Genomic DNA, 72,089 nt, shown 5'->3' on the forward strand with positions numbered 1-72,089 from the left:
GACATCAAGGAGCTTAACAAAACTGGACTTAATGGGAATCAAAGTAAACTCTCCAGTGTTTGGAGTCAAAAATGGTACAAAGGAGAATGTTCATCATCTCAGTCCTGGGTCACCTCTGTGAGTCACCCTCAGTGCAGCCTCCTCTTCATAAACATCTTCAGCTGCTTTATCAATGTCTCCGCGCCACCACCCTCCCCACCATAAGATCAGAAGTGGGGATGGTCACTGAAAATCCCACAATGTGCCGAGTATTTTGTCCTCCGTCAGCTCTTGAAGTGGTCTGTGTCCATGTGCAGCAAGTCCCATACACCACTCAGGTTTGTTCAGTTAAAGTGTTTGCAACATTCACGTAACGGCACTGCCTGGCACTGCACCTTGCCACAGTAAGACAAGAGTTCATTCAGTACCTCATACTGGTTTCACAGGAATAAGTGGAAGTCATTCAGCCCATTGAAACTATTGGTGAAGAACAGGGACAGCCCATTCAGTGCCTCCAGCATATTACTCAAGAAGAGGAGTCTAGTGTGATGGACCACACCAGAGCCCCTCGAAGATATTTGAGGAAGTAGCCTAAAATCTAATGTTTCTTATTTTAAAGGAAATGTAAATTGTCATTTCTGGATGTAATGTGATGGGTCAAACTACTCAGTGTGAAGCAAAACACCATTTACTTAAACACGAAAGATGAAATGAAACCAAGAAAGGCCAATTTAGAATAACGCAATTCTATTGGACAATTTAACAGAATAATAGACCTCGGAACTATTACGAATGAACTGTTCCAATATAGGAAAATCGCAGAAACACAGCCCCTGGCAGAAAGGAATATTCAGACACAGATTGTCACAAACATTTCTCCAATCCAGGAATTAAAAACCGCATCAAGAGAAAATTCAGAGAGAGTAGCAGCCAGGAGACATTCACTGAAGCTTCCAACTCTGTAGAGACCCCAATAATTTCTGATGTTGCTGAGAAACCAAAACCCAGAGATCCTAATCTGTGCGAGCTGGCCACACCCATTCAGGCTGCATTAGAATGAACCCAAGGCCTCCCTAGCTCTTTACTCAAGTGGTCTGAAGTAGCCAGCTTTGTGACAATCGTTCAATCTCTCTCTTAAAAGAATCTAATACAAAATAACTTTTAAAGCTGCAGCACCATCACACTTATCGAACTGTTAAACAGGAACCAGGGGTAACCCAGTCAGGCCCTTGGCCCTTTCCAATTGGACGAGGTAGAAGCCAGTCAGTCCGTTGAGTCATTGACACAGCAGTAGGATGAGGCCAGACAGCCCCGAGAGACACTTCCACAGGAACAATGGGAGACCATTCAGCCCCTTGAGCCACTTATACAGGAACAGTAGGAGGACATTCCCTTCAATGCACTTTCACAGGAACAGAATGAGATAATTGATGCTGATTCCAGATGAACAGCTTATGCCCGAAACATTAATTCTCCTGCTCCTCGGATGCTGCCTGACCTGCTGTGCTTCTCCAGCAATCCATTCTCTACTCTAATCTCCAGAATCGGCAGTTTCACTGTTTCCTAATAGATGCTCTAACATGATGAACAAGTGGAGCAGAGGGTACACAGACATGCTTTTCATGACACACTTTAACGTGGTTTTCTCACGGTGAGGAGGGAAGCCATATGTCTTGTGTGAAGTCTCAAGAAGGCATATTTCATCTCCGAGAAATCAGCCTCGTTTTCTCGATGTATGGCGGAAGCTGTTGGGAAAAGCTACCTGTTTCAGATGGAAGGTATTGTGTCTGCTGTTGGGGATTGTGAGCAACATGACGTTCAGTACAGGTTCACACGCCGACTGCACAATAACATGGGGATAGTTAATTTAGGCATATAAACTATTAGGAAAGTCACATTAGACTGATGAATGGACTCTCTAAGTTCAAATAATGCTGATCTTGTTCATGTTGATATTGTCTAGTGCACGTCCTGTTCAGTGTAACCTGTATGCCTTACTCTGTCCAAGTCTATTTCCACCCTATGATCTATCTGGCCATGTTTACTATGATCTGCCTCCACTGCTCATACATAAAGTGTTTCCCTGTACCGGGGTACACGTGACAATAAATCAAACCAATCAATCCTGATTAAAGTATGGAATTTCTCACCCTATCAATGTCTCTTTTGGAAATAAGTGATTGCTGCCACTCCTTGTGTTTCAGCATCGCCATTTCTTCGTCTGTCACAGCTACGCATTAAACACTCAGCTTCTTCACTCTATCCTCATGTTACCATCATCCGTGTCTGTGGTAAGGAGAACATTCCTAACAAAGGAGATCAAATCTGCAGAGAGTGCCCCAAATGATCTCTCAGGAAGGGTCTACAACAGCAGGAAGATGGCTTTACTTATGTACTCGTATCATCTTACAATGAAGTACAGCACACCATTTTCTGCACCCATTACTTCGACAGGGTTTGATTCGGAGCAGTCAGCATTGACTTGTGAGTGGGTGATTACGCTTCCCAAATTTATTAGAGTTATTTTATTAAGTGAGCAAGAAGGTTGACGAGGGCAGAGCGGTAAACAGTCTCTACGGATTTCAGTAAGGCCTTTGATTAGTTTCCACATGGCAGCATGCTCTGTAAAGTTATACCACGTGGAGTGATGGGGAAACTAGCCAATTAGATACACAGTTGGATTGATGGTAGGAATCAGAGGGTTTTGTGGAAGGATGATGTCAGGTTGGAGTCTGGGTCCATTGCTGTTTGTTATCTATGATTTGGTTGAGAATGCACAAGGCATGATTAGTAAGTTTGCAGGTGACACTAAAATAACTGTTAGCGTGATCAGCGAGGAAGTTTATCAGAAATTGCAGCAGGACCTTAATCAGGTGGGGAAGTGGGCTGAGAAATGGCAAATGGAATTTAATATAGATGTGTGAGGTCTTGCATTTTGGAAATTCAAATCAAGGTAGGAGTTTCATGGTGAATCTCATAGCCCTATGGGGTGTAGTGGGAAGAGGACCTTGGCGTTCAGGTGCACAGTTCCCTGAGAGTGGAGTGACAAGTAGACACGGCAGTGAAAAAGGCATTTACCACACTGGCCATCGTCAGACAGGACATTGTGTATAGAAGTTGGGAATTTATGTTGCAGTTACACAGGACTTTGGTAAGGCCGCATTTGGAGTATTGTGTTCAGTGTTGTCACCTTTGTAATCGGGAGGATGTTATGAAATTAGAAAGAGCGCAGAAGATATTTACAAGGACGTTGCCAGGCCCCAATGGTCTGAGTTATAGGGAGAGGTTGGACAAGCTAGCACCTTTTCTTTAGAGTGTAGGAGACTAACGGGGGACCTGAAAGAGCTGTACAAGATCATGATCAGTCTTTTCCAAAGTTTAGAGATTCGAGGATGAGACGGGATCAGTTTAAGGTTAGAGGGGAAGGAATAACAGGGAACCTGAGGTACCACTTCTTTACACAGAGGCTGGTACGTGGATGAGCTGCTAGCAGTTGTAGCTGAGGGGGTACATTAACAACATTTCAAAAGCATTTGGATAAATATGTGGATAAGAAAGGACTAGTAGGATATGGGCCAATTGCAGGGAAATGAGGTTAGCGTGGATGGACATTTACAAGGTAGAGTCGAACCCCTCTGTTAATTAAAATCAAACACCCAGAAAAGCTCGCCTCAACTTGTAATCTGTTAAAATATGAGTGACACAGATCTCCTACAATCCACTGTTTAAACAAACATTAGTAAGTTAGTTTCTTAACTTTAATAGTGAACACTAAACAACAAATATTCACAAATCCAAGCCTCGTTTGTCTTAGCTACTTACTATCTGACTCCAAGTCTGTAAAAATATGCTGCTCCAACAACCCACATATTAAACATTTCAAGATCACACAGTCTCCATCATCCCCGCTGTGTTCACTCTTACAACTGCTGATCTCCCTGTTTTGTTTTGTTTACTGCAAGTAGGTTTGACATGAACCTGTTTCTTTGACAGAAAGTGTTTGAGATGGCCAGTTAGCACTGCTGCTCGAGAGCAGTTACACTGTTGTTGGATCTCCCTCTAGTGTTCAAAATACTGGGTTTATATACTTCCCATGATACAATAAATCTTATAATTTGGTTGCTTCCCAGGTATCTAAACAATAATATTCAAATTCCGTTGGCTTCTGGTATCCTGAGCGTTATTTAAACTCCTTGATTACATTTGAAATGCTGTCAAAACAGCAACCAAAATTCAGGTATCCAATTCCCAGCTAATTGTTACATTTGTAACAGTCTAATCTTTAGCTAGCATCTGTGGTTGTGCTTTCTATTCAGCAAGGCTCGTTCTGTCTTAAAGAGAACAGACATGCTTTCAGCTTCATAACATCTCCCCCCTTCAGGAAAAGAAAAATGAACCAACAGAATGAAAAGATGGCATCATTTCTTTTCCTCTAATTCTTAATCCCATTTTTATGAAATACAAAAGTATTAATCTCAGTTATATCATTCATATAATTTCTGCACACATATATAACACATAAGTCAAATTTTATCGACACTTCTTCCTTTAAATTGACGATAACAGAACTGCTATAACATTTTTACGACCCACAGCATACCCATTTTGTCAGTTTAAAGTCGGTAACATAAGACTACATTGAAATAGTCTCATATTTTGGTCTTTAAATATCCAAAAAAGTACGAGAGGATTGTTGTTGTTGTCCATCACTGTCTCCGACAACTTGTTGGTCATGTAAACATTACAATACTCTCAGGCCAGTACGAAACTCACTCATTATTTTTCAGTAATGGAGGTGTTGTATTTATTTCTGGTGGATATTGAGCTTTTTCGACAAGTAGATAATTGGCCAGTCAATTCTATCATTATATTTCTGCATCAATATATCTCCGAACCTAATGTCCCTAGCATCAGACACAATTTTCAAAGTGTTTCAAAATATTTGGTGCAGATAAAACTGGTGCGGTGATTTAACCTGCTTTAAAATTCTCAAATGCCTCCTGGCATTGTTCTGTCCACCACAAATCTGTGTTCTGCTTTAGTAAATCCAGCAGTGGTGCCAATATGCTGCTGAAGTTTGGAACAAACTTCCTATAGAATCCACTCAGTTCGAAAAACCGAAGCACCCCTTTCTTCGAGAATGGTCGTGGACATTCCTCAAAGCCCTTCGTCTTTTTGTTCTATGGAGTCAACCTCCCCTGTCCAATGTAATGTCTCAAGAACATCACCTCTGCCTTCGCGAATAATGTTTTCTTCAAGTTTATTACCAAGTTTGCTTCTGTAATCGTTCAACATGCTCTGTCACCTGTAACATGGGAGCTTTCAATCACTTGCTAAAGTTCAGTACATCATAGAGATGAACTGCACAATTTGTTCATTTGGCCGCAACTCTGTTCCTGAGTCTTAAATGTGGCTGGAGTCTTATTCATTCACATGACATACTCGATAACGTTTTTGTCATATCTGGATTCTTTACCAGATAGTTTAATTGACTAAACGTTGTTTTAATTTGAAAGGGGCCACTAAACCTAGCATTGAAGGGATTTCCTACCACTGCTGGCAATACTAATACATCATCCCCACCTGCTTTACTGTATGCCATGCCCACTTCAGGATCTGTTGAGCTAACTCACCTACTCCATTTAATCTCTCCCTCCTCTCACATGCATAATCCAAGTGTGAGATTTCCAACTTCAGCCCTGTCAATTTTTATTTAATAAATTTCAAAGGACCTCTCACTTCATGTACGACTATTAACTCAAAGGAAGTAAATGCATTAGATTTATTTGGGACATCTTCGATGATAGGCAACTTAATGGGGCACGTTTATTCCAATCATTTGGCCAATCCTGACAGTACACTGTTAGCATGGTCTTCAGTGTCTGATGCTAACTTTTCAAGGCTCCCTGGGATTCAGGATGGCACGCACATGATTTGAAGTGCTGTATGCCTAAGCTATCCATGACTTCCTTAAACAGCTGAGTGGAAAAATGAGAGCCTTGGTCTGACTGAATCTATCTGGGTAGGCAACGGTGAGAAAAGAAAGCTACCAAACCCTCCACCTCCCGTTTTGCCTTCATACTCCGTAATGGAATTGCCTCTGGAAATCTGGGAGACACATACATTAAGGACAGCAAATATTGGTTTCCACTTTTATTTTGGAAAGGGGAGCTACTCAATTAACCATAACCCACTTGAAAGTTTCTTCGAATGCAGTAATTGGCAACAAAGGTGCTGGTTTTATTACCGCCTGTGACTTACCTACCATTTGGCATGTATGATATGTACAACAAAAATTAACCACGTCCTTGTGCAATCCAGGCCATTAGAAATGCTTCACCCTTAGCATGATTCTTCTGTACACTGAGGTGACCAGCTGCAGTTAATTCGAGTGCTATCTGTAACACAGTATGCTACCGGTAGCACGATCTAGTGCACTTTGGCCCATTTCCCTTCTGAACTGACCTACCACTTCTCTCCACGTTCAGTTATTTTTCTGCACCATTTCATCAAACATGGTGTCAGTTAACTGAACATCTACTCCTTTGTCTTTTTCTTTTGTTTTTCCTTTCTGTTGTAACGTATAACAGTGGGATCTTGTTAGCACATAATGTGGAACAATTCCTGCAAGTACTTTTTTTAACTTCTCAGTTCCTTAGTTTTCATTTGACTTCTCCTCCACAAGGGGTGTCTCTCCCACCTTGAATCCTGCTGAACCATTCCCAAGAATAAACCGTATTCCTGGAACTCACAGTCTGTCACTCATTCTCACTTTTACTTCCCCAATCTTGATTTGGCACTCCAACCTGATATTTCTGTCCCCCAAACTTAATTTCTGTCCCCATTCCTCAAATTATCACGCTCTTGAGTAACATGTCAGAAAGAGTGAAAATACTTTCGTCCCTTACTATTAGGGGCTGAGAGAAAGTGAGCACTGTAGATATCGGAGATCCGAGTTCAAAACTGTGGAGCTGGAAAAGTACAGCAGGTCAGGCAGTATCCGGCAGGCAGGAGAGTTGACGTTTCAGGCACAAGTCCTTCATCAGGAAAATGGGGGGTAAGGGAGGGTGAAGGCTGAGAAATAAATAGAATGGTGTGGGTGGAGCTGGGTGGAGGGTAGCTTGGAAGGTGATAGGTATATGCAGGAGGGGTGTGGTAGTGATAGGAGGGTGAAGTGGATAGGTGGTAGGACAGCTTGACATCTCAATGTATACAACATCAACATCGACTTCACCAATTAAAAAATCTCCCCTCCCCCAACCTCATCCCAGAACCAACCGTTCAAATTAGCACCGCCCTCTTGAACTGTCTTAATTGTACATCGCTCTTCCCACCTATCAACTCCACCATCCCGCCCGACATATCACTATCATTCCTACCTACATCTTCGTATAGCCTTCCCAGTGATCCTCCAGCCAGCACAGCTCCTGCCCTCCTATTTTTCTTTCAGAACCCTTGTCCTCAAGCCACATTCCTGATGATGGGTTTATGCCTGATTTGTCGATTGTCCTACTCTTCAGATGTTGCCTGATCTGTTGTGCTTTTCGGGCGCATCTCTTCGCAACTATTAGAGACTGAGCAGATCTCGTATCTCACAAAATTTTTATTTCTTGTCCTTTCCTTCCACACCTCCCCCCCCCCCCCCCCGCTCTTTCTGAGTAAATTTTATCCACAGAGGCAAATTCCTTACAGATCAGGTACTAACTCCAACCTAACCCTTGCATCGGCTGTTGACTCTCTTGCAGATCCTCGGCTCCACTTAGGGTCTCCTTTACCAGTTTCACTAATGCCAATGGTTTAGCCTCTTTTACCACATCTTTTCCCAAATGGTCTTCCTTCAATGCCCAGCACTGTGTGTTCCAGCTTACTGCAGTGAAAACACCTTTTTTCCCCAGTGCCCTTCTCAAACCATTGGCACTGTAATTTTATGCGTTCCACTCCCTTTTAGTGAGAACTCCTGAGTCCTTTCACCTCCTGTCAACCCCCTTGGACTTCTTTTTTCACCTGTGGAAAACTATTGTCAGTGTGCTCTACTGTTCACTTTGTGGTGTAGGATCTCACCTTCTCGCAATTTCTATCCCTCACCGGATGAAAATCCTCCCAGAAGCTAAATTTCATCTCATGCATCAATGCATATTTGTTGTGATTCTGTTCGCTGAGCTGGGAATTTGTCTTGCAATCGTTTCGTCCCCTGTCTAGGTGACATGCTCAGTGCATGGGAGCCTCCTGTGAAGCGCTTCTGTGCTGTTTCCTCCGGCATTTATAGTGGCCTGTCTCTGCCGCTTCCGGTTGTCAGTTCCAGCTGTCCGCTGTAGTGGCCGGTATATTGGGTCCACGTCGATGTGTTTGTTGATAGAGTCTGTGGATCAAATACGCATTTCACGTGCTTGGATAAATAGACAAAGTCTTTTCCCGAGGGTCGGGGAGTCCAGAACTAGAGGGCATAGATTTAGTTTGAGAAGGGAAAGATATAAAAGAGAACTAAGGGGTAACTTTTGCATACAGACGGTGGTGCGTGTATGGAATAAGCTGCCAGAGGAAGTGGTGGAGGCTGATACAATTGCAACATTTCAAATGCATTTGGTTGGTTATATGCATAGGATGGGTTTGGAGGGATATGGGCCAGTTGCTGGCAGGTGGAACTAGATTGATTTGGGATATCTGGTCGGCATGAATGGGTTGGACTGAAAAGTCTGTTTCCGTGCCGTACATCTCTATAACTCTATTACTCTATGCCCGGGCCTTTACCAATCATGTCACGAGTGCCACAGAATAGTTTCACGTGCTCATTTCCACCCCCACTTCCGGTTTGGTATTTGCGGCTGCGCCACGAAGTTTGTCTGATTCCGGTTCTCGGATCTCGGGTTATGTGACTGACTGCAGCAATGGGTACTTCCTTGTGTTGGGAAGTTGGTGACGCAACCGTTTTAAAACTCATTGTTATTGGAACATAAATTTCACAATATCCCACATTATCCCCTGAACCTTTTTGTTTCTAAAAATCTATCAAACTCAGTCTTCAACTTACACTACTCGATGGAACCACCACAGTGTCTGGGGATATCGAATTTAAAGATTCAGCTAATTCTGAATTCCCACATGTCTGCTATTACTCGCCTAATATTCCTGTTATACATCTGCTACTCTCCCTTACATAGCCTCTGTTACTGTAATTATTGCTGTTTTTAAACGTGTGTCTCTGCATGACTCAGTGATGGTTTGATTGTTAAAATATTCTGAATTGTGGCCGCAGTAAGCTCGTTCGAATCCGAGTCACTGCATTTTACTCCTTGTGACTCATGCTGAAGAAAGACAGAAAGGCATTAGTTGATTTTACATGAAAGGATTCTCAGAGATTATGATTTTTTTTCCCATCAAACCCCTCTCTCTCTCTCACATCTCTGCGAGTCATATATCAGTATTCAGACTCACCCATTCTCGGAGAATTCCTTCCCTCCCACAATCACTTACCTCCTTTAAGATCCCCCTGCCATTTCATTTACAATCACTTTCACATTGACCTCCTTCAGTCTGTGTTGCTGTGCTCATTGTTGCTGGGTGACCATGTCCAAGTCTCACCATCGGGACCTTCAAACCAGTTGATCCATTTCAATACCACGATTGTGAGATCAATCCTCATGTCGCAGCTTTTACTGACATGGACCAGCGATTATTGAAACATCAGGCTGAGGAAAAGGGCACAGGGCAGCACTGAGGAAAAGAAACTTTATTCAAAAAGCGCCAGTTTCTGTGGACTACTGCGTCATTTATTTCACTTGTTCATTCGGCTCTAGCGAGACAATTGCGTGTAGTTATACGATTCACAGTAAAGTAGGGATGTGACAGAACTGGAAACGATGCAGGTGAGATTTGCCAGGATATTGTCTGGACTGAAGAAGAGAGATTGGACAAACTGGAGTTGTTTTTCTTAGCGCAGAGGAGATTGAGGGGGGCATGATTAAGATGTAAAATGTACTGAGGGATATGGATAGGATAGACTGAAATACATGTTTCACTTTGATGGAGATTTCAATCACGGAAGGCCATCGATTTAAGGTCAGAGACAGAAAGATTAGAGTGAATGCGTGGAAAAACGTTTTCAAACAGTGGGTGGTTGAAATCTGGAACACAGTGTATGCAAGGATCGAAGAGGCAGAAATCTACATAACTTTCTGAAATATTAAGATGTAAATGTGTGATGCCAAAACATATAAGGCTATGGGTCAAGTAATTTAAAAAGGAATTAGGACAATTAAGCGATTATTATTTTGCAATACAGATACTCCGTTCCAAGTGTGGGTTATTAATACCTGTCCTTCTATTCTCGAAGGGACATGTCGCAGGAAGAAGTGTGCTGTCCGAATCAGCGTGGGGGAGTACTAATGCTCCCGGGGAGACAGAGTGACTTTGACAGTGCAAACACGTGACTTCTGCAAGCTTTAACTAGTATCGTTGTTGGAATGAAAATCATTAGATACATTTTCCCCGTAGTGGGGTGTTTTATTCTAGCAAGTAGCTCAGGAAGATATAAATTCTACTGCCCATTCCCCACTTGCCCATACGGCTGAATAGTGGCACTATGCAGGACAATTCTCTCTGAATACCATCGTCCAATCCTCCTTGACCTTCAGCACTTCCCCACATGGTGCAATTCCACGAAATCCCAGAAGGTGTAATGCTGCTTGTTTATGATGTCTCTCCTCACTGTTTAAGGTTCCTGTGATTTATCTGCCTATCACTCAATTTAGCAAACTGCATTTCCTGCTCACAATGTGATCTCATCGAGACTGGGTACAGCAAAACAGACCAGTGTCGAACATGAGTACACCTACGTTCTGTTTGCAAGCATGAAAAAACCCTGAGCTTTCACGTTTCTGTCACTGCAACGTCCCACTGTGTTCCCATGCCTCCACTTCAGTTTGGTCTGCTGCAGTGCTCCCACGTAACACAGCGCGAGTTGGAAGAGTGGCACGTCATTTCCTACTGAGAGACCCCTGCAATCTTCAGTACCAACATCGAGTTCAATCATTTTAGACCCTGTGCACCTTCTGTCACGCTCCTGCTCCACCTACACATACCATTAGTTCCAAAGGCGGATCATTTGGTTCGAAAATCTCTCCCCATATGCACTAGACCTGCTGGTTTGGTTCAAGTATTTCTGATTTTCTTTGGGTAATGTTGTTCTGTTCTGATGGCCAGCCTTCAGGAAGCGTGTGTTTGCACGGGAGCGTGGTCAGAGGAGATTTACCAAGGTGCTACCTGAGTTCGACCATTCCCCCTGCGAAAATAACGAAAGTGAAGGCTGCGCATGCTGGGCTCAGAGTCGAGAGTGTAGAGCTGGAAAAGCACAGCACGTCAAACAGTATCTGAGGAGCAGGAGAATCGATGTTATGGGCACAAGCCACCGCCATTGCATTATCAGCCGATGCCTGAAGAAAGAACGTCTCATATTCCACCTTAGGATCCTGCAACCACACGGGATAAATGTGTATTTCAACAGTTTCCTCGTTTCACCACCCCCACCTCACCCCCCACTCTCTCCCCCCGCCGCCCCCCCCCCCCCCCACATTATCCCAGTACCAAGCCTCCAACTAGGCACTGCTCTCTGGACCAGTCCATTAATGACCCTCTGAACGATCACATTCTCCATCACCTTCATCCACCTATCACTTTCCCAGCTACCTAACCACCTACTCCTTTCCACTCCCTCAACACCGACTCAAAAGTCTCATTCCAGATGAAGGGATTATGACCTACACCTCGATTCTCCTGCTCCTCGGTTGCTGCCTGACATTCTGTGCTTTTAAAGCACTACAGTCTCGCCACTGCAAAGATAGATGAGTTCGACTGGGGCTCTTTATCTGAGAGCGGAGAAAGCTGAGAAAGGAATTGATTAACGTGCACAGGAAGGGGCTAGATATGTGTGACAGGAATAAACTTCTTATGGGAAGGGTAAATAACCAGGGGTATAGATGAAATGCTAGAGAGAGGATGTTCAGGGGAGATTTAGGAAGAATAATTGCATCCTGAGAGTTTGTCTTGAACTCACTGTTTGAACCTGTGGTCAAGCTAAGAGTCATACAAACACTTCAGGAGTATTTAGCCGAACGCTTGAGGAGCTAGAGCATGCACAGATAAGGAGCAGGTACTGGAAAGTGGGGCGAGGATAAACAGATATTTATTGAAATACTTGAAAATCGTAACTTTGAATGCAGTATCATGGACGCTAGCGCAGCTCTGTGGCGCAATGAAAGAAGTGTTGGACCTCTACTGCGTTGTTAAGATTGCGATTCAAAGTTTGTGGGGTGAGTCCCACCAGAATCGGAGTTTAGTTTAGACCTCAGCTGAATCAATCATTTTCCTGTTGATTCATCATCTGTTCCCATCGTCTGGAGTTCTCGTCCCTGCTACTGACCAGAGAAGTTTCCTCACTTTTTTAGTGGTGAGTTTTGAGAAAATCATATCATTTTAAAAATGATCTGCCAGGAATCGGCTGCGCATTCACAAAACCAACAGCAGATGCCCACAGTCTCTAAACACATTTATCTCCGACAGTTGCACTGAGTGTTTCGATTTAGTCAGTGTCTTTTTCCCTTTAGACGACAGGTTGACGTGGGTGGGATGGGAAAATACATTGACGTGTTTTGTCAGCCATAATGATGTCAAATGGCGGGGGAGCTCTGGCGGGTGAAATTGCCCCCTCCTCTTCCTCTCTGTCTGTGCTGTTTCTGACAGAGGGTTTTTGACAATAGATAATAGGTGCAGGAGTAGGCCATTCTGCCCTTCGAGCCTGCACCACCCTTCATTATGATCATGGTTGATCATCCTTAATCAGTATCCTGTTCCTGCCTTCTCTCCATAACCCTTGATTCCACAATCCTTGAGAACTCTGTCCAACTCTTTCTTCAATGAATCCAGAGATTGGGCCTCCACTGCCCTCTGGGCATTCCACACAGCTACCAATCGCTGGGTGAAGAAGTTTATCCCCATCTCTGTCCTAAATGTCTACCCCGTATTTTTAAGCTGCTCCCTCTAATTCAGCACTCACCCATCAGCGGAAACATGTTTCCTGCCTCCAGAGTGTCCAATTCTTTAATAATCTTATATGACTCAATCAGATCCCCTCTCAGTCTTCTAAACTCAAGGGTATACAAGCCCAGTCGCTCCAGTCTTTCAGTGTAAGGTAATCCCGCCATTCCAGGAATTGTCCTCTTGAACCTACGCTGCACTCCATCAATAGGCAGAATGTCTTTCCTGAAATTTGGAGACCAGAACTGCACACAGTACTCCAGGTGTGGTCTCATCAGGGCCCTGTACAGCTGCAGAAGAACCTCTTTGCTTCTAAACTCAATTCTTCTTGTTTTAAAGGCCAGCATGCTATTAGCCTCCTTCTTCACTACCTGCTGTACCTGCATGCTTACCTTCATTGACTGGTGTACAAGAACACCCAGATCTCTGTACTGCCCCTTTACCTAATTTGATTCCATTTAGGAAGTAATCTGCCTTCCTGTTCTTGCCACCAAAGTGGATAACCATACATTTATCCACATTAAACTGCATCTGCCATGTATCTGACAACTCACCTAACTTGTCCAGGTCACCCTGTAATCGCTTAACATCCTCCTCACATTTCACCCTGCCACCCAGCTTGGTATCATCAGCAAATTTGCTAATGTTGTTACTAATACCATCTTCTAAATCTTTAACATATATTGTAAAAAGCTGCGGTCCCATTACTAATCCCTGTGGTAGCCCACTGGTCACTGCCTGCCATTCCAAAAGTAGTTTATCACTCTTCTTTGTTTCCTATCAGCCAACCAACATTCAATCCAAGTTAGTACTTTGCCCGCAATACCATGCGCCCTAATTTTGCTCACTAACCTCCTATGTGGGACTTTATCACAAGATTTCTGGAAGTCCATATGATTTAAGCAATCACATGATGAGGACAATGTGAATCCACACTCTGGAATACCAAGGTCCTCCACCTTATCCCACTGCTCTCACAGCAGGAATACACAACTCCTGTTGCAGCTTCAGATCAGACCGTGGAGAATTCTCCCAGGCGCTCTATCAGACTGCATGCTTCTTCACACAGGTTTCCAACTAGTCACATGGAGCAAACGGCAGGGTGGATATTGGGGATTCAGGGACAGATTTCCCCTTTGCCTGGCTAGAGTTCTGACCACGGTAATAAACATGAACTTTGGGCATTCTGCATCTTTTTCTGGATTCTTATCACTTTACAATTAAAACTGAAATTCAATTTACTCTTGCATGACATTCTTATATCTTCAATATTCATGAAAACTGTGCAACATGGCCTTGGATGTAGAGTGTGTTTCATGTTGTGTGTAGGAACTTGCAGAAGGAAGTGAGTGAAGTGCCGTTGAATCGAACTTTGTGCCAAATTGAAGCAGACCGAATGAGAAGCCCTGTGACAGCGGTAATATAACATTTTCTGTAAACAACGCAGCGACCCACGGAAAACCCTTTTTCAAACAAGTCTGTTTTGCACAACATTTTTCTGTGCCCGATTTCCTGAACCTGATGCTTGAATATTCAAAGGTCCATATCAGTTCCTCCTCCTCTGCCTTAGCTTAATTTCAGAACCACCGCAAAAGTAGAGCAGGCGGTTCGAAGGTCCCAGACGTACCAGTATGGCACGTTATCGGCTTGTTGCCGGCGGCTCCAGTGGAGCAACTGATCAGCGCTTGGTACTTAACAGCGTGTAAAAATGCCGCACTTGTATTTCCAATCCTTTCCTAAAGCTGTTTTTACTGACGTTAAACAGTAATTATTGCAGCATCAGACTGAACCATAGTTGAATAATAATGTCGAATAAAGCAGCATCGATACTAAAACTCCAGTTTCTGATTTGTGGGATCGTTCTGTCTTTGGGAAAGTTGTCAATTATTAACCGTAAAACTGCACGTATTCCCCAAGTGATTATCCATCTGTGGATCAAGAAACAGAGGTGATATTTTAGCTTGATGACCTTTTTCAAATCTCTGACACTATATTGGATTACATTTTTGGAAAGGCTGTTAAAATCGTTTCATAAAATCCTGTTTTCTGCATAAACTCACGCAGCTCATTAAACCGTTCAAAAGGAATTAGATTTATCTCTTTGGGTACATTGCATGTTGTCAGTGAATCTGGTAAAGTCATGACAAGTCGTTTTGCTGATGTGCGGAACAGATGTTCAAACAAGAATAAGGTTGATTCTTGTCTCTGGATTTTTTGGACGGAGATCAGTGAATATTAAAAGGACACAGTCCCCGTTCCTGGTCTTTGTGACCAAATGTTCAAGGCAATAGGTGGCAATGGTAATGATGCTTGACATCGACAGGTCCATTCCTACTCACTGGAATCACCATTGTATTACAGATCACGTGAACGGAGGAGATGATGATCCTTATGGCAACCTGAGACAGTTTGACAATTAATCCCACGTTGTTAATCTCACTCTATACCATAAACCAGTTAGCCAGCGGACTGAGCTAACCGGCTTCCATTTAATGCAAAGCTAAAACGCACAGCTCAGTACATTAACAATCTGCAATAGTTTATATAGAACCAGGTGCTGCACCATTCAACATCACCAGTTCTTCTTATACTTAACATGTTATGCTGGTGTTATGCAATTTTTTTTCTGATGAACACTAAACAATTCGTGGGTGTGTCACTTTTGCCTCCCCATCCAGGCAGCTCAGAATCCCTGTCCATTTTAAATTCGTTGCTTTTGTGTCTGCACATGGCCTGTCAAATATCAAATATGCTGGAATCATCGTCTAAAATGTTTGTTTTTTCTTCCTGAAAAATCAACTCCGATTTCAATAACTCTCAGAATAAATAGTACCTGCTGTCAACTTCTTTGTCGTTACTCTCTGGTTTTGAAGCTCTAACCTCTATTTATATAGTCACCTGAACGAGGTAATTTCCCTCCTATTTACCCTTACCAACCTCACATCAACTGGAAAACCTCCATTAGGACACAACTCAGTCATTCCTTATTTGTGTCACGTGATTCTTCATCTATTCCACCATCTCAGTAAATCCCTTCTTTTCTTTTCTCGTGGTTTTTTCTCCCAGTAAACCTCATTTCCGTCATCTCTACCGATTTTGTGTCAAGGGAAATCTGAACATATCCTTCCTAACCATATTCCACTCCCAACCCCCGTGTATTTCATCATGTAAATTTCCAGTAAATTTCGTCCTCAGAAATGATGCTGGGTCCAAATCAACTCATGAAAACTAACCACTATGCTATGCAATCTCATTACCGGTACAGGAAAGATGCGGGCTATTTCATTTACAGCTGAATCGATTGGCTGCAGCAACATTGGGTCAAATCGCAGTCACACAGGTGATTGTTGTTCTCATTTTTATTTCTTCTGAACCTGTGCTGAAGTAACACAGTGAGGAATCAATTAATATTGTAAGGCATACATAAGGGCGTATTCAATCTGAGGTTATGCGAATAGGGCAGTTTTGATTTACATATACCAGAGATTGTTCAAATCTCAGTCACATGAGATTGAAAGAGAGCGATGTTGAGTGAAATAGACATTCTTGGCAAATGCTAGTGTTATGAAGTTGTGGGTGTAATGTACTTTTAGTGGTACTGAAATGTCTGGCTAGCACAAGCAGACCAGAACAAGGTAACAACATAACATTTGGTCGAAACAACTAAGAGCTGTGTTACATAGATACAAAAAAAAAACAAATTCGAATTCGGCCAATCAGTTTAAATTATGCCCCAATCAAGTTAGAATTTGGCATTTTAATAATGTTAAAACCAATGAAACGATCCAACGTTTTGTGGGACAAATATCGGACATTTTGAACAGTTACTCAGAGCGGCAAAGAACAGCAAAGAGAGCAGCTAAAAGACCAACAGATGGAGGATGTTAGTAAAGTCTCCAAGAGGTGCCTATCTGGAGAAATAGATTGCATAGAGAAAAAGCATCAACACCGACCGGGAGAAAAACTCTACAGAGGAAGATACAAAGAGAAGACTGACCACTGGCTGGTTTTAAGTTTGAATTTGTTTGTAAATGTTAATGGAATCGGGTTTCGGGAAGGTATTGTAGTGCAAAAAGTTAAATACCGGTTTAGAGAAAGGAGTTGCAAGTAATTATAAGTTGCTTGTTCTGTGTTAAATGTCAAAAAAATGTTATTTTTATCTTTAAATCGTGATTTTTGAGATAACTCTTTTCCTCTTGAATTTTCACAGAAGACAGCAAGGGTGAATCCTTTCTGCTTTGCTGGTTTACATTAGCAGAGGGGGTTTACCCCGTCACGTAAAACCAGTTTCCGTGGTTGCTTTGTTGTTTCGCTCATTTGTGCATTTTGCCTCAGTAACGATTTTGAAGTTGTCCCCTCTGCACAAAAGGTCCGTGCGTTTGCACTATTCTTCAAAAAGTACGGTGTGTCTAAGCGACAGGGTTCACTACAATAACATTCGACAATGTTTCAAACTCTCTATCCAGATATTGATCCATGGAAACAGCACTGCGCACTCTCCTCCAGTCTGGAAAACAATCCCTTCACAGATAATGTTACATCTCGCTCTCATGGGGATTTTCATTCCATTGCTTTCAATTCCTCACAGAATCCGTTTCAACAGACTTTGTCACTGAGTCATTCCTTTGTTTGTGTTCAAATCCTGTGAGCAAAGCATCACAGTTGGACCGTGCTGAGCGCATAGCCCAGAGGGCTGACCATACTCTGTGGACTGTAGTCTGAAGATCATCATTTGACTAACAGCAGGTAGATGTATCTGTGCTCTGCAAAATTTTCACGCCTGTTTTAAGAAGCGACATAAACATTTCCTGGTTCCTGCTTTTGATGTCACACCGATCAAGATTGTAAATGCTGGAAACATGCATTTGTCAAGACTGTATGCCCTCCCACATTCATTTTCTTCCCAGGGGTATTACGATGATGGTTTGAAATGCTGTCTTCTGCTCCCTATCACTCTGGGATGATGTGAGCTGTGAAATCTACTCTCTGAGCTGGGGTTAATCTTATACACATCAGGTGCGGTGTGCCTGAGCGACAGGACTCGCTGCAGAAACATCCCATGCTGATTCAGAAAGCAGAGCCCTCGCTCTGATTTCGAGAAGGACACAGACACAGTTCCCGATGACTGGGAGAGATTCTCTCTTTCCCTGCAGTCCTGCACTTTTCTATCTGTCTGAGGTGGCGTTATTTGCACAATGTTCCCGAAAGAATATGAGTTCCTGTGCATTAGCGATCTCCCTTTTGTTCAGCTTTCCAGAACTTCCATAACCCCACTCCCTCTTTCCCCCTCCCATGCTCCACAAACGCGTGTTTGATATGGAGCTGAAGACCGGACTCACATTGCTCTCCCACGACACTGATTGCCAATAGAAAATGAGTTCGTCCAGCTCCCGTGGTGGGAGCCCGCTCGCGGGGGATGTGGCGAGCACAGCTTCCGGGGATCCGGAAGTCAGAATGGCAAGGAACTGTTATTAAAACTCAGTGCTGCCTTCACTCCGAAACAATAGAAAAAGCCTTTTTTTTTAAACAAAGAGAATCACCTGATATATAGATCACACTAAAGCTGCGCTTCTAGCTTGTTGGTCTTGGGTGAAATATCGCCTCGGGAGGGTGATGTACGTGCGAGAAGTCACACTTCAGCCCTGGAGTTTTGTATTTGGTCCTATTTTTGACTCAAAAGGTAAGATTTCGGTGAGATCCAGGTCAGATCAAGATACTGAAGCTTTAAGACACACAGCATCTGCTTCTTGTAGGCTGTTACTAGACTGAGAATTGGATTTACTTACTTCAAATGATGCTGATCCTGTTTATGTGGATCTTGCTGAGAGCACGTCCTGTGCGGAGTAACCTGAAAGCCTTAATCTGTCCAAAATCTTGTTTGTCTCATGCTGTGATCTGCATGCCCTTGATCAGTATGATCTTCCTTTACCAATCTCAAAAAAAGGTCTTCACTGTACTCAGGTACATTGTGACAATCAATAAATCAAATGAAGTCAATAAATCGAACACACGGACATTTCCTTATTGTTTGGTGCCAGCACAGCGAAGGAGGACTGCATGGCCTCACTTTGCACTGTGAGATATGTTGTGATTTAAGTGAAATCACAGATAAACCAACAGAGTGTGGGAAGTTGCTCACAGGTTACATTGACACAGCTGGGACACATCTGCACAACAGAGTACCACACAATAAAAGTGAAGACCTTTCAATATCATCCTTTGAGGTACAGACCACACGCCAGATGATAAGCTGAAAACTGTGGGAAACTGATGTGGTCAGCGCTAACAGAGCGGCCCAGTGGGAGCCTATTGGGCTCATTACCCGGAAATTAATGGAATGAAAACATCCTCTGTTCGTTGACAATTCCACGTTTCAGTGTGTGTATTGCCCCCGCCAGTGTTTCTCTATAAAACAGGTCCATTCAATATATTTCATATTGTTTCACTTTCCACTTCCTTTCACTCAATGTATCTGAAATAAATGTCTCTACTGAAACATCTGGCAAATTTACACCGCTGGGGAAACACACTTATGAAGGTCTGGAAGCTCTTTCCCTGTTCTCTGTCGGTCGGCTCTGATCTGATTCGCTAAATCATTTGCCAGAGCTGGGAATAAACTGGTGATGGTGACACATATCAGTTGTAGAGTTCTCTATGTGCATGACGCCCTGCAGTTACTCCCCACGCTGTTTCACACAGCAGTGTCCTCCCCGTGAAATGAAAAGCTGTGAATTACAATTCGATCAACTTGTTGGAGACAGCATTATAACACAGACACATTTCTGCATTATTAGGAAATAGATCGCCAATTATGAATAACCACAGAGATATACAGCGACAGAGAGCCACCGTGCACTCAATACACTGAACAGCTTCTGTCGGCGCGTGAGTGATGCCACACGTTGATGCTGTCCCTCGTCCTGTCTCTGGCTGATGGTGAAGCAATGTCTCATTTTAACCCTCCCTTCCGCGTTAGACTGTCTGCAGCCCCGCAGCTCAGGGCTGTGGAGGTGACTCTCAGTGACCGAGGGTTTCATTCGCATTTTCTTTATCTGGGGCATTTGGGACTCAGCTGTTAACTGCTGTCGATTGCAGCAAAGTAGCCGATGTTACTGCTACAAAAGCCTTTCTGCAGGATTGCTGTGTGAAGATGGATTCTGAAAAGCAAACAGACTGCACAAAAATGCCCTCACATGAATTTACCTGATGGTAGAGAATCCGGACTACATTTCTGTCTTTCCCAACAGCTCAACATCTTTATTGCTCTCTCAGATAAATAATATTTGGAGGAAGTTCCCAATCAAACTTGCTAATTTCCAGCACTTGATGGAACTGTGCGCCGATGAGAGCGAGCTTAAGAGCACAAACGCGCTTGCCTCCCCTCATACTGCTTTCAGGTGGAGACAAATGGTTGAATACTCTGCTGGTGGAGTCCAAGCGGAAGGATAATCAGCACTGTCCCGTGAACAAGGAGAAAGAATGAGAAGGCGATATTCTTGAAACTCTTTGGTGCTTAGAAACCCGAGAGCAAAGTGTCATGTTGGATCTGAGCGACTTTCAGCTGGCTTGGTGTTGGAAACGTAAGAATGTCACTCGTCTGCAGGCATGATCTTCACTGAGTAGCTTGAGGTAATACTGGCATGTGATAATGTCTTACTTCAAGTCGCCATCGCGCCTTGGTTGTTTGATTTCACTTTGCCCGATCTCCTTAACAACTTTTTGATTAAAAAAAGGTGTAAATTATGAAGTTGCATCCCTTCAAATAACGTTGAGTTCTGGGCTAATAAGTATCATGGTAGTGGGCATTGCACAGTACGACATGTGGTGAAACTGAAAAAAGTGTTGCAGGATGCTCACCCACACAATTCCACTATGAATAAATCCACCATCTCGATGTTTGCACAGTTCTGGGTTTGAAACTTGAGGAAATGGGGGCGTGAAATGATTGGAAACAGCGCTGAACAGGTTGATGGGAATGGTGTGGTATCTGTGGAATGTCAACAATAAAGGTCATTTGGAAAGTTGGGGCAGTTTTTCTTGGAGAGCAGAAGGCCGAAAGCTGGCTTGTAAAACCTTTCCAAGACATGAGTGGGTTAGGCAGAGGGAATAAGGAAGGGGGAATGCTCCCCACGCTTGAAAGGATCGAGAACAATTCGGCAGAGTTTTAAAGTCATTAGTAAAAGAAGAAAAATGTACATGAGGAGGAATGGTTTCACATAGGGATTGGTTAGGGTCTGTAAACCACTGCCTGACATTGACAAAGACGCAGTTTCAATCGAGTTATTTAAAAACTAATTCGATGTTTATGTTGAAAGTAAAAGTGTGCAGAGTTACAGGGAGAAGGCAAGAGAATGATACCAAAAGAGAAACACATTTATCTCTGCGGACCCGTTTGTAATTCTGAGTGGAATCACAGTTAGACCAACAGAATGTAAGGAGATAGACCACGGTGATATTACCATAGCTGGGACACATCTACACAACAGAATAGATTACTTACAGTGTGGAAACAGGCCCTTCGGCCCAACAAGTCCACACCTCCCCGCCGAAGTGCAACCCACCCATACCCCTACATTTACCCCTTACCAAACACTACGGGCAATTTAGCATGGCCAATTCACCTGACCTGCACATCTTTGGACTGTGGGAGGAAACCGGCGCACCCGGAGGAAACACAGGGAGGCCGTGCAAACTCCACACAGTCAGTCGCCTGAGGCGGGAATTGAACCCGGGTCTCTGGCGCTGTGAGGCAGCAGTGCTAACCACTGTGCCACCGTGCCGCCCATGTTGAATATTATCCAACATGTACATGTCACAGGGAGGATGGCGCTGCTTGAAAATCCTGCAGGATGTTCTGCGGATTTGAAACATCACTTTTTACTATGCAGACAAGTCCAGGGCTCTATAGCATGGCCAAGCAGCCTAAGCCGCAGGATTCTGGTTCCGTTTTGGCAGGCAGCGTAAGGTTGAATCCCACTGCTGCAATTTCATCGCATCAGCTGCAGCGTGTAAAAGTGCCACGATCAAAGCAGGACTGCAGGTCTGCTTGTTGGAGAGTTAACTGCAGTGTGGGAGAGCGCAGACTTACTCAAAGGAGTCAGTGTCCGTGCTGTCATGACGTGTTCGCCTCCCACACGATCAATCGCGGGCTGAAGCATCTCGACTGCTGCTGTTTCATTCCATGTAAGTTTAATTTTCTCTGGAACCGAAGAGAGACTGTTGTTTCATCGCTGTTGTGAAACAAAGTCCTGCGGTGACTCGACTCGTCGTTATTTGGTTTTCTGGCAAATGGGAAAATAATTCCAATGAATTGCTATACCATATGTTCTTAAATTTCTCCCATTTCCATCATTTCTTTCCTGGAGACGTCGGAAGGAAAAAGTAATTTAATCACGAATGTGATTAGTGAAATTCACTTTTTATGGTCCATTCTTATTGTGTTCTTTCTTTGCCACCTTTCAGCACATTCTGGGAAGTGGCAGTGCACTAAGGCTCCAGGATGTTTGAAAGAGTAGTCCGGAATTGCCCTGCTGTTAGTTGTGAGATTCGTACATGACTCATGCTTTTGGTTGTGCATGCCAGAACCCACCCTTGCCCTTCCTGACCCTCTCCGCACCCGGATATCAACTTCCCCTTCATCCTCCACCCATTCTCTGGTGGGTGCTGTTGTCTGTCAATTTGATTGTCCAGCCTCCGCACCCCCCCCCCCCACCACCGCCGGGAACCAGCATCAACATATCCTCCACTCACGGACTCACATCTAGATTTCTCTTTCCTACTAACGATCACTGGCAGGTACTTTGCCAGAGCACATGGTGTTACAGCAGAAGTGCAATTCAGCACAGAGCAGGCTGCACTGGCCTGCAAAGACCCAACGGCAGTCCCGCACAATTCGTTTATAATTAAGAACACGTGGCTCCCCAAAGATCTCCCAACCATGATATGACATGTTGTACAACCAACAATACATTTTATACCCTTTGGACAAGACACAGGCCCCTTAAGAGCTTTCACTGCTTGGACAGGGCGAATTTTGTGTGCGCTGTGCTCCCGTGTTACTACAAGTTACTTTTACAAAACAAGGCCCAGGCGCTGCCTCCTCCTACGAGAGCCCACTCTTATTAGCTGGTCTCCCATCATCACTGTGGGCACAGCAATAGACCCATGCAGGCCAGCTATTGTCTGCCCAATCATACAGAGTTGCACTCAGACAGGGAGCAATCCTGCCATGAATACCAGTATCACCCGCAGCAGTATTAGGAATCAAACCAGTTATTGAATCACTTTTGCAACAGGGAATCCTCGTGCCCACAACCAGCCCATGCAATACTCCCTTCTTACCTATCCCGAAGCTAGGAAGACCATGAAAATGGCACTTTGTGCAAGATCTTAGGGCTGTCAATGCCATTGTTCTTCTCTGCTTCCCAGTAGTCCCGGACACAAACGCTATCCTGATCAGTATCCCCGCTTCCTCCACCTGATATTCTTGTAATCGACCTTTGTTCAGCCTTATTCTCCATTACGTTAGCCCCTGAAACTTTATGCTTTTACATATGGCGGCTGCCAAAATGGGCCGGCTTTCCCAAGGGTATTCAGTTTATGCTGCTGCAGCATACCTCACCCTGTCCACCCTTTACCTACCATGCCACAGCACCTTCCTCCAGTATGTGGATGGCCTGCTATTGGCTTCCACCTCTGCTACTGCATGCAAGCAGTTTCTGGTGGCCTTGCTCTGCAGTCTGGCACAGGATGGGTATAGGGTGTCCATCAAGAAATTGCAGCTTTGTCAGCAAAATGTCTAATATCTGGGGTGCGACCTTTCCTATAGCCTCAGATCACTGTCCACGGAGCAATTAGCTGTCATCACCCTGCTTCCCCGGACTGTCACAAACAGGCAGCTGCAAGTGTTTCTTGGGCCTGTCCATTGTGATATTGATGCAACTCTGTGGGAGGCAACTTCCCCTGAACAGCCAGCCAGAGTAAAGTAGACACCCAAAATGCAACGGGCGTTCACTGAACTGAAGAAACAACTAATCTCCACTACTGCTCTGGGAGTCCCAGATTACTCACATCCCTTCTACCACTACATAACCAAGTCAGAAGGCTTTGCATCTGACATTTTCACACAGCTTCATGGGGATTTCGGTCACCCTGCTGCATTTTATAATGTTTAGTTACTACCTGTTATGAGCGGAATGCCAGCACGTTTGTGCACTGTGGCAGTAGCCACAGTAACAGCGGATAAGGTCACCCTCATTGTGCTAGACGAATCGTGTACTGTTTTGGTCCTACTGTCGCTCTCCGTTCTTATTTCAGCAGCAATCCAACATTTTACTGCAACTCAGAGAACTGGTCATGATGTCACTTTATGACCTCGGCAAGCATTTCCCTACACCGTTCCCAAGCCTTGAACCCAACCACACTAATTCCGCACACCTAACATGATTCTGCAGACAACCACAACTGCTTGGACTTGGTTCTGCATTCCTAAAAAGGTGCTCTTGTCAGAAACGTTGAATTTCCTTCTTCTAGGATGCTTTCTAACCTGCTGTGCTTTTCAAGCACTACTCTCATCTTGACGCGAATCTCCAGCATCTGCAATCATCACTTTCGCCTGGTTGAGCAGGTGTCCTGACCGGTCTGAGAAAACGCTGACCAGATTCGTTTCATCAGCAGCTCTTCCATCTGGCCATCATACATTAGCAGGACATGCCATCTGCAAACCCTTCAGCACTCTCAAATGAGCTGCATTACCAGACGGGGTGTCCACATAGGCGGCAGAGCTCTTTGCTCTCACCAGAGCCTGCAACCTGGCACAGGGTTGCACAGCCAATATCTACACAGACACCACATATGCCTTTGGAGTCGTTCAGGACTTTGGCATAATATGGAAACAGGGGGGTTTATCAGCTCAGCAGGGAGACGAATCAAACATGCTGCACACATTGCCAACATCCGAGAATCATTCCTGCTACCCGCCGCTGTCGCTATTATAATATGTGACACCCACAACTCTGCCACTGACCCGTCACCTTAGCAAATGTCTCTGCTGATGCAGCAACCTGGGAATCCGTACTACCCATGGTCAGTTATGCCCTGCAGACCCCCAGGGTGGTGAAACCTCCAGAGTCCCCTGACCCTCTCAATGCAATCCGAGCAGCTCAGCAAGTCGCCACACCAGAAGAGAGAGCCGCATGGGCCCACAATGGCGCTGTACAATCACCTTCCTTACAGGTTCTTACCCACCTCGATGGCTGCATCATCTACGTGAAAGCCCACCTCCACTTACTGGCCCTGGCGGCACACGGAATCGGACACACAAGCAAGATGCTGCCAGCCATTTCTGGTATGCACCGGGATTCGCTGCAGCTGCCCAAGCCCTGCTATCACAGTGCCTCAGCTGTCTACAGTAAAATGCAGGGAAGCCGATGGCCAAACATGATTACCTACCAGTTCCTGAGGGTCCATTCCCCCACCTTCTAACTGACCTTGCCCATATGCCTCAGCAAGAGGAATACAAACATGGCCTAATTTTTGTCGACATGTTTTCAAAATGGGTTAGAGTCATTCCCCATCAACAAAAAAAACACCAAAACAGTGGTAAAATGTATCCTGCAGGACGTTATTACAAGAGTTGTATATCCCATGGTGCATAGAAACATATGGAGGATGGGGCCCATTTCACCGCAAAGTTCATTACTGCTGACTGTTCCACCCGCGGGATACGCTGGAGATACCACATTCCGTACCACCCCCCAGTCATCAGGAATGGTGGAGAGAATGAACGGCACCCTCAAAACCTCCCTCCCTAAAATCACTCAGGACACAGGACTGGCTTGGCCAGATGGCCGGCCACTGGTGTTTTACACAGTAAGAGTACAGGGAAACCAAACGATGGAAATCACACACTTTCAAGTGCTAATGGAACGACCCATTCCCACAGCAGCCGGACCCACAAAAGTAACCAATGACACAGCGCTGCTCTTAACACAGGAAACTCTCTTGGATTACGCTCAAGCCCTTAGTAGAAGGATCACTTTAAAGCATGATTTGTTAAATGCTGCGGTATACTGGCCACTTGGGTGTTTCTTTTCTTCCTGCTGGTGGAAACTGGATAAAGATTCGCGCATCTTGTGTCCTTCACTGTGTCTGAAACATGTACACACACAACATGGGTGCTGGGGAAAAAATAAGCACGACAGAAGTTAGGCGATAGTGTGGTGTAAAAAAAAAACAAACAAATGGAATGCTGCGGTGTCCAGACCACTGCAGGAACCACTTCACCCGTTTAAACTGGGCACTATGTAACGTGACAATCCCTGCCAAAATATTATCTTTACACTAGATGGAAAGGACCACTCTTGGTCTGTCTCACGACAATGACAGGTGTCACGGTCCAAGGGAGACCAGAATACGACCCGGTGAAAGAGGGCTCCGCCTCCACAGAAGGACAACCAAGCAGAACAGGATACAGCTCCAGACACCACAGAGGGATCCAGCTGCTCGCTGCAGCCGTCGAGATCATCACTCTTGGTCTGACCTGCACTTCTCCACTGATCAATGACAGGGGTAACACAGGGCACTTAATCCACCTTGAGCCGTGGGTGAACATTTTCCTTGACATGACCGACAAGTATGCCCAGAGGGTAAACCAGACCCGCTGCTGGGTCTGTGCCCGTGTACCTGAACATTCCCACTGGCGTATTCCCCACGGCACAGTCCCTTTTAACACCGCAGGGACAGCAGAATTGTGGCTGAAACTGGACAGGACCAGGGGGACACAATGCTTAGTCTGCTAACCAGACGGGCCAGCCATGTGCATAATAGCTCAGACTGCTGGAAATCTGCAGGATACCAGCTCGACAAATTCACAGGATGGTAATATGTAGCCCAGAATCTCTCATATGAACATCAAACCTTGACCATCACTGACACCACCGCACGGGGGACACACAGAGGAACCATCTGCCTAACGAGAAGCCAGCCATCCACATGTGTGGCTGGGTGGAGGTGGTGCACTAACTCACTGCTCTTGGCCCCTGCAGCATTCTGGTCTGTAGCAGAGTGTCGCCTCCTAGATTTACTTGGCCACAACATGTCTGCCTGCAATTCCAATTTCAATAATATTTGGCCAAGAATCCAAACCCACCACCTAAGAACATACAATAACACTTATTTTGTCTGAGGCCACAAGGCATACCCCGGCTGGCATTGTCATGGGTTGGCACGTGGTGCATGGTACCACTCCTTTACCACTCCCAGTCGTCTTCCTTGCAGAAGTTTATTCCCCACAGAAAACACGACCCACCCCCGTTTTTGTGTCCACTTACGAAACTGTCCACCTCTACATAGAGGCACATCAGCTGGCCACCACGCTAGAGTAGATAGCATGCCACAGCTGAAGTGCTTGCCCAGCTGAATGCAGAGGCTCTCCCCATTCTCACTGTCGCCCTACAAAACAGAATGGCCCTGCATAACTGGCTGGCCAAAACTGGGGCACTTGCACCTTCATTTGCACAGACTGCTGTACCTACATCCCTGATCCCAGCGAAAATATAACGGACCTGACACACCACTTTCCACAGGCTGCTGCTGTCCCAAATGAATCGGAGTGCCACTGAGACTTGTGGACCTGGGCAATCTCCTGACTTAGCTCACGGGGCACTGAACTGCTGGAGGAACTAATATCCGCTTTGTGGTTGTGGGTATCATTACTCTGGTCATGGGTCTCTGTATGCTGCTGCCGGTTTTGTACGGCATTTTTACCCGTGCTCTCCTCATAAACTAGCTTGTACAAGTTCACAGGAGCAAGATCCCCTCCCAGACACAAATAACGTTTGGGCAGATTCAGACACTGACGACTGCCTGTCTGACACCGAACCTCCACTACCTGATAGCCTCCCCGGTCCAGGCTACATTGCCCTTTTTCAACATGTTCGTAACAAAAAAGGGGAGAACTGTGGGAGAAAATCTGCTACACTATCCCACACAGCATAAACACATAAGAAAAACAGAAGCATGTCTGCGTAACACAGAAATCATGCCTGCTAACACACATAGAACACACCCACAATGCCTCAGTCTTGGCCAAACAGGCGAATATAGACTCCAGATATTCTAAGCTACTCCCAGCCCAGATAAGACACTTCTCAAACAGCCTTCACAGTAAGCTCCTAGCCTCGATCATCACTTCAGTCCTAATACCCTAAGCACAGGGTCATTTCCCATATAAAACGATGGCACACAAACACAGAGGCAGACTGAGAGATCCCGGAAGACTTTGCTCCCAGGAGGACAATGGACAGAACTGAATGCCAGGAGAAGGAACATTTGCACATACTCGTGCAGACAGGAAATACCGTTAAGAATACTTGAGACGACATTCTCACCTATTCAAGGAGATGTCTGGCATCTCCAGTGTCAATTACAATTGAATTGTTACTGCCAGCCGCTTGTTTAAACTCCATTCAGTTTATTCTTGTTTTAATCACTTTTCAATTTTCACCACTGTCCTGTTACTGCTTTACAATTATCACCTTTGTGTTGTACCCCTATGAAACCTGCCTGCACCCTCTGCTTGCGGGACAACTTTCTGACCGTCTGTGCAGAGAATCAGTTCTGTGTCAGCTTGGTCAATGTCTTTACCGCGATGTCAATTTGTTTAATCGTATCTGGTCTCTGACCCATTGAGCTGAATTTCTCTGACACCACGTGATCATGAATTGCTTATGGTTTTTACCCTGTTATCAGTCTCCCATGTGGGATTTCAGTGAAACCTATATACATGACATCATTTTCACCCCCCCTCTGATTACTTCGTCAAATCATTTACTTGGCCACAATATGTCTGCCTTCAATTCCATTTTCAATAATATTTAGACAGGAACCCAAACCCAAAACCTAAGAACATACAATGGCACTTATTTTGTCTGCGGCCATAGACGTGTTAGGCATCACCTCCGTTTACAAAATAGTGCTGACTCCTGAATCAAACCTTGCCTGGACAAGTTGCAATGAATTCTCTCCTTCAGAGGTTTCCCCAAACGTTTCCCGACCACTCCTGTTAGACTCACTTGGGCGTATTTCGCTGGTTTGTTTCTATCTATCTTGTTAAAAAGTGGAAAGCCCATTAGTAGTCCTGCAGGCCACGACCAACTGCCCTGTGGCCAAAGAGGAATGTGAAACATTGGTTAGAACCCCTTAAATTGCTCCTTTGTCTCACAGAGTAACATGCGATACAACTGAACTCTGAGCTCGGGATTTGTCCACGATTGAGACTCTCAAAACCTCCAGTATTGTTTCAACCCCTATATGAAACTGATCAAGAATCTCTCAGTGCATCTTCCTGCATTCTATTCAGATGTCTTCCCTCAAAAGGACTGTTCGCCAGCTGAATGTGTAAAGTGATTCATCCAGTTTACATATTTACAACTATACACAGCTGTACTGTCACACTGGAGGGAACACATCCACGTATTTTAACTGGAAATGCTGTTTTCAGCCTTTGCGCCAAGAGACCATTTAGCTTTCATACCCAATGGAATATTGTTACAGTGAGAAAGCGTTTCAGTGTTCTCTGTCTGAAAAAAAGACCTGTCACTTGATGACACCTCCTGTGTGGACTCCAATCCGTTCATATCCGACATGAGGGATGTTTTTCCCTCTGCTGTTCATCACATCCAGGATAGAACTGCGGCAGATATTATTACTGTCTTCATTGACCTAAGTAGTTGATGCCAATGGCTCACCTTGTAATGGGAACTATTCACAAGAGAACTTTTGAACAGGAACACAGTCCTGTCTTCTGTGCAGGAGATCATTGCACAAGCAGAGTATCAGGCTTCTACCAGGCCAGGCGCAGCCATTCTTCCTCGAACATTCACAGCATCCGACTCTAACCAGAGCAAAACCAGATGATGCTGGAAAAACTCAGCAGGTCCAGTAGCATCAGAAAAAAGAAATAAGAGTTAACATTTCGAGTCCAGTGACCATTACTCAGAACTGACGATCGCTTGGAAAATGTTGGTCTACTTGCAGAAGATATAGTGGGGATTGGGGGGAGGGTGAGGAGTAAACCACAGGGGTCGGGATAGTACTCAAAAGAGAGAAGAACAGTTGGACAAAGGAGTGGAGAACGATCTGGCTAGCCGGGTGGATAGTTGCGAATGGAGACTGCTAGGAGCGAACCATATGTGGTATGTTATGGCAGGCTATGTGACAACAAGGTCTGGCATGTGGGTTAGGGGAATAGGACATGGGAGAGATCAGGCCCTAAAAAACTTGAAATTGATATGTGGTCAGAGGGCTGCAGGCTCCCAAATAGAAACTGAGGTAGTGTTCTTCCAGCATGCCCTGAGATTCGCTGGAACACTTCTTGAAGACAGACCTTGGATGTTCTGCAGTATGGTTACCCAGTCCAAACTTCGTTTCCCAAGATAGTGGAAGCCACATTGCGAGCATTGATTGTAGGAGAGAGGATTGTGTGAAGTGCAGTTCATGTGTTGCTTCGAGTGGAAGTTCTGTTTGAGCCAATGGAATCAAAGGATGGAAGACGTCAATGGACAGGTGAGGAAAGACAAGAACCAAAAGGTGATATTATTAGAGAAATCATGAGGACAAGAAACCTAACAAAAAAAAAACACTTCACCTGAATGCTAGTCACATTTATAACATGGTTGAAGAGTTAATGGCACAAATCAACACGAATGAAAATAATTTAAAAGACATTAGAGAGATACAGTTGAAGGATTTCCACAAATGTGAGTAAAATATCCAGGAGTACGTAACTATTTGGAAGGTCAGACAGCAGTTTAAAGAATGTGGCGTCTCTCTGTTATTCAAGGCCGACATCAGGGCAGTGTGGATAGACAATATATGTTCTACGGAGAATGGGTTTGAATTAATTTGCGTGGGAAGTAGAAATTCTAAGAAGAAAAAGTCACTGATAAGTTCAGTCTATAATAACATCACACTGGTGAATGCAATAAACAAATAAATAAGCAATGTCGGTGAAAGTGGGGCGCTTTTATTTTTAGGGATATTAATCTACATGTAGGTTGGTCAAACCAGCTCAGTCACAGTACCTTTTAGGAGGAGTTCGTTGAGAGTACCCGTGATAGATTTCTTGAACATTATGCAATGGAACCGACGCGGGAGAAAGCAACCCTCGATCTGGTACTGTGTAAAGGAACAAGAATAATTAATGATCTCATAGTTAGGGATCCTCTTGGAACGAGTGATCACAGTATGGCAGAATTTAGGATTCATATGGGGAGTGTGAAACGAAGATCCAATGCCAGGGTGCTGTGCATGTTCAGGGGGGACAACAATTGAACGAGAGTGCACCTGGCGAAAGTAGACTGGAAGCAAAGGTTATTTGGTGGGACAGATATCGAGCAGTGGAGGACTTCCAAAAACGATGTTTTTGTAGAAGTGCTCATCAAAAGTATATTCAACTGAAAAGGAAGTTTTGTAAAAAACGGATAATCTGCCCTGTGTGTCTTAGGAAACAAGGGAGGCTATCAAAGTGAAAGGGAAGGCATACCAAGTGGCCAAGAACAGCATGAAACTGGAATATTGAGAAAACTTTAAAGAAGATAAAGATGAGAGGAAAAACAAATTAGTTCAGAATACAAAGATGGATAGCAAAAGTTTCTATAAAAATATAAAACGAAAAAAGAGTGGCTAAAATAAACGTTGGTGGTTTCGAGGATGAGAAGGGACATTTAGTTATCCGATGTGATGAAATGACCGAGGCATTGAACAGGTATTTTGTGTCAGTCATCGCAGTGGAGGATACTAATAACATGCCAGTAAGTGGCAAAGAGACAAATGCAGGTTAGAACCTGGAAACAAACATTATTACAGAAGAGGTAGTGTTAGGAAATCTAATAGAGCTGAGGATGGACAAGTCTCTTGGCTGTGAGGGAATGAATCTCAGGCTATGAAAGGAGATGGCGGGAGAAACAGCAAGTGCACTCTTGGCAATTTTCAAATTCACTAGATTGGGTGGCAGTCCCAGCAGACTGGAAAACAGTTAGTGTGACACCATTGTTTAAAAATGCAGGTGGATAAAAGATTGGGAATTATTGATAAGTTAGCTTAATGTCTGCAGTGGGGAAGATGCTTGAGTGTATAATCAAGGAAGAAATAGCGGGGCTTCTCAATACAAATTGGACAGATGCGACATAGGTTCATGAAGGTTCAAGCAGAGATGTTACGTTGCAGCTGTCAAAGGTGCTGGTGAGGCTATCCTTGGTGTATTGCATGCACTTTTGATCCCCTTACTTGAGAACAGATATACTGGCATTGGGCGGGGTGGGGGTTGGCGGTGGAGAGAACGTTTACTAGGTTGATTCCGGAGTTGGCGGGGTTCGCCTATAATTCCTCCTATAATTAGGAATTACTTTCTTTGGAATTTAAAAGAATGAGCAGGGAATCTTACTTTAAACGGAATAGATTAGGTAGAATTGGAAAGGATGCTTCCACTTGCGGGTGAAATTAGGACAGGAGGTCATAGCCTCAGGTTTAGAGGGAGCAGATTTAGGACTGAGTTCAGAAGGATCTTCTTCACCCGGACAGATGTTAATATATGGAAAACCTAGACCAGCGAAGAAGTTGACGCTAGTTCAATAAAAGTTTTTATAGCTAAGCGCGATACTTCTTTTGAACAATAAATGAAATAAGGGATAGAGTGAGAGGGCACGTAAGCGGTTTCGAGTCTTTAGAAAGATAAGCAATGATGTCATTTAACGGTGTAGCAGGCTTGAAGGACCGGACACCCTACTCCTGCTCGTGTTTTTAGGTTCTATATATTGTGTGTCACAAAAGCCGCGATGCAGTTGGAAGACTCCATGGGGCAATTGTGGGAGGTGTTGGGAGTGAAGATAAAGTGCAACAAGGTTTCCGCTAGGGAATGGTCCCTGTGGTTGGTGGACAGCGACAGGAGAGCGATATATCTGTGATGATTACATCTTGCGAGAGGTGGTGGAATTTTTTTTTAGAAATGATGATCACTTGAAGCACCACTGTGAATACATTTGCCAACATTTATAGGGGCGCCATTGAGAGCACGCTATCTGGATGTATCACGACCTGGTATGGCATCTGTACCATTCAAGATCGGAGACACAGTGAGTGGTGAACTCGGCCCCGACAATCACAAAGGCCAACCTATTATATGTTTACATGTTATTAATACAACGATGCTACTTAACACTGCGATCTGTTTGTATTGATCACAAGACAAAGCTTTTCACTGTGCCTCAGAACAAGTGACAATAAATTCAATTCAATTCAATTGTGAAATGTCGACGAGATGGATTTTTGGAGCAGCTTGTGGTGGAGCCAAGTAGGTAACAGGCAATACTGGATTTAGAGTTGTGCAATCAGGCAGACGTGTCAAGGGAGTTGAAGATGAAGGACCCCTTAGGAGGCGGTAATGATAACATGATTAAATTTACCCTGCAATTTGAGAGGGAGAATATACAATCAGAGGTAACGGTTTTAAAGTTGAATAAAGGCAATTACAGAGGCATGAGGGAGGAGCGGGATGAAATTGGTGAGGAGAGGAACTTGGCTAGAATGCAGGAAAGTGGAAATGCAATGGCAGAAGTGTCCGAGAGTAATTCGGTAGACACATCAGAGACACATCCTGTGGAAAATGAGGCATGGTGCAGGGAGGATGAGGCAACCATAGCTGACTGCGGAAGTCATCGATAGCATAAAAGCAAAAGAGAAAATATATAATGTGGCGAAGGGCAGTGAATAATCAGAAGATTGGGAGGCTCACAAAGACCCACAAAGGTCAACAACAAAACCAATGAGGAGGGAGAAGACTAAATCTAAAGTAACTACTAATATAAAGGAAGACTGCAGTTGTTTCTTTATTGATATAAACGCAAAAAAGAGGTAGACGTGGACAATGGGCCACTGGAAAATGACACTTGACAGATAGTAGCATGGAACGAAGAAATAATGGGGCAACTGAAAAATTATTTTGTGCCAGTCTTCACGGTGGAAGACATGAGTTATACCCAAACCTACAAAGAATAGGGGAACAGATGTGAGTCGAGTGGCCATCACTGAGAAGTTGCAAGAAACACTGAATGGCCTGAATGTGGATAAATCATCTGGATCAGATGGAGTACCCCCCATAGTTCTATGGTAGAGAAATTTCAGGAATCGATAGAATCAGGAGCGGTACTACAGGACTGAAAAATCACAATCGTGACACCCAGTTTAAAAAAGAAACAACACAATAGCTGGCAAATTACAAACCAATCAGCCAAATGTTGGTTGTGGATAATGTCCTGGAATCCATTGCGTTGGATGAAATTTCTGAATACTTGTAAGTGTATGTCAAAATAAGGCAAAATCCGTATGATTTCCCCAAGGGGAGATAATGCTGGACAAATCTGCAAGAATTCCTCTTTGAGGAAGTAATGAGGAAGGTAGACTAAGGAAGGCAAATGGATGTTATGTGCCTGGACTTCATGAAGGCCTTTGATATTTGTCGCATAGGAGGCTACTGAATAAGATAAGGTCCCATGGTTTCAGAGGCAAGGTGCGCTCGCTGGACAGAAACCAGTGATTGGGACCAAAAGGATCCTTCTCAGGATGGCAGCTGTGACAAGTGGCGTTCCTCAAGGCTGTGTTGGGAGCACAACATTTCATTTTCTCCAGTAGCGATTGAGATAAAGTACCTGAGGGCAATGTGTGTCAATTTTCAGACAATGCAAAGGCAGAAGGACAGGTAGCAGTGAGGAGGCGGGGATGCTGCAGAAGGATATAGACATGTAGGGAGCGTCGGAAAAAAATGGCAAATGGAGCATAGTGTGGATGAGTGTGAGGTGATGCACTTTTGTAGAAAGAATAAAGATGCAGACTATTGTCTAAATGGGCGAAATTTCACATGTCTGTAGTGCAAAGATGCTTGAGTGTTTTGCCCAGGATTCTCTCTTGATGAACTTGCAGGTCGAATCTGTAGTTAGGAAGGCATTTGCAATGATGACATTTATTTTTGGAAAATTTGAATATAAAAGCAGGGATGCACTTCCGTGACTCTATAAGGGTCTGGTCAGACCACATCTGGGTTACTGTGCGTACGTTTGGTGCTCAAATTTCAGGAAGGATGCACTGGTCCTGGGGTGTGTTCAGAGTTTATTCACGATTATGGTCCCAGGAATGAAAAGCTTGACACATGAGGAACGTTTGACTACTCGGGGTCTATATTAGACGAGGTTTAGAAGGATAAGAGGAAATCTAAATGGTACTTATAGAATCGTGCATGGTCTGGACAGAGTGGATGCTGGGAAGGTGTTTCCATTTTTAGTAGAGATTACAACCACAAGTCAAAGCCTTGGAGAAAAGGGAAGACATTTGAGAAAAGTATAAGATACACTTATTCAGCCAGAGAGTGGTGAATGTATGGAATTCATTGCCAGACAAGGCTGTGAAAGCCAGGTCTTTGATTGAATGTAAGACTGAGATATGTCGCAGCGTGGTTGTCAAAAGGATGAAGGTTTTTTAGATTAGATTACTTTCAGTGTGGAAAAGGCCCGTCAGCCCAATAAGTCCACACCGCCCCGCCGAAGTGCAACCCACCCATACCCCTATATCTACCCCTTACTTACACTACAGGCAATTTAGGACTGCCAATTCACCTGACCCACACATCTTTGGAATGTGGGAGGAAACCGGAGCAAACCCACGCAGATACGGGGAGAACGTGCAAACTCCACACAGTCAGTCGCCTGAGGCGGGAATTGAACTCGGGTCTCTGGTACTGTGAGACAGCAGTGCTGACCACTGTGCCACCGTGCCGCCCATTGGGCCGAAAGCAGGACAATTGGGTTTGGAAAGATGTCTGCCATGATTTAATGGCAGAGCAGACACACTGCCCTGAATGGTTTAATTTCTGCTCTATTGTCTTACAGAATTATGCATCGAATGACCTCCATCTGAAACTTCCGCTCCAAGGAACGTGCCAGTCTGACGTGCAGCATTGTCAGCGAAGATCTGATTGAGTGCTGATTCAGAGTTGGTGGGCCAAATTGTCTATTTCCGCCCTCCTTCTTCTATTTTATCATTCTTCCAAAAAAAATGATTAATGCAATGACCAGACTTGTGGCCGGTCCTCTAACTCTTCTCTGAACAGGCATTTGCTAAAGTTCCACATTATTTCCCTGCTCTACCTTCCCACCTGCAGTGAAGAACAGAAAGTATCTCTAGAGCCTCGAGACCACTTGATCCCTTGTCCAATCACCTTCAAACATTCGTGAATGCCGACTCCAATTTCTCTTTTATTACTATAAATCAGTGAGTATTCAAACTTTTATCATTGTTCCTCCCCAAATTCATTCTCACCCACTTCACTGGATTCAATTCTTTTCAGCACTTTTTCTTGCTAATTGTTTCCAATCTCCCTGCAGTCTATGGCTTTCTTCCTCATGGTTAACTACATGACTACTTGTTACATGATTTGCAAACTTCTAAATGATGGCCACACAAATAAGTATAAATCATGGACCTATATGAGAAAACAATGGAATTCATAGAAGCCATGATTCATAAGCTTTCAGAGGACAACAGAATTAGAGACGGTAAAGAAGGTGATCCAAGATATCAGAAGGATCTTAATCCAATGCGCCTTTGGGCTGAAAAATGTCACATGGAGATCAATCTGGATAAATGGATGGTATTGCATTTTGCTACATCACATATGAGTGGGGCTTATACAATTAGTGATAGGGCGTTGCGTAGTGTTGTGGAACACAGAGGCCAGGGATGCAGGTACATAATTTTTTTTGTTTGCTCCAAATATAGACAGAATTGTTAAATAAAGTTGTCATCTTGCCTTCGTTGCTCGGTCCGTTGAGCATAGGAGTTGGTACGTTATGTTGAAATTGATCGGACATTGGGTGAGGCCTCTTCTGGAATACTTCGTCCAGTTCTTGCCGCCCAGTAATAGCAAGGAAATTATTTAGCTGGAGTAGGTTTAGAAGAGATATACCAGTGTATTGCTAGTGGGGAATGTTTGAGTTATAACGAAAGGCTGGATAGGCTGAGAATATTTTCACTCGAGCACTGGAGTTTGAAAGGCGACCTGATAGAAATTTATAAATTATTGAGAGTTCGGCTAGAGTTAACTGTAACTGTCTTTTCTCCAAGGAGGGGGAACTACAAGAAGAGAAGGCAAATGTTTTAGGTGAAAATAGCGATTTAAAATAAGACATGAGAGGCTTTTTTAACAGAGAATGGCTTATGTGTGCAATTCACTTCCGGAGGCAGTAATGAATGAAAGTACATTTACACTATTTACAGGATATTTGGATCGATAAATGAATTGGAAAGTTTCAGTGGGATTTTAAAAAGTTATTCATTCATGCCTAGTCCATTATTTATTGCACAGGGGAAAGTTCAGAATCAACCACGATATTAAGGATCTGAAGTCACATGCAGCCAGACCAGATAAGTATGGCAGTTTCCTTCCCTATCAGGCATTAGTGAATCATATCTATAACAACTGATTCAACATCATCATTAGACTCTTCAAGTCTCGGTATTTATTGAAATAAAATTCCAGCATGAGCCATGGCAGGATATGAATCCGAGTCCACAGAGTTATATCTGGACATTCATATTAACAATGCAGTAATGATATCACAATATTATTATTAACCCTCAACAGTTACAGGAGCAGTCAGATGCGGCTTGCTTAGTTTGGCATTATGTTCAGTATGAGCTGGTTGGAGGGAAATGCCTGTTTTCATGCTGTTTGAGTCTATGGCTTTGACGCTCTGGAACAGGCAGCTGGTTGGGATTAACAGCAGCAGTGACAGTTTAATTGATTTCCTTTGGGATATATAATCTTGTTGGTTACTCTGGAGGCTATTTTGCTCATTGAGCCCTTCCCACACACGGGACTGTTTAACAGTCTGTCCCCAGTTTGACTGAGTAAATGAGTTCCACTTCAGCAGATAATTGAATCCCGCATTTCCCTGGTTTCTCTGTGATATCTGTGTCCTTGTATCTACCCAGGGTGAACGATGGGTTCAAATCATGTCCACGCAGATGCCAATCCCGTTGTCCATGTTGTGAATGTGTTTTTATTCTTCCTGATATACCCACAGGGTGTGGATGTCGCTGGTCCGGACAGCATTTGTTGTTCATCCTGATTCGCTGCTGTCTCGCTGGACGAGAGACATGGAATCGATCCCAGTCTCGTGTGACTTTGTGCAGTTTGCACATTCTCTCTTTGTTTGTGTGAGTTTCCTCCCACAGACTGAAGGTGTGCGGGTTACTGGGATCAGTCATGGGAAATGAAGGGGAATGGAATAGGTATGGAGTGTGGGTCTGATAAAATGTGCAGGGATGGTGTCGCCTGCAAGGCCCAGATGGCCTGCTTCCCGACACGGTCGCCATTCTCGGATTAAGTGTCAGCTATGTTGGTCCTCTCCTGGAGTCAGAAGTAGGCAGGATCGGGCAAAGATGTTAGCATTCACTGCATAGGGGACATGCATGAATGGGGTTGCAGGAAATTAAAGGCATGTTCTCTGTACCTGAGGTCAGGCTTTCATTCCAGGTTTTATTCGTCGAACTTTAACATTACCAGTTCCGTGTGTGAGTCCCCAAGGATGACTCGTTTATTATTAACCACAACACCACATTCTCTAGGTTCCAGCATTTACTGGGAACAAGAAACTGATTCTGAGCTGATGCAAGCAAAAGCAGATGCCAATGTCAAAACCACTGATCCAAACAGGAAAATGAAATTTCGAACCTTGCCACCCCAAAGTTAAAGGTTCAACACGCTTTAGATACGCCAATCGGCTGTATCAGCAACATGTACTGCTTATGGCTATAATATAATAAATGTTGGCAAGTATTCGCTTCCGCCCTGCTTTTGACCAGGAGCAATCTCAACCTCGGAAATACATGCGCCTCTCTACTGTTATTCCATCCCAATTTCCAATTTGATCTTCGTGGCTGCTTCACACAGTTTCTCTGATCCAGGTCTGGAACCGGAATTATGTGTAACTGCCTGTAGCAGTTGGTACTGCCTTGTGTAGGCAAAGTGATGAAGTAGCCGATGTTAAACTATAATGCTGTTGAAGCATACGCTTGAACAATATCCTGCACTGTCCCATGAGTTTGGAGAGTTTTATTAATCCCATTCTCCAATACTCTCATTCATGGAATCTTCACAGTCTCTGAGGAAGTAAAAGTTAAAGATTCAGCGCATTCTGCGTTTCCACATGCCTGTCGCTAAGTCCTGATATTGTACATTCACCCTGACATTTCCTCTGCTACCATACTGGTTGCAGTTTGCAAGCGTGGTTTGTGGATTGCTGGAACAGTTTAGTAGTTCATATTCTGCGTTGTAATTGCAGCGACCTCGGCTCGAATCCTCATCATGGCGGTCAGTTCTCTCAACGTTTCACTTTCTTTATACACGGTAAGAAGTTAATTATTTTTACATGATAATATTCTTCGAAGTGATGTTTTGTTTTCCATCGAATTTCCTTCTCTGACATTTCTGCGTTTCATGTATCAGGATTTAAACCCAAAAGTTCTCGAAGATGTCTCTCCCTCCCACTCTCCCTCATTCTCTTTTCCGTCACTCGTTCCATTTGACTGAGGCACAGCACAGTCTAACATACGCTTTGATACCGTCCAGTCTGTGCCATTGCACTCACTGTTGCTGGGTGACCTTGTCCCAATCTCTTCATTGGCACATTCAAATCTTTTGCTCCGTTTGGATATCGTGGCTGTGAGATCAATCCTCTTTTAGAAGATTTTACTGACATGGACCAGAGATTATTGAAGTGTGAGGCTGCATAAAAGGGCACAGAGGAAAAGAGACGATTAGAAATGTTCAGCTTCGCCGGCTTTCTGCGATAGCCTCGTGGTCTTATTGCTGCATTGTTAATACAGAAAACCAAGTGATATTCTGGGGAGATGGGGTCGCTCCCAGCCCCACCACCACGATGATAGAATGTGAATACAATAAATACTTAGAATTAAAACATGGTAAATCCGTTGTCTGAAAAAACCCACCTGTTTTACTGACGTCCTTGAGGGAAGGAAACTGCAGTCCTTATCTGGTCTGGCCTCCATGTGACTCCAGACCGCAAGGCAACAAAAGCTGCAGAATGTAGAAAGGGTTATTCGGCTCTACCTAAAGTATTGTCTGCAATTCAAATGTCTCCAGGGATGTGATCGCACTGGGAAAGGTGCAGGAGAGATTCACTCGGATAGTGTCTGGGTGAAAGAGTTTTCATCATGAAGAGAGACAGGGTTGTTTGTCACCATGCAGAGGAGTTTGTGAGAAGGCATGGTTCAGATGTACAAAATAAGGGATAAGGTAGACTGAAAGAAGCGTTTCCCATCGATGGAGAGATCGATCACATGGGGCCAGAAATTTAATGAGAAAGAAAGAAAGGTTTAGGTCGATGTGTGCAAAAGCGTTATAAGCCGGCGGGTGTTGGAATTAGAAACACACTATCTGTAAGCGTCAGAGAGGTAGGAGCCCTTATAACCTGAAGAAATATTCACATGTGAATATGTTCTGCCGATACCTATAAGGCTATAGGCCAATCGATTCTGGTCGTTAAGCAGTTGTTTTCGACAAATGGAGCCACAACGGGCTGAAGGGTCTCCTTGGAAACGGTTGTCCTCGTTAGTATAGTGGTTAGTGTCGTCGCATGTTATGCGGGAGATAGGAACTCGATTTCTCGCTGGGGCAGTGTAAATGTTTTAAAAGCGTCGCTACATTCCCAAATGTGGTTTATTAATGCCTGTCCTTCCATTCCCCATGGGACATGTCACAGGAAGGACAGTGCAGTCTGAATCAGTGTGGGGAAGGTCTGAAGTTCCCGGCGAGACAGAGTGTCAGTGAAAGTACAAACACGTGACTTCCGCAACCTGCACCTTTTGTCTGTATTGGAATCTAAACCTTTTAATAGAAAGAAGAAGGAAGCTGATGAAGAAAGGGTTGAAATTCAGCTCTCTCACCGCTATTTCCCAATGTTGATTTCCAGTCAGTGAAAGAGATTTGTTGTTCCTCACGAAAATCTTAAACTGAATCTGAATTCCTGACATGAGAAAACAGCAAAGATAGCAGTTCTGTTAGAGTCAGTGAGAATTTCATATTGGAGATGAAATCAAATGGGAAGAAACGCTGAAATCAGTTGCCTTTGCCTGCTTAGACTCAGTACAACAAAATGATCATTATTGAGACATATAGGTTTTTTCAAGGATTTAATAAGTTGGATGCAGAAAGTTTGGTTCAGTGATCAAAGCGCCTCGTATCGAATGACTCAGAGATGATAATTTTGGACTGGGGTATGCAAAATTGAAAATTACACACCAGTTTTAGTCCAACAGGTTTAATTGGAAGTACTAGCTTTTGGACCGCTGCTCATTCATCAGGTGTTTGTGGAGTACACAGTTGTAAGACACAGAATTTATCGCACAATATCCCGCCTCAGGCGACTGACTTTGTGGAGTTTGCACGTTCTCCCCGTGTCTGCGTGGGTTTCCTCCGGGTGCTCCGGTTTCCTCCCACACTCCAAAGATGTGCAGGTTAGGTGAATTGGCCATGCTAAATTGCCCGTAGTGTTAGGTAAGGGGTATATGTAGGGGTATGGGTGGGTTACGCTTCGGCGGAGCGGTGTGGACTTGTTGGGCCGAAGGGCCTGTTTCCACACTGTAAGTAATCTAATTTTACAGGGTGATGTAACTAAATTGTACATTGAAAAATACCTTCATTGTTTGCTAAGTCTTCCATCTGTTAGAATGACCATGTTAGCTTCACTTCTTTCATCTGTAAAGCGCAAAATCTTTTATTTTAAAGTCATATTCTCAGGTGAACATTAAACGATTGATGTCAGCCCCCTTGTGCTGCTGTCTTTTCCATAATGTTTAGAATGATTCTAATTTTTTTTTAAAAATGAGTTAACTGAGACTTACATGAATTAATTCAGTTTTTGAACAAAGTAGAATGTAACTCTGCAAGTACAAATTCACCGCACAAACGTATATATGCGTGTGTGTGCGTGTGTGTAGGAGGGTCTCTGTGTGTAGCTAGGGCAATGGGATCACCTGTACTGTGACATGAACCTAAGGTCCCAGTTGAGGCCATCCTCATTTGTACCGAACTTAGCGACCAGCTTCTGCTCGGGAACTTTTAGGTGCTGCCTGTTCCGAAGTCTTCCTTGGACGACTGTCACCCAAAGTCCGAGGTCGAATGTCCTGGACCACTGAAGTGCTCTCCAGCTGGCAAGGAACACACCTGTTTGTGATGGATGTGCAGTTCCATTCATCCGTTGCTGTAGCCTCTGCTCGTTTTCACAAATGTACCATGCCTCAAAGCATCCTTGCCTGCAGTGGGTTTTTTCTTATATTAGATTACTTACAGAGTGGAAACAGGCCCTTCGACCCAACAAGTCCACACCAACCCGCCGAAGCACAACCCACCCAAACCCATTCCTCTACACCGAACACTACGGGCAATTTAACATGGCCATTTCACCTAACCAGCACATTTTTGGACTGTGGGAGGAAACCGGAGCAAACCCAAGCAGACACTGGGAGAATGCTCAAACACCACACAGTCAGTCGCCTGAGGTGGGAATTGAACCTGCGTCTTTGGCGCTGTGAGCCAGCAGTGCTAACCATTGTGCCGAGATTAGCATCAGTCGAAACGTTATGGCACGGACACAGCACACAGGGACTAACACCTTGAAAATATTCTCGGGGCTGACACTCTTTAATAAAGTTCACCTGAGAATGTAACTTTCAAATAAAGTTTTGCAATTTACATAAGAAAGAAGTAAAGCTAACATGGTCATTCTAACAGATAGAACTCTTAACAAACAATCAAGATATTTTTCAATGTATAATTTCAGTTACATCACATTGTAAACTTTTGCTATAAGTTCTGTATCTTACAACTGTGTACTCCACAAACACCTGATGAAGAAGCAGCTCTCCAAAAGCTCATGCTTCCAATTAAACCAGTTGGACTATGACCAGGTGTTGTATGATTTTTAACTTCGTATTAGAATGCGGATCTCACAGTTAAAACAGAGATGAGGAAGCAGTTATTCTCTCAGTTCTGGATCTGTGGATCTTGTCGCAGAAGGTTGTTGAGGAAGGGTCATTAGGTGCAATGAGGCTGAGATTGGCAGATCTTCAAACAGCAAAGACATCAAGCGTTATGGGGAAAGGAAAGAAAGTGCAATTCAAGGTTATCAGATCAGAATTGACACCATTCAATAGTGGAACAGACTTGACGTCTGACTAGTGTCTTTCTGTTCCTAAAATTGTTGGCCTTAATATGAAGCTGCAAAACAGATCTGAGTAACATGTGCCAAAATAAAAATGCGTGTCGCCCCGGAACACTGAACCGAAGTGAAATGAGCAAAGAACAAAACAAATGGCAGATAATATGGGTAATTGATCCGGAGTGATCAGTATACTAAGGTAAACTGCAAAATCGATATTCAGTAACGACATTGAATCTGGCTCCACCAGGCATGTTGTTAACTCTCTCAAACTACCAGACCCCTTCCATTTTCCTGACGCTCGCTCCGTTCTTGATTTAAACTGATTGAACGTCAGGCAATTGCAGCTGAAGTTGCTGATGCGGAACTGTAACATACAGGGAAGCGGTTCTGACTTCTGCACAACATCATTGTGCTTCGAAAGTTCAGGCAGTATTTCATGTTGATTACTGTAAACGTTAACATTTAACAAGCCATGACAGTGAAAGCATTGAATCCTCATCACTATACTACCAGGGAAGATTTCTGTTAACACCACCGTGGACACCATGAGATTCATCATTCTATTCTCCCATCCTTTTGTGCATGATGCCCTCGGCTCCATTCCAGTCTTGTTGTTTGGCTTACAACACTGAGGCTAAACAATCATCTGTTGCAGTGAAGTTTCTAATGTATGAGACCTTACCTCTGAACTGGCAATGTGCTGGCTCAGTGGTGATAACACTGGCCTTGTAAACTAGAAAAGTGTTTGAAATAATCCATTCCTGTTTTTCTGTCCAAGAAATTGAGGAATACCGTTCAGCAGGACAGGAAATAGCGGGCGTGAGCAATGATCCAGTTTTACAGCAAGAACGAGGTGAGGCAGTATAAACTACAGAGTAATGGGGAGACAATGGGCAAGGAACACTGGGACGTGACGGGCTGAATGCTTCCTTTCTTTGCTGTAACCAGACACTGGTGTTGAAGTCTGAAACGGGATAATATCAGTCAAGAGGGTGACATCTTACTTTGTGCTTGTTTTCTCACGAAACCTGTTTCATTCCTGGGGAAATGTGTCTGCGTGCTGCAGTCTGTGCATAAAAATGGTGTTCAGTTCCCCTACTGGGTGTAAACACATTTTTCCCATCTCAAACCTCAATCCCATTTATTGTGCCTTACAAGATTAAAACGTTCCAGGGTAATTAGCATTGAGATGAACACGTGAAACTTCAGAGTTTACAAGGGTACAGACCCGGAACTGGGAAGTGAGATGATGGGTCCTATTACTGTGCTGTAAACACTCGATAATTCATTCATTTTTGAGGGAAAACGTATCTACAGTGACATAATTCCAAAACCTGTGTTATGAAGAAACTGTGCAACTGTTTCTGCCCTTATCCCTGGTGATCTAGTGATTGGTATTCGGCGCTTTCACTGAGTGGCCTGGGTTTCATTACCGTTCAGGATATCAGGATTTCTTGTTCCTCTCGCAGAGAGAGCAGGTCTACCAGGAATCTGCTAAATGCCTTAGATCAGTCAATACCCTCGCCCTTGAAAGAAAAGAAAAGTGCATTCCTTCTCTCTGCACAGTCAGACAGTTCATCCTTCATTCTCCCCTGATTCCACTTCCCAAAGAGTTTCAAAATATTGTCAAAACTGAATCTCAGCTATTTCTTTTCTGTGCTTTTCATACACAGGAGCTGCAGCGATTGAGTGGGTTGGTTTCTGAAAATGAAACGTACCTATGTGCAATGTGTGCTGCTCTTTCAGGATTGCCTTCTCTGACAGCGCTGGGACATGACTGATGTTGTCTATGATATGGAAGTGCCAGTGTTTGAGTTGGGTAGACAAAGTTAACAATTACACGATCTCTGGGCATAGTCCAGCTGGTTAATTTGGAAGCACTAGCTTCCAGAGAGCCGCTCCTTCATCAGGTGGGTATTTTTCTGCAGAAGCTTGGTGTGTCTGTCAATATGCGCGATCTTTTGGAAGATCATCTGGACTTTAACCGATCGTTAGTAGTGTCGATGGTACCCATGACTTGGAAGTGTTGGTGTTGGACTGGGTTGGACAAATCTGAAAATCATGCAAAGGCAGATTAGAGTCCAACAGTTGTCAACCACCTGATGAAGAAGATGTTGCTTCCAAATATGCCTGTTCGATGCAACCTGGTGCTGTGTAATTTGTAACTCTGATTGTTCTTGGTAATATTTAACTGATCAAAGACAGTGAAAGAATTTTCGTTCGTAGAGATGAAAATTCCAAACATTATCCACCTCAGTGTCACCAAAAAAATTAGCTTGGATGTGTTGTGAATCTCCACAATGCGCATGCGCCAAGTAAAGTTCGAACTTACAACCATCTGATCCGTATTCCAGCGATACGAATGGTTGTAACACTGGCCAGATACACAGCTGTGACTTTACATTCTGCCGAGCTGTGATGTGAACGAGGACATGAGCAATAACGGTAACATTCCCAAGGTGAATAAAAAACACAGTAATCGCCATCATTGATTCACTTCAAATGGTCCTCAAATAAAACTACCATTCATAATCTGATCAGCCAATCAATGAGGTCACTGATGATCGAGGAAATTACAACTTATTTTGCTGTGTTTCGACTACATTCGAGGTAAACTCCAGACTAATCACAACATCGCATTTCCCATAGTTTTCAGCTTTAGATTACGTCCATGACCTGTCCGTATTTGCAGGAAACTAAATAACATGAAATGAGTGAAAAAGTCCTTTTGGTCATGTAATCCAGTGTAGAGTCGGCCAGAAAAGAAAAAGTCAAAGACCTGAAATATCACTTGCATTTCTCTCTATAGTAATGCGTTTTCCTGAGTTGAATATTTGCAGGACTTGTCATCAATATCGAAAGAATTTTATTTTTCCAGCGACAGATTTTTCATAAATCAATTAACATCTGAGGTGTTGAAACTTATTTTACTTCAGATTAAATTAATTGAATATTGTTTCCCCCAGCCTAATGTCTCAATACTCCCTCCTCTTCCATGTAAATACAAGCTGCTCCAAGTGAGGTTGCAGCTACCAACCTGACATTCCATTGCTCCTTGCTGGTCCATGTCAATAGAAGCTGCTGCAAGTGAGATTGGAGCTCCCACTCTGATGTCCCAATGCTCCCTGCTGCTCAACGTCATGAAAATCTGCTCCAGATGAGGGTCGAGCTCTCAGAATGATCCCGCAAAGCTCCCTAGTCCATGTCAACAGATGCTACTCCAAATGAGGTTGGATCTCGGAGTCTGATGTCCCAATGCTCCCTGCCGCTACATGTTAATAAAAGCTGCTCCAGGTGTGGTTGGACCTCCAAGTCTGATGTCACAATGCTCCCTGGTCCATGTCAACAGAGGCTGCTCCAGATGAGGTGCGAGCTCCCAACACTGGCAGCTCACACACCTCTATACCATCATAGAAATACTGCCCACTGACCATTTCCACCACTGGAGCCATTGGTGGAATATCCGCATCATGAGAACCTAATCTTATTTTTCGTCACCACCGAATCATTGTTTCCAAAATACTTTCTTTCTTTAACCTTATTTACCATGTGCATATTGCAGTCAATGCGAATTAAGATAATGGTGTTAACTGACCTCTGTTCAATAAAAAATACATCTTATTTTTCATGTTGAGTTACTGCTCCTTAAAAAGGACAATGTTTGTAATAAAATCACAGTTTTATTCCGTGTGAGCGTACGTTATTTGTATTATTTAAATTGAACTTGGTCGCTGTGTAAAATGATGAAATAGATCTCAATTTCTAAACAAAATTGGTATTGTTGTCATCCACCTTAAAATATGGTCATAGAGATGTACAGCATTGAAACAGACCCTTCAGCCCAACCTGCTACGCCGTCCAGATATCCCAACCCAATCTAGTCCCAACCGCCAGCACCCGGTCCATATCTCTCCAGACACATCCTCTGCATATTCCCATCCAAATGCCTCTGAAATGTTGCAGTTGTACCAGCCTCCACCACATCCTCTGGCAGCTCATTCCGTACACGTACCACGCTCTGTGTGAAAACGTTATCCCTTAGGTCTCTTTTATATCTTTCCCCTCTCATACTAAACTTATGCCCTCTAGTTCTGGACTCCCTGATCCCAGGGAAAAGACTTTGTCCATTTATCGTATCCATGCCCCTCATAATTTCGTAAACATCTATAAGGTCAGCCCTCAGCCTACAATGCTCCAGAGGAAACAGCTCCAGCCTGTTGAGCCTCTCCCTAACGCTCAAATCCTCCAACCCTTTCAACATCCTTGGAAATCCTTCCTGAACCCTTTCAAGTTTCACAGCATCTTTCCAATAGGCAGGAGACCAAAATTGCACGCAATATTCCAACAGTGGCCTAACCAATGTCCTGTACAGCCGCAGCATGACCTCCCAACTCCTGTACTCATTACTTCGAACAATAAAGGAAAGCATACAAAACGCCTTCTTCACTGTCCTATCGACCTGCGACTCCATTTTCAAGGAGCTATGAACCTGCACTCCAAGGTCTCTTTCTTCAGCAACATTCCCAAGCCCTTATCATTATTTATATAAGTCCTGCTAACATTTACTTTCCCAAAATACAGCACCTTGCATTTATCCGAATTAAACTCCATCTGTCACTTCTTAACCCATTGGCCCATCTGGTCCAGATCCTGGTGCAATCTGAGTTAATGTTCTTCATTGTCCACTACACCTCCAATTCTGGTGTAATCTCTAATCTTACTAACAGTACCTCTTATGCTGATATTCAAATCATTTATGTAAATGACAAAAAGTCGAGGACCTAGCACCATTCCTTGTGGCACTCCACTGGTCACAGGCCTCCAGTCTGAAAAACAACCCTCCACCGCCACCCTCAGTCGTCTACCTTTGAGCCAGTTCTGTTTCTAAATGGTTGGTTCTCCCTTTATTCCATGAGATCTAATCTTCCGTAATCAGTCCTCCATGAAGTCCATGTAGATCACATCTACTGCTCTTCCCTCATCAATCTTCTTTGTTACTTCTTCAAAAAACTCAATCAAGTTTGTGAGACATGATTTCCCACGAAAGGCATGTCGGGTATTAGAACGAAATATCTGTTAATGACATGCGTTTAAAGACACTTTAAATCATTTTTCATGTTTATGCTGCATTAATCTGTGGTTATTGATCCACAGTTTACGTTCACTTCCTGCAGTTAAAATGCTGACTTCTCAAGTTGTTCATAGTTCAATGTGATGCATTCCAGTGTGTGCATAACGAGAGGGAGCTTGCTTCCCACATCTTGTGCTTATCTGTGTCTTATGTTCAGCCTTCATCAATGGCGAGAACAAGGGGGAAAGGGCGAGACCAATGTGTAAGTCTGTCCGTGCCAATGCACGGTACCCACATCGGCAATTCTCTCTGTGCAATCACAGCCAGTTTTTTTGTGTCGCTACACCCACCCCTGCATCTTTTGAAATATCTCTATTATTTTGTGGTGTCTCTCTGCGCTCTTCCCACCAAGATGAATCACTTCTACCCAACCTGCTTCAGATTTCATTTGACAAAACACTCGTTAAGGACCATTGCATTAAAGATGCACATCGCATCTCTCGTTATTTGGTTTTCCTGGATCTCTTTCATACGATAAAAGTTAACAGCAACTTGACTTGGGAAAGAAAATCGCGTTCCTTTTCGTTGTCCCATTTCAATCTACATTTCAATGCAGTTAGGCAACAGGCTAAAATTATTGTTTGAGGTTTTATAATACCGTCGATGCATTTCAACAAACAATTGGAGTTCCAATTTCAATAAGACAGCTGTGATAATCCAAAATTAGCGACGAGAGTGGGACTCGAACCCACGCGTGCACAGCACAATGGATTAGCAGTGCATCGCCTTAAACTCTCGGCCACCTCGTCAGACATGCATGTATGCATGTAACCTAATCTCGAGACCATCACAACCTCATCATCTCTGGGAATCTCTCATTCACAGCCTCCAACCTCATTGTCCATGAACCCCGCACTGCCCGATTCTACCTGCTTCCTATGACCTGCTGTCTCAGCCTGCGCCTGTCCGAGCCAACTCATCTCTTCCTACCTCAACACCTTCCTGTCTCCCCAGTCCAGGAAATCCTCACCTACGTTTGTGACACCACCGAAGCACTGGTCCACACGTCATCTTCACCTTAGACATCCCGTCCCTCTGCACATCCATCTGCCATGACGAAAGTCTCCAAGCCCTCTGTTTCTTCATCTCACCCCATCCCAACTAGTACACTTCCACCGACACCCTCATCCTCCTGGATAAACTGGTCCTCATGCTCAACAACATTTCTGTCCAATCCTCCCACTTCCTCCAAATCAAAGTGGTAGCCATGTGCACCTGCATGTGACCGAGCTGTGCCTGCCTGTTTGTCAGATATGTGGAATTGTCCGTCTTTCGCAGTTACACTGGCACCTCTCTCCACTTGTAACTCCGCTATATTGATGAATCCATTGGCCCCACTTCCTGCTCCCACAAGGAGTTTAACTGTTCACCAACGTTACCAACACCTTTCACCCCGACGTCAAATTCACCTGGATCTCCTTGGCAACTTCCTTCAACTTCTTGGACCTGTGCATCACCGTCTCCAGCGAATGATTAATGACAGAGATGTACTAGAAGCCTACCGACTCCCACGGGTACCAATATTACACCCCCTCCGCCACCTCGTGTAAAAACACCATCCCTTATTCCCAATTCCTCCGCCTCCACTACATCTTTTCCCAGGATGACCAACTCTACCTCAGGAAGTCCCAGTTGGTCTCCTTCCCACGTGGTTGACCTTGATCTCCAGTGCATCTCCTCCACGTCACTCACAACCGCCCTTAAATCCCACCCCTCCCGCAATAAGGACAGAACCCCATGGTCCTCAACTGTCACCCCACCAAACTCAGCTTCAACCACATCAGACTCCAGCACTTCTGCAATCTCCATACACACCCCACTATCAGGTATATATTTACCTACGTACCCTTATCAGCATTCTGAAAAGACCATTCCCTCCACGAGCCCCTCGTCAGGTCTACAACCGTCAATAAACCCACACCCCACTACTGGCAGCTTTTCTTGCCACCGCAGGAAGGGTAAAAGCAGCGCCCACATCACTCCATTCATCTCCGTCTAAGGCCCAAGGTATACTTCCACATCTGTTAGAAATTCACTTGTACAACATCCAAGGTCATCTATTGCATCCGTTGAACCCAATGTGGACTCCTCTACATCAGAGAGACAGGACACCTTCTTGCAGATCATTTCAGAGAACATCTTTGGGACACCGCACCCACCAACTTCACCATCCCGTGACTGGACACTTCAACTCCCCCTCCCACTCCGTCAAAGACGTGCAGCTCCTTGGCCTCCTTCAGCGCCAAACCATAACCACCCAATACCTGGAGGACGAATGACGTATATTCCGCGTTGGGACTCTGTCACTTCACTGGGTAAGTTTGTGATTTGAACAATTTCCTCATTTCCCTTGCCACAAGTCCCAAGCCTCAAACTTGTCATCGCCCTCTGGACCCATTCCATCACTGTTCCCTCTGAACTATCATCTTCTCCCTCACCTTCATCCAACTACCGCTTTCCCAACTATCTCTGCCCAACCCTGCACCCTTACCATTTATCTCTCAGTCCCGACTCATAAGCCTTATTCCTGTTGAAGGGCTATACCTGAAACGTGGATTCTCCTGCTCCTCGGATGCGGACTGAACTGCTGTGCATTTCCACCACCACACTCCCGACTCAAATCTACAGCATCTGCAGTCCTAACTTTCTCCTAGGAATAATCAATGACCTCGGAGTGAAGATGCCCCTGATTGCAGTGATCTCAGTGTGACTGAGTTTTGCATTTATTTTGGGTGAGGGTAGGCTGGATCTGAGACGAGCGCTTAACACCCAGACAATGGGGATGGTATCAGATACCGAAGTTAGGGCGGGCTGAAGTGAAATGGAAAAATCTGTCAGAAGGTGGATCAGTACAAATGCATCATATCACTCAGACTGTAAAAGACACGCAGAAGGAGCAAATCAACTTCACTTCACGCACAATAACAGGTAACGTGGGAAGAAGACAATACAACACAATGAGATGGAATGGAATTGTTGATGAGAAAGGATTAAATATTTAAGCTATTTTACACACAGACTGTCGTCACATTGGAAAAAGGAAATAACAGCAGTGTAACGGTGATATTTGCCTATGACATCTCAATTCCAAGAGACGTTGACATATTATCTTCTGCATCAGCGTGGCCTAGTGAAAGCATGATCGGCCCATCAATCAGAATTCAATACTTCAAAGCTCTCCTCTGCGCTGTACAACCTATTTTCTGCTCCTGTATTCAGATCCCAATCGCTTCACAGTCGATCTTTTTCTGCTTCCTGCCTCACGTAAACACTTGAAACTAATCAAATCCCCAGTGCTTCCACATTAACCCATATTTTGTAACTCCCGAGCAGACACAGGTACGGGTGTCCAATTGGCCTTTTCGAGCGCTCTCACTCTGTATGATCTGAATGATAAAGTGCACTGTATCTGATCCGCAGGACACACTGCAGAAATTATCCCATTCCAGTGGACTGAGCTGCCTCCATTGATAGAGCTGTTTCCATTCGTAGAGTATCACACAGTCACAGCGAACATCTTTTGATGTCATCCTCGAAGGTACTTGCTACAAAAATCTGAAGATTGCGGGAAACTGCTGTCGTCAGAGCGATATACAGAGGCCCAGAGGGAGCCTAGTGGGCCCATAAACCAGAAATCAATGGATAAAAATATTCTTCTTTTTAGAAGAATCCAATTCAGACCATCAAGTTAACACTTCCTCGGGAGAAAATGGATGTGGGAGAGCGGACAGTCTCAACTGGTTCCAGCATTTACAATCTTGGTCCGTGTGACAACAAAAGCAGAAACCTGGAACTTTTTATCTTGCTTCTGAAAAACAGGTTAGTAAATTTTGAAGAGCATCGATATTTCTTCCTGGTGTTCATGAAATGTTCAAGAGCAGAGTACGGTTCCCTGAGTATGGTCTGACTTCTGGGTTATGGACTGTGATGTTTTGCTTACATGATCTGAACACATACAAAGAAATGACTCAGTGACAAGATCTGCTGAATCGGATTCAGTGAAGAACAGAAGCCGATGAAATGAAAAGAGGCGTAAGACTGTGAATGCAGCAAATTATTTTCCAGACTCGAGGAGAGTACACAGTGCTGTTTCCAGGGATCAATATCTGTGCAAGCAGCGTTGGGTGTCAATGTACTGCATCTTTTGTGTAATGGTGCAAAAGCACGGACCTTTTGTATAGAGGGGATAACTTCAAAATGACCAAAGAGGCAAAACACACAAATGAGCTAAACAACAAAGTAACCACAAAATTTGGTGTTACATCATGGGGTAAATTTCCCTGCTCAAATTTCATTCTAAATCACTCTCTGTCTAATTCATAAGACTGATATTCAAACAGTGAATGGTATGTCAATAAAAACTGCTCTGGTCTCACAACTTCACCATTCCATACCCACCCCCTTATGTATGTCTGGCAATAGTAATTGATCCCTCACTGTGTTACTTCAGCACACGGAGGGAACAAATAACTATAAGAACAACAGTCAAGTATGTGAGTAGGATTTGACCCGATTCTGTTGTAACCAATCCATTCAGCTGTAATTGAAATTGCTTCCACCTTTCCTGTGTCGCTCATAAGATTGCATAGATTAGTGGTGAGTTTTGATGCATTAAATTGGACCTAGCATCCTTTCTCAGGTTGAAATATACAGGGATATAAAGACATGATGAAAGACACGGGCAGTGTTTCCTGGACTACAAAGGCATTAGGAATGGCACAGCCATGATACCCTGTCGTTAGAAATTATGGAAATGAGGTTTACTGGGAAATAAAGCCACTAGATACGAAAAGAGGTGGTTTACTGGGATGGTGGCATAGATAAGGAATAATGCGGGAGAAATCAGGAAAGACTTAGTTGTGTCCGAAAAGAAGTTATCTAGCTGATGTGAAGTTGTTAAGAGTAAGTATGAGGGAAATTTCCTTGTTTAGGTGAGCGGAAACGAGAGGTTAGAACTTCAAACCCATCGGGGCATGATCAAGAAATTTGGAGTACTAATACTCGTACAATCTAATACTTTCGATTGGTTTAATGAGCTGTGCAGCTTACATGAAATTGAATGATATGAAACGATTTATACAGACTTTCCCAGGATGGAATCCAGTGCTGGGTCAGCGATTTGAGGAAGGTCATCAAGCTAAAACTTCACCTCTGTTTCTCTATCCACAGATTTTCACGTGGGGAATATTTGCAGATTTTCTGTTAATAATTGGCATGTTAAACAAAGGCAAAACTTTTCCCCATGTCAGAAACTGGAGTTTTCAAATAAATGCTATTTTACTCAACATTGTTTTCAACTGCGCTTCAGTCTGATGGTCCAATAATCCCTGGTCAATGTCAGTAACAGCATCTTTAGATAAGCATTGAACTTACAGCCTTGGCATGTTATGCACTTTTAACTATTCAGCGCTGACCAACTGCGTGACTCGAGCCGCAGACAGCAAACCTGTCACGTGACCTACACGTACCTTGGGAACTTTAACTCAACTGCTCTACTTTTGCTGTGATTATTAGATGCCCTACAAAATGGAAACAGACCCTTCGGACCAAAACGTCCACACCAACCCTCCGAAGAGTAACCCAACCAGAACCATTTCCCCTCTGATAAATGCAATATGGGCAATTTAGAATGACCAACTCACCTGACCAATACAATCTTTGGACTGTGGGAGGAAACTGGAACACCCGGAGAAAACCCACGCAGACACGGGGAGAATGTGCAAACTCTACACAGACAGTCCACCGAGGCTAGAATCGAACTTTTGACCCTGTTGAAGCAGTCTGAGAGAATCCATCACTATCTGATTTAAATCAGCAATATGAGCTGTCTGTCTGGCTGTGAGAGCGGTGGGGTAAAGGGGAGGACATTCATATTCCGTAGTGTAGATTCACATTGCCCTCATCATGTTAATTTTAAAAACCCTCTGTAAGAAACAGCACAGAAAGAGAGGAATAGGAGGAAGCTATTCCAAATACCTGTACTACCCGCCATTTGATATCATCATGGCTGACCAAACACGTCAATGTCTTTCCCCAGCTCATCCACAACAACCTGTCACAGAACGGGATAAAGACAATTAAGCAATCGAACAATTCTGTGCAACTTTGGGAGGGAAATGCGTTTAGAGACAGTGGGTTTCTGCACGAAATTTGCAGGTTTTGCGAGTGAGCATCTGGTTCTGGTGTGATCATGACTCCGTAAAAAGTCACAACCAAGAAGGTAAGGAATTTCCTCTGGTCAGTAGCAGGGATGAGAACTCCACTCGACAGGAATTGGTGATGAATCAGCACAACAGTCAATGATTCAGCTGAAAACGGAACTAAACTCCAATTCTGATGCGGTTCAAACTCACAAGCTTTGAATAGCAAAGTTACCAAATTTGTAGAAATCTAACACGCTTTTCATTGCGCCACAGAGCTGCACTCGCCACAATTTTACTGCACCCAAAGTTGCAGTTGTCGTGGAGAAAATGTCAACAGTCACCAGGAGATGCGGCGAGTTTTTCAAGGAGTAGATCTTTTATTTGCAAACAAAAACAGTGACATTCAGAAAATAAATTCTTGAATCGCCCAAAACGTGAGGTTCTTGGCATAGAGTCACAGAGTCATTGAGATATGCAGCATGGAAACAGAACCTGCTGTCCAACTTATACATGCCGACCAGATATCCCAACCCAATCTCGTCCGACCTGCCAGCAACTGGCCCATATTCCTCTCAACCCTTCCTATTCACATGCATCTTAAATGTTGCAATTGTACCAGCCTCCACAACATCATCTGGCAACTCATTCCATTCACATACCACCCATTGTGTGAAAAGGTTGCCCCATTGGTTCTTTTCTATCTTTCCTCTCTCAAACTAAACCTATACCCTCTAGATCTGAACTCCCCTACCCAGGGAAAAGACTTTGTCTATTTATAACGTCCATGCTCCTCATAATTTTGTAAACCTCAGCCTCCGACGCTCCAGGGAAAACAGCCCCAGCTTGTTCAGTCTCTTCCGATAGCTCAAATCCTCCAACCCTGGAAACATTCTTGTAAAGTTTTCTGAGCCCTTTCAAGTTTCACAACATCTTTCCGCGAGGAAGGAGACCAGAATTGCATGCAATATTCCAATAGTGGCAGAACCAATGTCCTGTACAGCCACAACATGACCAACCAACTCCTGTACTCAACACTCTTACCAAAAAAGAAAAGCATACAAAACGCCTTCTTCACTATCTTATCTACCCGCAGCTCCACTTTCAAGGAGCTATGAACCTGCACTCCAAGGTCTCTTTGTTCAGCAACACTCCCTCGAAGTTTACCATTAAGTGTATTAGTCCTGCTAAGATTTGCTTTCCCAAAGTGCAGCACCTCACATGTATCTGAGCTACTCTCCATCATTTCATACCTTTTCTTTAATCATGTTTTTTTAGCTTAGCAGAATACACAACTGTGTTCGTCAGAATTACCTCACTCCAGCTATGCAATAATAGTGTTAGTTTCCATTATCGTTCTACTTCTGCCACTCTGGTTTTTCATAAATCTACTTAATATTCTTCGACTGTCATCATTAGGTATTCTACTGTCACCTATGCTACAATGAACTTCCATCCCAGACTAACCTTTCATGATTAGATATTTAACTACCCCATCTACCACAATGTTTTCCTGTCCCAAGCTGACTCTACTAACTACAGATTAGATATTTAATGTCATATATTTCCGTCTACAAGCGTCTTAAGCAGGCTTACTGAACTATCAATTAATTATTTAAAGTCATGTCCTTAGTATGTACCTTCCCGACTTGTCCCAAACTGCCATGTTGGTATTAGGTAGGCAGGGCTGACTTTACTAATTGTTATTATCTCATTTTACCATTTCAGCCCAGGCTGACTCTGCTAGTTGGTGTAGGAGCATTCCACAATTCTTATCCTATCCTGCCTCACTGGCCCCATCCTGCATTCCGCAGACCCCTTGTAACAGATCGCCAGTGGTTTCCATGTCTTTACCCTTCCCATGCTTTCATGCTCTGTATTTTCTTTACAGTATTCGGTTCTTTCATCAGGCATCTGTTTTACTTCACCCCACTTTCCAGTACCTAGTCCTTATCCATGTGTGCTCTAACTTCTCAAGTATTCGGCTAAATACTCCTGACGCTTAGCTTTACCACACGTTCAAACAGTGAATTCCAAATAAACAACACTCTCAGAGTGAAAACGTTCTTCCTATCTCTCCTCTGAACATCCTCTCCCTTGCGTTTGACGGAGATCATTGGTTGTTAACTCTTCCCATAAGAAGTTTATTCCTATCACACATATCTATCCCTTTAATGTGCACTTCATCACTTCCTCACTCAGCGTTCTTCGCTCTCAGATAACAATCCTGAGCTGAACTCGTCTATCTTCGACATGGTGACAGTGTCGTGCTGGAAAAGAACGGCAGGTCAGGCAGCATCCGAGGACCGGGAGAATCGACGTTTCTGGCATAAGTCTTTCATCAGGAATGAGTCTTATTTGTGGGGGCTGGGAGATAAATGGGAGGGGGTTGGAGTTGGGTGCAAGGTAGCTGGGAAAGCGAATGGTGGTTCAAGGCAGGAGAGGAGGTGATATGTTAGAGGGGGAGGGATGTATGGGTCCGGAGGGCGGTGCTGTGTTGGATTCTTCAGACTCTAATAATGTGGGGGGGGGAGGAGGAAAAATGAGGAAACCGTTGAAATCCACATTTACCACGTGTGGTTGCAGGGTCCCAAGGTAGAATATGAGGTGTTCATCTTCCAGGCGTCATGTGGTAACGGTTTAGTGGTGACTTATGCCCGAAACGTCGATTGTCCTGTTCTGCAATTCACATGACAGGAGAGATGTGAAAACCAAAGGCTAAAAAAAGGACAAATACTTATAGATACAGAGTTAATGGAATTAGACACAGTGCGTTCACACTGCCCCCAATCTATCTTTCTAAATCCGCATTTATGATCCACCTATAAAAATAGAAATTGTTCTAAAAGCTCAGCGAGTCAAGCAGCATCAGTGGAGAAAAGTCAGAGTTAACATTGCGAATTAAAAACAGTTCCAAGGAAGGGTCTGTTGACCCAAAATGGTCATTCTGTTTTCCCCGAGCAGCAATTCTGACTTTTGTCTCTGATTTACAGCACCTACAGTCCATTCAGATTTTGTTTTCATTGACCTGAATTGCATACCTTTGCATTGTGGGAAGGAATTGGAGCAGCCAGAGGAGACTCACAAGGGAGAGAGAGAGCATGAGAGTGCAAATTCTACAGTCAGTCACACAAGTCTGGAATCGCAAATGGGTTTCTGGAGCGGAAAGGTTCAATTCTACCCACTGGGTCCTCCCAATGTGCAAGCATTCATCCTGGAAGCGAATTGAACCGGATCTCACGCAGCAACAGGCGATGGTACTATCCAGGAAGTTTATGCAAAAAGAAGCCTATTTGGTATTACTGGAAATTAACATTCGCTTAACTATCCGAACACTTTTTAAAACCACTTGGCCTATAGCCTCATCTGTCTTGGCATCACAAAATTCACATCTGAATTCTTCTGAAAGTTATGAGGATTTCTGCCTCTCCAACCTTTGCATGCACTGAGTTCCAGATTTCAACCAACCGCTGTTTCAAAACATTTTTCTGTGCATTCACTCAAATCTTTCCTCTTCTATCCTAAACTCTCTGCCACCCTCCCCTCCCCCCTTGATCGATCTCATCATCAAAGACAAACGTTTATTTCAGTCTACGCCATCCATATTCCTGATTATTTTGTACATCTCTATCACGTCTCCTCTCAATTTCTTCTGCTGTAGAAAAAACACCTCCAGACTATCCAATTTCTTTTCATAATTGAAACTCTTCTACCCAGACAATATCCTGGTAAAACTCTCCTGCATCATTTCCAGTGCTATCATATCCGTGGTATCATGTGAATTGCAGAACTGATATAGATGTGAATGGACAAGATAGAGCCAAATGCGCGAGTGAAATAAATGATGTAGAAGTCCACAGAATGAGGTACTTCCAAATAAATGTTCTTTTCCTCACTGCTACACTGTGTCCTTTTCCTGAGCTTGATGTTCCAATAATCTATGGTCCATGTTGTAAAAGCGGCTCCATGAGAAATGATCTCACAACCACGGTGTCAAAATGGAATGATTGGTTTGAAAGTGAGGACGTCTTTCTTCTATGATGGTACAGAGGCGCATGAAATGCCAAAGCTGGGAGTGCTCCTGGTCAAAGCCGGGGAGGAAGGGCATATCTGTCTCCGTTCATTAGATTATTAAGATACAACAGCAGCATTAACCCGCACTGTAGATTGGCTCAGCTGAAGCGTGCTGGAGTCTTAAGCGAGAGGTCGATTAATTGAAAACATTCTCTGAAATGTTCCTTAACAATGCGCTGTTTTGTTATTTTGACAGTAAAAACTGTTTTTGAATACATCGTCGTCAAATCAGCCTCTTGCTCCCAGTAAACATTCCACTCCGGTAGACATCACTTTCTTTCCGACACAGCCACATGTCATATTCGAATTCCCTCTATGATAATTAGAATTGACAATGTAATTCTCTGAGATGTAGCAATGAAGCATGAAGTTGATGGTGTGGTGAACACAGAAGAACAGAGAACAAAGAAAATTTACAGCCCAAGAACAGACCCTTTGGATGTCGAAGCCTGAGCTGATCCACTGTCTAAACCTATCACCAAATTCCAAACCAACTGTATCCTTCTGCACACCATCTACTCATCCATCTGTCCAGACTCACTTGAAATGAATCTACCTTTCTACTACCTCTGCTGGCAACACTATCCAAGTACCTACCACCCTCTGTGAAAAATGATTCCAACGTCGAACTCTCTTAAACTTTTCACCTCTCACCTTGAACGCGTGACATCTCATTATTGAATCCATCACCTTGGGAAAAAGCTTTTCTCTATCCACCCTGGCTATAATCTGCATGATTTTGTAGACGTCAATCAGGTCCCCTCCATTCTCGATTTCTTTAATGAAAACAAACAGTACCTACTCAACCTCTCTTCAGTGCTCGCACCTTCCATACCAGGCAACATCCTCATAGACGTTCTCTGCACTCTTTCATAAACGTGCACATCGTTTTGGTAATTTGGAGACCAGAACAATACATAGCATTCTAAATGCGGTTGAACCAAAATCCTGTATAATTTTAGCATGCCAGCTCTTATACTCAATGCCCCGTCCGGTGAAGGAAAGCACGCCAGATGCCTTCTTGTCCACTCGATCTACCTATGCAGCTATATTCAGGGTACATAGGATCTGAACTCCCAGATCCCTCTGCTCATCAACTTTACCCAATGCTGTTCCTTTCACAGAATACTTGGCTCGAGAATTAGACTTCCCAAAATACATTACCTCACATTTGCCTGGATTCAACTCCATCTGCCAATTCACCGCTCAACTCAACTGTCTATCTATATTCTCTTTCATTCTTTGACAATCCCCTTTGCTTTCTGCTATTCCACCAATCTTCGTGTCATCTGCAAATGTAATGGCGATATTTGGGTCAGCAACCCTTGGAAAATGGAGCATGGCAGCTGGTAGTAATTAGATTTGATGAATAAAATATGGAATATAAACCCGCTCAGAGGAAGAGTGACAAAAAGTTTTAATTTGCTGAAAACCCATTCTTTCATTTCCCTTCAAAAGGGAAATCTGCCATCCTTAACGAGACCTGCCAATATATGACTCTAGCCGGACAATAGTACGGTTCACCCATAAATTCCCTTTGACTCAGGTCAAGGAGAGTTAAGGATGAACAACAAGTGCTGTACAGAGTATGATGGTCACACTCCGTGGGAGAATAAGGAAGGATAAAAAAGATACATGGATGACGGGGATAATTGGGAGCCATCTCAGCGTGGACTCAAATTCAAATGCTTATCCAAACTAAACAGACACAAGGATACCCACGCCGCAATGAAGTCAGGTCCATGTGGGCGGGGTCTTCAGGAAGGGATTCAATTACCTGCTGAAGTGTAAACTCACTTGCTCAGTCACAACTTGGGCAGTTCATTCACCACTCCCACATGTGAGAAGGAATCAGTCAGGACACCAACCTGCAGAGTCACCATTAGGTTTACAAATGACAGCAAGGGTCCGATTTTGCTGTTATTTCAGGTGTTCATCCCATCCAAAAATGTACCATGTTTGGATGCCTATTTCCAGTGGAGTACCACTGTTTCCTGATGTAGATCGATAATTCAAACTTAGTTGTAGGAGACATGGTTTAGAAGTTTACAGAAGATACAACAATTGGTTGTATAGTTGACTATGATGAATAATTTCAGGGACCGCAGGTATGTAACAATCAGGTAGAAAGGAAAAATGCCGAATGTAACTGAATCCAGACCAATAAGTGGTAATGAATTTGGGGAGTTGAAACAATAACAGTGGGGATTCTGAGTGGTGTACAGGAACAAAGCGATCTTGGAGTGGACATTCACAGATCTCTGAAGATTGTTGGACAGGGAGATCAGTTGTTGGAGAGGGTTTTTGGATGTTTTCTGTTGTTGACCACAGGCTGAGGATGATATTCGATCTTTAGCAAGCGCCAGTTTAGGAAACAACCAAAGGAATGTGCACAAGTCTGGTCAATGCAATAGTCAATTTTTTAAAAAAAAAATGTATGATAAAAGGTGGAGGGCTGAAGTATAACACTTTGACCATCAAGACCGCTTCATCACTCAATGAATTTACCACTGATTCCTCTCCAAGTCATACTGGTATGTTCCTTGGAGGGTAATTTGCAAACGGTGACGTTTCAGTTCATCTTCAACCTTGTATTATAGCCGGTAAAGGTTTTGAACATTGAAGGTTCTGACAACAAAACCTGGATGTCGTACTCCAGTGAATCTTCTAGGTGGTGCACTCTGCTGCAATTGTGCCTTAGCAATTAAGGGAATAAATATTCAGGTATTGAAGAATGTACAGTTAAGTGACTGCATTGTAGTGGAGGGTGTCCAGTTGCTTCAGTGGTATTTCAGTGGCACCCACCAAGGGAAACGAGAGAGTTCTGTTAAAAATCTAATTTGTGCATCGCGGACGATGTAGGCTTCACGGAGACGAGAATTAAGTTGATAATCAAACAAAGTCGACCAACGGGCATGCTATTGTAGTCAACTTCTTTGTATGAGCGGTCAGATTCCATTTCTCCTAAATACTAACTCCCGGGACGATTGCACGAAGGAATTCAGTTACAATGAAGCAATTGAATGTCAATCGAATTTGATTAAATTCTCATTTGTCAGAGTTATCTTTGCTGCATTTGGTCCTTCTGTGGATCAATCCGATTCCAATCGCTTTCTGATTTCAAGTTCCAATTCCCATCTGCGCCTGAAATTTCAACCCGTTTCCTCGCCAAAATTTCTCCACCTGTCTTATAACTTCGTAAGGACGCTGTAAGGGCCAGCAGAGATTTACAAACATGTTGCTAACTTTATATAATGGAGCTTTGTGGAATGATTGGTGAGGCTGGGATTATTCTCCTTGAAACAAAGGATGTGGAGGGGAGCTGTATAATCACATAATAACATTAATAATCGTTCAATATTCATGGGATCTTGAAAGGGTAGATACGGGCAGGTGGCTTGTCCGATGCTGTGAGGAGAGCATATGGACATGAACATAGAATTAAATATTGCCTATTTAATTCAGAAATGATGAGTAATTTCTTTGCTCAGGGGTCAGAGAGTCTGTGGCATTTTTGTGGCACCGATTGCTTAGACTGCGTTGTTGATAAATTTCAAACTGTGCCAGATAGTTAATCAGAAAGGTGATGGAACTTTGTCGAGGTAAGTGAGAAGAATCGTGTTGAAGATTATCAGATCAACCATGAGTTCGTTTAATGGTGGGGCAGACTCGATGGGCTGAGTGGCATACTTCCACATTGTTTAACATTTGGTCTAACGCCTTATTTTATTAATAAGTTCAGAAATGTGAGGGGATGGGCTGAAGTGATAGGAAACGTTTATTAAACCGATCAGACAGATCAGGAACAAGCCTCATAAACTCAGGACGAAGAAATGTGCTGTGGCCTGGGTGCAATAAATGACACTGGGCACAGCACAGGTGTCTGTGTCCAGAAGCTGTGATTGCTGAAGAAAGTTGGTGGACATTATACAGTTGGCAAGTCAGTGATCACGCTGGATGATGGATCCTTGTATCGTTCACACACAGCAGAAATTTGTGGAAGAATGAAAGGTTCGTTTCATTGGAGAAGTTTTCTGCGAATCCAATTCCGAGTGACTCTTTGAAATACTGATCAGTTCATTGTGTGAAGTGTTTGGTTAAAATACTCATGGACAACCCACTGGATAAAGTTGTGCTCCCAATCTCTTGTTATCTATGTCTCTTTCTTTCAATGTAACTTCATAGAAAGTCAAGATGGAACGTGGGGTGGAAAGAAAAATGCTTTCTTTCTGATTACAACAATTTAATGTACAATTGAATAGAATGACTGCTCTCGCTCTTCATTTCGACTTTAATGTGGTGTCTGTTGCTTGTTAATCTCCCGTGCAGTGAAGGGCAAGACCAAGATTCGCGATCCAGTGTATACCAGAGTGTGAGGTGCAAAGGAAAACTGATGGAGCGGTTTGTGAAGTTAGCAACCAGAGTGTGACTCGAATCCGTGAATGTGGAGAGCAACAGTATAATAACCCACAACCATAATCGCTCGGTCTCCTCAGCACATTTTGTAGAGGGGTGACATGTGACCTCATCAGGTTACATGCAGTGAAAGTCATGGATGAGAAATTTACAGAGAGGAATCGAATCCACGCCAATGTGTTTCTGCTTTCACCAGAATTATAATGACAGCAAATTCCAATAAATAGCCATGCTCGTCAGAATGAATAGCTGTCAGTGATACGTTCTGAGTCAGAACTGTGTCAGAATCAAACAGAGAACAATACCTTTACGTCATATTCTCACCTTCATTTGACTCATAATTTCTTCAGTGACTTTCTCTCTCACATGAAGAAGCAGCCATGGAGAGGGAAATAAAGGCGATGTTGTGGCTCAATGGCCTTTCTGATATGGCTGAACCGGAATTGGATTAAACCGCAAGAAACGCTGTTTGTTCATTTCATTTTAGTTTTGCTGCAAACTGACAACGTCCATTATAATATCGCAAATGAATTCGATTTATCTCATTGGAACGATTAATACTGTTTTCAAATTTGCTCCGACTTTATTTCAGCTTAAGGAGAATACTTCTTAGAAAAGCAGAGGGTTAAAGTGCAGTTTTGTTGCTCGTTACTTTGGCAGATTTGACCGAGTATTAAATGGACCAAACATCATGGTGTTTGTCCTCACATCTTTAACGCATGTGATTAAAGCACGAAGTCGATCTCCAAGCAACTGGTCCCTTCCTATTCATTATGTAATAACTTCTCATCGCAATAAAAAAAAAAATCCGCTCAGTTCCATTTATAATGCTTGAAGTGGAATATTATGCCAAATCTTTCAAAACTTAGAGTTTTGGAATCGAATCTTATTCAGCTGCACATCTTCACGTCATGTCTTTACATTTAAAGTCAACCAAATTAGACATTGTTTCCCTACAACTTCCGACCGACTACACCCCACCCCGACTCCTTTACCTAGCCACACGCTGTCTCTCTCCTTGTGAAATTTATTCCTTGTATGTCACCAAATTTGCCTTTTCAAATATTATGAAAGACAGATTCTCAGAGTGACAGCGATTCTGTTATCATCATTTCTTTGTCCTTCAAAGGTTTTATTCGAAAGATTTGAATGCTTGACATCTAGATGTTTACTTAATTGAAAGAGGGAATTTTCCACCCATTTACTCTGTCCAAACATTTCATCACCGGAAAAACCCCCACTACGTCTTCCTTGGTTCAGGGATAACTGTTCTCAATTTTCCAAGAAGACAAGTGAATAAAATCTCATCCTCAGTACACCTCGCCAGCATCTTCCCTAATGGTTTTACACCCCAGTAAACACCATCGTTATCCTCTCCGATGGAATCGCAGAATCATACAGTGTAGAAAGGGCATTTCAGTCAATCGAGCCGGTGTCGACTCTCTGAAGAGCATCTCACCCAGACCTCGCTCCCCTCCCTATTCCCGTATATTTCACCTGAGGAAGAGTGAGCCCTCCCCCTTATGAATTCAAATAAACCTGTTGGACTATAACCAGTCGTCCTATGACTTCTGACCTTGTCCCCGCGTAACCCATGGCTAATTCACCTAACTCAGTTAATTCACTCACTGGACACGAGAAGGCAATTTAACTTTGCCAATCAACCTAACCCTCAGACCGAACAGCAGTGTGAATTACTGAGTCAATGTTCCATCATAGTGAGCAATTGCTGTATCATTTTTTAATGGCTTTATACCCTGGTAAATCAGCCTCATCAAAGTAAATGAACCCAAATTCAATGTATCGAAACACTACTCTGTCCATTACAATTTCATTCGGGCTGAGGGAAATGTTTCTGCAATCATATTTGAATGTTTTTACGCTGTTTCTTCCTCACCGTCCTGCTTCCAGTAAACACTTCAGTCCAGTACAATCTGTCAAATGCTTTTCATTCCAACACAGATACAATGTACAGTTTGCTGAAGTCACGTGTTTGCACTTTCACTGACACTCTGCCTCCCTGACAGCTGTAGCCCTTCCCCACACTGATTCAGGCAGCACTACCCTTCCTGTGGCATGCACCATCGAGAATGGAAGGACAGGATTCAATGCCCGAACTTGTGATTGGAGTGACACTTTTAAAACATTTACACTATTCACAGCGGAGAATTGAGCCGTGTGACAGGCGGGGACACTAACCAGTATACTACCGATGACAAGATGTCAAAGGAGGGCCTTCAGCCAATTGTGGCCACACTTGAGAAAAACAACTGCCTAATGAACTGAATCGTGTTTTTTTCAATGCTTATCCCACGTCCTTATGTGTCTTGGCATCACAAGTTCACATCTGAATATTTCTTCAGGTAATAAGGGTTTTTGCCGCTCTGAGCAATGCAGGCAGTGTATTCCAAATTCCAACCACCCACTGGCTGATAAAGTTTTTTTCACATCTTCTCAAACCTTTCTGCCTTTCTCTTTAAATCTCTGGCCCCTACTGATCGATCCTTCCGTCATTGGGAAACTCGTTCAGTCAAATCTGTCCATACTCTAACTCATTCATGACTTCTCTACATCTCCTTTGCTATGCGACAAACAGTCCACTCTGCCCTGTCTTTCTACACAACTGAAACTCTTCCTCCCAAACAACATCCTGGTAAATATCTCCTGTAATGTTCTCAGTGTGATGACATCCTTACTATAATGTGACTTGCAAAACTGCACACAACACTTTTGCTGGAGCCTAATGAGCATTTGTTTTAAAATATCTGAATTAGTATGAGGGCGATTTTGGCTAAGCAGAATTTATTACCCATTCCGAATTACCCAGAGGGCAAGTGAGATTCAAACATATTGCTATGAGTCTGAAGTCACATGCAGGCCGCACCAAATAAGGATAGCAGATTCCATCCTGAAATGACATCAGTAAACCAGATTTTTAGTTTTCAACAATTATCAAATGGATCTGTAGTAGTCGTTAGATTCTTCATTGCAGATATTTGCTGAATCCAAATTTTACAATCTGGAATGGTGGGACTCAAGCCCGAGTACCCAGACTATTACCTTGGTTTCAAGATTATCAGTCCTATGAAGTTACAGCGAGACCAACGCAGAATGCCACAAAAGCTGACCTTTTCAAATCCTTTTTTCCCCCAAAACTGCCCTCGGTGTTCTCCATGGGCCTGATGCTCCAATTGTCTCTGGCCTATGTCAGTAAAAACTGCTACATGGGGATTGATTTCACAACTGCGGTTTCCAAATGGATCGACTTGTTTGGAGGTCCCAATGGTGGGATTGGGACACGTTCAGCAATCAACAGTGACCGCAGCAGCAGTACAGACAGAACAGCATCAATGTAAAAGGGCGTGATAGATTGTTCATTGCCTCAGAGAAATGGGGGGAGGGACGGAAAGGAAGTTTAATGATCGTGGGAAGGAGAGAAATCTCCGACAACGGGTGTGTTTGAATTCTGATATATGAAACGCAGAGATGTGAGAGAGTGGAATTTGAAGGTAAAGCAATTAATTTCTTATCGTGTGTCTCGAAAAGGACAAAGGAGAGAACACTTAGTGCTGTGATTTGGATTCGAACGGAGATTGCTGTAGTCACAATGCAAAATACAGACAACCACGAACACAGAACAGGATACGTGCAAGCAGCAATAAGTATACTAGCAGAGGATATGTTCGGAAGAACACCAAATGTAAAATATCAGTACTCAGCGAACAGTGACAGACATGTGGGAACTGAGAATGAGCTGAATCTTTAACTTTGGTCTCCTCAGAGGCTGTGGAGATCGCTTGAATGACAATGTTAAAAACTGAGATTGATAGATTTCGAGAAGCATCAAAGACTCGGGAGACAGTATGGGATATTGTTGAAATGTATGCTTCAATAGCATCTCAACTTAACATCGACGACTTCATCAGCTTCCTCAAGGCCATAACCAGTGTTGCAGATAATCACACACAAACCCAGTTCCCAGCCTCGGAATCAGAGAAACTGCAGCACAGCCGTCCAAATCCGGAAATGGGGATGGAAATGAGCGCGCGGAGTTACTCTTTGGCTCCAGTGATGAAGTAGGTGAGCGTGCGGTCCTTCTATGATAGTATAGAGCCGCAAGAAATTCCTCGGTTGAGTGTGCTCCTGCTCAAGGGAATGGTTGTCGCGGTTTATACTATCATAGGGATTTACAGTGTATTATGCTAAGACAGCTGAGTGGCACAATTGGAGCGTGTTGAGCCCTAAAGTTTGCAGTGGTGGGTTTAAAAGATGATTTTGCTATTTGGATCTGTTTCCGACACTGGCGGTGGCAGCTGCATTTGCTTACATCAGTTCAGTATCAGTTTCTTCCACACAGTAAAGACTTCAACCTGGAGAAGGTGGTGTTGGGTGATATTTTAAACTTGTCATCCTTGGCGACTGGGACACGGAAACGGTGATGTTTAAGTTCGACAAATAAAACCTGGAATGCTAGCCTGAACTTAGGAACATAGATCATGACTTTAATTTCTTGAAATCCCATTCATTCTTGTCCTTTTTTCAGGGGATTCTACCATCTTTAACCAGTCCTACCTACGAAAGTCTCCACGACCAGAACATTACCTGACCCTTAATTCAAGATTCCCCACCGTGTAGGGAAGCCGGCTAGTCGACTTCCAGTCCACACTGTCCCACCGAAGCGCATCCCACCAGACCCCACGGTATTTCCTATCCCATAAGCCTGAATTTCCCATTGCTGGTGCCTGTAACTGGCACATCTTTGCTCAGAGGGAGGAATAAAAACTCAAACACAGGGAGAATGTGCAGACTGCCCACAGACAGACACCCGAGGCTGTGATCGCACCCGGGTGTGTGGTGCAGCCAGGCAGCAATGAACAAGGGGCGAAGAATAATTGTTGTCCTGACCAGTGATACTCACACCCTGTGGGTGAATGAGAAACAAGGAAAACACATTCACAACATGGACAACAGGATTTGCCTGTGTGTGGACACAATATGAAAGGATTGTTCAACCTGGGTAGAAAAGATTACGCTGATACCACAGAAAAGCAGGGAAATGTGGGAACTGTTGGAAGGGATTCAATTAACCACAGAAATGGAAACTCATTTAATCAGTAACAGTGGGTGGAGGCCGTTCTCCAGTCCCGTGATGGGAAAGGATCACTGAGCAAAGCAACCACTGGAGACTCCAGCAGGATTACATATATCATCAGTTGATCAATTATGCTGTCAATGCTGCTGTTAATCCCAACCAACAGCCTGCACCATAGCGTCAGTCAGAAAGTCCTACAGCATGAAAACAGGCCCAACCAATCCATGCTGAACATTCTGCCAAACTAATCCGTTCCTGTCTGCCTCCTCCTGTACCCATGGAGTGGAAATAATGTCCTAGCAGTTTTATTACTGCATCGTTAATCTAAAATCCCAGGTAATATTTTGGGGACAAATGTTTCAGATCCTGGCATGACAGATGATGGAGTTTGAATTCACTAAATACCTTGGATTAAAGTGTCTCGCGATGACCTGAATCAGTTGTGTGGAAAATTCCATCTGATTCACTAATGCCAGTTCGGGAGGCAAACTGCCACAGTCATGTGTTCTGTCACACATGAGATTCACGATGCGTAATATTGTGGTTGACTTTTAACTGTCCTCTGGGAAATAACTGATGCACTAGGATTGAATGAATAGATTTTATGTTAAAAATTTCACTTTGCCATTCATGTATGGACACATTTGTGCTTTAATTGTTGCAAATGTACCCTCATCCATCATTCCTCAGGAAGTTAATTCCACAAGTAAAACACTCTCTCAAGAAATATGCCTCACATGTCTTTTATTAAATGAAAAATTCTCTCTTTTCCTCTGAAAAATAGGCCGTTTCGTTTTGAACTCCCCCTCCTTGGAAAAGTCAACTCTCGTTCTCTCGGACTTGCCTCTCAATAAGTCATAAACTTCTGTCAGATCGCCGCTCAAACCACTATTCTAGAGCGAAAACAGTCTCAACTAGGAGGAAGTGAGAACTGCAGATGAGAGACCAGAGTCGACAGTGTTGTACTGAGAAAGAACAGCAGGTCAGGCAGCATCTGAGGAGCAGGAGAACCGACGTTTCGGGGAAGAACCTGATGAACGACACTTGAGTAAAAAGTTGATTCTCCTGCTCCTCGCATGCTGCCTTTCCTGTTGTGAGTTTCCGGCACCTCAATCTCGAATCTGAAAATAGTCTCATCCTATGCAGCCTTTCATTATAACTCAAACCTTCCTCACATGGCAACATGCGTGCATACCTTTTCCGACCCTGCTCCAGCTGAATAATATCATTCCTACAATTGGAGGACCAGAACTGGACATAATGTTCCAGAAGAGGCCTCGTCAATGTCCTGCAAAACTTCAGCATAACGCCCCAACTCCTATACACAAAGGAGAAGTATGCCAAAAGCCTTTTAACCAGGTCTGTATGTTATGCAAACTGCAAGGAATTATGTACCTGCACCCCTAGCTTCCGTGTTCTCCAACACAACGTAAAAGCCCTTATCACTAACTATATCAGCCCTACTCTTTTTGTTGTAACAAAATGCAATACCTTCCGTTTATCCAGATTGAACTCCATGTTACATTTTTCAGTCCAATGACTCATTGGATTAAGATCCTTTTGAATCTTAGATAATCTTCCTCGCTGTCTACAATTCTGATGTCGCCGGCAAACCTACGAAGGATGCCTGCAGTGAGTTCCACTGTTTTCTCATGTAGATCAATGATTAATATTTACTTATTTAATTGTAGTGGCTGTGATTCAGCAGTGTGCAGATTATACAAACGTTAGTCATGCAATGAACCATGAGGAAGAAGGCCGCAGACTGCAGGGCGATACCAAACAATTGGAACGAAAAATGGTCAAAGGAATTCATTCCAGGGAAGTGGGTGATAGTGAAGCAAATTCAAACTTCAAACCAGCCGCTCACGTTCTAGTTGTGGCACTCAGCTGTCTCAGCAAGATGCACTGTAGATTGCTATGTCATTAAAAACGGGAACAAATTTTCCCTTCTGTCCTGCCTTAGACCAGGAGCACTCCCAATCTCGGAATTGCATGCGCCTCTAAACCGTCATAGATGACCGTACATTCAACGTTTGTGTCACTTGTGACATCGAGTATCTCTACGAACTCATTCCAATCCCGATTTCCAGTTGGACCTTCGCGAATGCGCCACTCAGTTCCTCTGATTCTGGGGCTGGGAGTTGGGACAATGTGGCAGCACTGGTTACTGCCTTGTGTGGGGAAATTGGTGAAGTAGCCAATGTTAAACTGCATTACTATTGAAGTATACATTTCAACACAACCTGCACCGTCCCCGGAGTCTTTGATGTTTTGGAGAAAAAAAAATTATCTCAGCTTTCAGTATATTAATGATGAAAACAACATAGCCTCCGGGGGCATCAATGTTAAACGGTCAGCCCATTCTTAGTTCCCTCATATCTGCCAATGTTCGCTAAGCACTGATATTGTGCATTTGGTGATCTGCCAAACATTTCCTCTACTACTGTACATATTGCGGGCTGTTAGCGTACTTGCGTGTGGGATGCCGTCACGGCTGTAATTGCTCCATCTGCCCCTGCTTTTGTGAAACACAAAGGAATCAATTGTTTTAACATTTTTTCCAAGGTGATGATTTTCTTTCCTTCAAATTCTGCTCGCTTACATCTCTGTGTTTCAGCATTCAAATCCACCCGTTCTCAGAGATTTCTTCACTCCTACGATCACTAACCGAACCTTCCGTCCCATACACCCATTTCATTAATTTGGAGATGACAGTTTTGGACTATGGTGTACAAAGTTAAAAATCACATAAAATCAGGTTATAGTCTTACAGGTTTAATTGAAGCACGAGCTTTCGGAGCTCTGCTCTTTCCTCATGAAGTTGTGGAGTCATTTCCTATTTCATAAAGACACTGCAGAATCTAACACTGACTCTCCCATTGATACCGTTCAGTCTGTGATGCTGCGGTCACTGTTGCTGGGTGAACGTGCCCCAAGCCCACCATCGGGACCGGCAGACCAATTGGCCCATTTGGCTACCGCTGTTGTGAGGCCAATCCTCTGGTAGCAGCTTTTACTGACATGAACTCGCGATTATTGGCAGTTAAGCTCAGGAAGATGACAGAGGACAATATCCAGGAAAAGAGACTTCATTGGGAAAGATTAGTTTCACGGGTTTTCTGCAATGGCCGAGCTCTAGTCCCACTGGACTGTTAATTCAGACACCAAGCAAGTGAACCAAGGACCCGGGTTTGACTCCAACCATGCCAGGTGTTAGAATTGGGATTCAATAAACATCTGGAATTAGGAATCTAATAACTCCTATAAATCAATGGTCAATTGTTGAAAAAACAAGACCATCGGGTTCAGTGACGCCCTTTGAGGGAGAAAAATGCCATTCTTAACTGGTCGGGCCTCCATATGGCTCCAGACTCACTGCAATATGGTTGAGCCTCAACTGCCTGCTGTTCAGTTGGGATAGCAATAAATACTGCCGAGCCAGTGACGCCCTCAGACTGCAACAGAACAGGGGGGAAAAAGTGCATTCGGCTCTTGCTAGAATACTGTGTGCAGTTCTGCAATTCACAGCATAGCATGGATGTGATCGCACTTGGAACGGTGCAGGAGAGATTCACTGGGATATTGTCTGGGCTGAAGAGTTTCAGTGATGAGGAAAGGTTGGACAGTCTGAGGTTGTTTATCGCAGAGCAGAGAAGGTTGGAGAAGACACGACTGAGATGTACAAAATAATGAGGGATATGGATAGGATAGACTGAAAGAAGCGTTTCTTATTGATGGAGGGATCGAACACCGGGGCCAATAGATTTCGGGAAAAGGCAGAACGGTTTGAGCAGATGTGCAGAAAGGGTCAGAGAGGCGGAAACGGTCAGAGAGGCGGAAACCCTTCGCACCTGAAAAAATTCAGATGTGAATTTGTGATGCCAAGACATATAAGACTATGGGCGAAACGATGGAAAACTTGATTCAGGTCG

The 72,089-nt window shown here is 43.7% G+C and overlaps 1 non-coding gene across 1 annotated transcript; it reads right to left on the bottom strand.

Moving 5' to 3' along the window:
• Positions 1–49,099: 49,099 nt before the first annotated feature.
• Positions 49,100–49,181, bottom strand: trnas-gcu (transfer RNA serine (anticodon GCU)). Its single transcript has one exon. It is a non-coding gene; the product is annotated as a tRNA-Ser (tRNA).
• Positions 49,182–72,089: the final 22,908 nt, after the last annotated feature.

The sequence above is a fragment of the Chiloscyllium punctatum genome, chromosome 13 (genome assembly GCF_047496795.1).
Source record: "Chiloscyllium punctatum isolate Juve2018m chromosome 13, sChiPun1.3, whole genome shotgun sequence".
NCBI lineage: Eukaryota > Metazoa > Chordata > Chondrichthyes > Orectolobiformes > Hemiscylliidae > Chiloscyllium > Chiloscyllium punctatum.